General features: G+C 35.4%; 1 protein-coding gene and 1 non-coding gene across 2 annotated transcripts; both read left to right on the top strand.

Annotated features, from left to right (window-relative positions):
- Window positions 1-32,822: 32,822 nt before the first annotated feature.
- LOC149083979 (uncharacterized) lies at window positions 32,823-33,242 on the top strand. Its single transcript, XM_089235242.1, has one exon. The coding sequence runs from the start codon at window positions 32,823-32,825 to the stop codon at window positions 33,240-33,242; it is 420 nt and encodes a 139-aa protein (XP_089091368.1).
- Window positions 33,243-45,910: 12,668 nt separating this feature from the next.
- On the top strand, window positions 45,911-45,984 carry TRNAT-GGU (transfer RNA threonine (anticodon GGU)). The gene has a single exon. It is a non-coding gene; the product is annotated as a tRNA-Thr (tRNA).
- Window positions 45,985-72,089: the final 26,105 nt, after the last annotated feature.

The raw sequence follows: 72,089 nt of genomic DNA, 5'->3' as shown, positions 1-72,089 counted from the left end.
AAGTGTTGGCCAACCTCTGATCAGCTACGTTCGCGGGCCACACAAGGAACAACGCTCCTGTATATAAGTCTCACCAGTAAAATGGCCTAGAATACTCGGAGATTTGAGTCCGCCATAAGTATTAAGGTAAAAAAACGGGAAATGTTTAGTCATTAAAATTTTACCCAGGTTTCCACTTCTTCATAAACTAATACATGTCCATTGTTCTTCTGGTTCCTAGATAGTAGATGCATCAAAAATCACTATTTATTTCGCAAATTAATACATTCAGTTACATCTATGGCGTGAATTTTAGAGAGAAAACTTTTTTTTTTCATTTTTCTGCAATTTTGCATTAATTACTATTGATTTGGTGACCGACCGGTATCGCCGCACGGATGGACACTCATGAACTGATTCACGCACTGATAGAATTCAAGAGGAGTTTTATAATTGGGATGGAAAGCTTGCCAAAAGTCGTTCTACGGATTGTATTGACAATTCGGAATGGGTAAACACGTGATAGTATCAAGATAAAACGCATTAGTTTTGCATGGATGAGGAAGATTACTTGTAGAAAAATGTTGAAACTGCAAAGCTTTCGAACACTGATGTCCACTAATGGTACTGATTAAATTAAATAAGAAGTATATTTACATATTTCCATGGCAGGCTTAAGCTAAAGAGAATCATTACATCATTACCAAGAGATAAGTTATTCTCCTGATACTTCAGCGACACAATATTTTTCAATATCTCTTTTATGCCGCTGTGGTGGTCGAGTGGTTATAGTGCCGGACTCGTGATGCGAGGATCCGGGTTCGAACCCCACAGTGGTGGTCGGCTGAAGTTGGTTTTCTGTGGTTCCCAACTTCAAGGCGCAAATGCGAGCCGATCTCCCCGTTAAAAAGTCTCGCCACAGAGAGCAACAGTCCTACAACGATAAATCATTCAATCATAACACTTCACTCATAGTTAGTAAAACTGGGGGCAGATGACAGCACTACACATAACAAGCAATACACAGAAACAAACTTTACGTCAGGTTGCACTACACGTACACGCACATTCCCGCATGTACCGATTCGTTGGGGGGTTCCGCGGGGGGGGGGATGCATGTGTGGTGTAGCAGTAGTAGGTAGGGGCTAGGGGATCCATGATGTTCTTAAGGCAGCCACCTCGTTGGGCAATTTGCCTGTTGTGGCGTTGTATTTGTATTTGTATTTGTACATGATAGCCTAGAGCAACAGAAATATACATTACCTAACTTGCGGAGTAGAAAATTTGTGCTACCTCTCACATATATAACCATGTGATTAGCAAAGATCAGCAAGCTCCATTACAATTTTAAGTGTGGCCCGCAGTGTGTGGGACGTGAAGAACAATTGCTCCAAAAAAAAAAATTAAATTTTATAATCAGGTGAATAACTTTTTTCCCTCCGATAATAGATTAAATAGGTAATTTTAATATAATTGAAATATATATATTTAATATAATTTTAATATTACTGAAATAAATCTCATCGTCATGAAATCCAAAATAAGCAAAAATACCTTGAAACTGAGAATTATTTCATTTTTTTCGAAAGCCAAATCAACTTAAGACTATGATACAATCAACTAAGAATTGTAAGTACATATTTCCCTGATAGCCTCGACCTGGAGATTGATTACATCATTACCAAGAGATGGGTTATTCTCTTGATACTTCAACGACATGCCAGAGGGAAAGGCAATATTTATCTCTCTGTTCTCATCGATATAATAAAATACATTTAATTCACGTGCAGAGCAAATTATACAATCGATCGCAGATTAATTCCCAGACAAACAAATTAAACTCCCGAACCTAATTTGCACCGAATGAACGTGTGGGCTTTTCCAGGTTTTGACTCCGAGAAACCCCAGCCCCCTACATCTACTCTTTCCCGACAGTACTTTTGAGTACTTCCACCGCGGTAGTGGTAAGTCCATTAGAAACTCCTTCTCTCATTCATTTTCGCCATTAAGAAAAGGAATTCCTCGGTGAAAATTGCTACGGCATTCCCGTCTCAAATATCTCTTGATAGGGCACTGCATACTTGGAATACATTTCGTTCTGCCGGGGCGATGAGAGAAAATGAGCAAATTTCCATTGGTTGACCCGACGTCTCTCTTTCCCATTCTCCGGAGCTGTTTCTCCACCCGACATGAACCTTTTGGATTCAAGGCAACGAAGTAACCGATAACGGATGCGAATTATCTTAACAATTCAAGAGATGCTAGTAATTAATTTTTATATAAGCTAAACACTCGAGGGAAATTTTGCACTGCGTTTCGCCGTAAGTAGAAGGAGCGTCTCCACAGAGTGGAATACTGGAAGACACAGGGTGGACTTAGTTAATAGTCGACGGTGAAATAGAATAAATTCGACGATTCTTCATTGTCTCTTGTCCGGAAACATATAATCACGAACTTTCGCAAATAAAAAGTGTATGGGGAAAGGGAAGCTCATATCCTGTTTCCAAACATCCAGCTTTATGACATAAATTTTAGTGATATCTTATTAAAGAGTGTTTTAAATATTCTTTAAGTTTATAATTCGTTATTAATTTGTTTGCTGTGAAGATATTAATGTCCTATATACGAAGGAAAATAATTAATAATGGAAAAAAATTGCGAATCTGAAGTAATATCGCATTATATATTTGAGTCTTATAGAAGCATGCGATGTTTTCCGTAAATATTTTGGCCGATAGTTATGTAAGTTTTGGTGTGGTGACGTGACATCCATTGTGAAAAGAATGCCATGGAAAATGAACACTTCTATTATGTTTCAGCACGTTTATCGATGTGATAAAATCGGGTAGAAAAATTTTCTGGCACGTTCTGAATAGTTCCTTTTTTAAGCGCATGCGGACGCAACAGCATCAACAGCAGAGAATTTCCAAAACTTATTTTCCAACGGCCCCCCCCCCACTTTTTCAGGAACTGTTTCTTACGCATCGTCTCACCCTCCCCCACAAACACAATTAAGCCATGTAGGATTGCTTGTTACACTCGCAGCTCCTACCACCAACCCCCGGACCATTATTGTTCACTTTGGGAGACATTGAGTTATGCGCTTGGGGATTAGTAAAGTAGTAGTAGAGAGTAGCAGCAGTATAGTTAACATTTTATGTCAGTCTACATGGACAACGAACGATGTCTCTAAGGATAACAATACGCTATGGATATTTAAACCAATTTGAAATTTAAAGAATTACAATTTTATAGTTAATAAAAAAATTACTAACTGTTTTTTTTTTCGTTTTCTACTTCAAAAACATTATCATCTCGGCTTAAGGCTGGGGTGGGGGAGATATTATTTACGTACCCCAGTGTAAACGTATAGTAGCAAGAGCAAAAAAAAAGCTCCGGATATAAGAATCATTTTCTGAAAAACGGCGGCTGTTGTATTTCCGTGAAATTAATAACTAATGCTCTCTGAGAAATAATTCTCAAGATGCCCTAATTTTAATCAAAGAATTTAATTAATCTAGCGTAACGTGTCGGTTTTTATCAATCACTTCAGAGATTTGTCCCGATTTCTCAATTTCATGATTCACCTGCTTTTTTTTGACATTTGTTGCGAAGTATTAAACAAGCACCCTATATTTCCTTCGTCAGTGCCTCTTCTTTTAGACCGAATTTTAATTCAAAGATGACATATTCATAACTAAAACATGATCAACCTTTAATTTCTCCGATTGCATTGACAGAACTGAAAATATAATACTGCCTGTGACTGACTGAGGTAGATGAATTTTCTCAGGGCGTATCGAATCTATAGACTCTCATAATAAGTTTCCCTGTTCGATGCTGCTCCGTACGAGCTGCATAAGGATTAGAAATTATTTGTATGTGTTTATCTTGTGTGAGTGTACGTGCAAAGATTCTTTTAAACATATATATAGGCCTATATCAAAATATACAGCCCAAGCTGTGCTCAGAGTATCAATGTAAATTAAATCAACTGAAATCAATTAAGAAAATATGAATTCGATAATTTATCGCTTACTTATCATAGAAAAAATTGGAAGTTGGAGAGCTGCGCCATTTCCGAAGGATGTCAAGAAATCTCTGCTAAGTGTTATAATCTGCAGAAAAAAAAACACGATGTTATTACCCGCGTAGAAACTTGTGAACACGATGATTTTGGGTTCTTCAGGATAAAATCCCTTAGACTAGAACGGAAAATATGATATCGACCGACTGACCGAATTTAACTCTTCTCGAAACTGCTTAGCCCGAGTGGACTGCCTGGCGACTTACGGACTGTATTTGATGGCTATGAAAGGAATTATAGACAAGGTTGTGCGGGTTTGTGTAGATGTGAAGTAATTGCAGTTAGTAGAAAGAAATAAATAAATAAAAACATAAATCCGGTAAAAATGCCACCATCAGAATATCAGTTCAGATCTTTTTGTCAGAAGCTCAAATTCTCAATTAGCCAATAAGCCATGCAACTGCTCTTCTGGAGAAAAGGGGGGGGGGGAAACACCACGTAAAAAAAGAGTTAAACTTACAAATTGTGATCCAAGAAGCCGCCGGTAATGGGAAGGAATTTCAGAAAAATTTTGAGAAGGATATTCAAAAAAAATAAATGTAGGCACACGTGCAATTAAACATGACAGGGAATGAATAACTCTGCGAATCTAACTCTGTATGTTCGAATGAATAAACTGTACCATTCGAACATACAGAGTCACTGATGTTATATTCACTCGTTACTTAAAATATCAGAAGAATTAAACTGAAACTTCAAGAAAGGAATCGAGTCGATTAGAATTTATAGCTTTACATTTACTTCATGAATAGGACATGTGCGTAGTGAAAAAAAAAGGAATTACTTGACTGCTTGGTTACATAATCGCAATATATATATATATGATATAAATTACAAAAGATTACAACGATACTCATTTTTTCGGCGTGAATTTCAATACTTCATTTCAATTCACCAACACCACAAACACGGAAATCGAAGTCGTGTTCAAGTATTAATTAACTACATCTTAACACCTCGCCATACTCATCAAGAATCGCCCCGAGAGAAGCGAAACTCACAAGATAGTACTCCTGGAGCGGGACTTTGAGCCAATCAGCGTATTGGATGAGATCTACGTCACGGATAGTTTCCAGGAACCCAGACCACCCGACCCCTTCAAAGTGGAAGTGGACCTCGGCCATCTAAGGAATGTCCGAGGGGGCCATGTGGTCAAACTTCCGTTCTCACGATCCGTGAGATAATTCCCCTTCACCAGATGAGAAATAAAAGAAAAACACCTACAATTTATGTACAATATATAGCCATCTAAAACAATAATATAATTTACATAAAGTATATGTTATGACTTCGATCATAACACTGACATCGGTTACCAACTTACACGCCTCAATACCTTATGGCATGGGCAACAATTTCTGACTATATGAGAGATTAGACAAATCAGACGCTTACTGCAGTAGGAAAACGAAATATTATGCGAAAAAATGCGTGTATTAAAATGGATACATTAATGAAATCAGTTATGTACAATTCGCCAAAATGTTACAAAATGTAATAAGTAAGTAGGCCATAAATGAAGGTATAAAATATTTACTATGTATGAATTAATTAATATAAATTAATTTTCACATTCTTCAACGCTGACTTGCATTCAATATAGACTTTGTTAAATTTTAAAAAAAACAAAAAAACATGGTTTTAATGGGTTTGAAATTACATACACCATTTGAAAACTTGTTTCTTTTTTTAAGTGAAAAACCAGAGACCAATGGAAAGAGGAAAATCAACTATCCTTAGGAGAATAGATGTCGCTATGAAGAAAACAAAATTAAGGTATCTCACCAGAAAGTAATATCGCAATAGATATACAGTCGACGACCCCCGTCCCGTTCCAAGGTACTCTATTCCAAGGTACGACAATTCAAACAGTCGTTATATAGGGAGGTCCTTATATCGAACGTTTTCAAAAAAATCTTGAATTTTAGCTTCCCCGCTTATTCAGACTGTCGGAATTTCCCTTTCTGTGACCGACTATGTGAAGAACTAAACTCCAGCTCTTCTGCTTTCATAATTGAATGACAGTTTTTAATTATGATTTACAACATACCCTTTGGAATATTCAATGATTCGGATATTTTGGCTTTTTCGGCATAAATTTCTATAGTCAGCTTCTGCCAAAACTTTCAATTCGCGCGATCTACCAAATATCAGTTTCAATGCGATCTACCATTTTACCTCGCATTAGACGGCAGATCGCCTTACTCGAAGGACATCGGATTTTATAATTTTGGGGTCTCCGGTCTGTTCCCGATATGCGGGGAGAAACGAGGTTCATAATAAGTATTGAATTATTGCATTCAGTGGTTTTAATGTGTTTTTATAATAAAGATATATAAGAATTTTCCAGAATTTATAATTCCAATTTTCCGGCACGATACTTCCCGGAATGCCGGCTAATGCAGGGGAATATAGTGAAGATATAGCAGTCCGTTTATTTAAGATAGTCATATCGAATGAAAGAATACGCTTTAAATTTTTCAGAATGAATAAAGAAAGTTTGGTTACCTGCAGCGTTAGAGTTGAAAAATAAAAGTCACTGGGACCAGTGAATACAAGAACCCATTTCACAGACATCATGATTGGTACGCTGAACGAAATTTGTTCTGAATAATAATTCACTTTCTCCCATATGTATTGTTATTTAGAAGAGTGTGTGTTGCAGAAAGTCATAAAAGCAATTAGTACTGTAGTCAATCGTTCGACGTATCACTGATTCGCCCATAGGAGATTCTTCCGCGTTCGATGTGTCACTGCGGAAGTGATGGGGGGGGGCCTTGAAAGTGTTTTGCTACTGGTCCCGTGTGCCACCACAATTTTTTTCACGGTGTCCAATTGTTTAATCAGTGGTGTCGGACCAGCGGACCACCAATGATTTCAAACGGTTAGATATATATTCTTAAATTGAGAATTTAAGTAATATTGCGAAAATTCAATCACGTTTGGAGGGGAAGTAAAACCATCTAGTCGACCCACGCCTTGTTGTGACGCACCCTGTTTTTTCAGTGAGGGCACTATTTAACTACATGGTATTCTGTGGAAGTGTGACAACGCTTTATCTTGGTACACATCTCCAGCATTAAATCACCTTCTCCAAGCATCAAATGCCAAGGTCACACACATTCACCGATGGATGTCGTCTATTTTTTTGAAAAAACACAAAAACAGAAAGAAAAACCGGGAGGAGTGTTGAGATCGGTCGCTGTAATGGATTGAATGATAATTACTGGTCATTATATGGATAAAATAGTGACATGGTAGAATTAGGAATAAAATTGGGAAATAGTGGTCGTAACGACCGTTATAATTCAAGGGTCGTTATAACGGACAGCCACTATAACGAGCGTCGACTGTATTTCGAGCCTGAAAAATGACGCGCACGATATTCTCGGCAAATATTTGGAGCGATTGTTATACGCAGTTTTTCGATGTGATGATTAATTCATTGGGAAATGTATGGCGTGGAGAAGAGAAACTTGAGTTTTATCCAAACTGATGTTAATTCTATACTTTTCTTTGGCTTACCATCATCAGAAACACTTTTGTTTATTCGGATAATGTGGGGGGTTTCCCCCTTGAGAACGACCACCTCATTTTACGATTTAGTGAATTTTTTAATTTTTAAAAAAATAATTAATTTTAATCTTTTCATTCTCTTGTAATTTTATATTTTCTAGTTAGGTGTATACACCTGCCGTGGGCGCTATACTATGGCTTTTAAAATGTTTTAATTTTAAATTTTTCAACACATTTGGTTTTATATTCAGTGTTTCTTTTAGAATGTATGTTATATATATATATACATATACATACATACATGTTTCGAATATTTTACATTACTTTACTATTTCATTTTGCACTAATCTATTTGCATTCAAATTTAATCTTCGTTGTTTTTTCAACACACTATATATTCAGGCTGCCTTAGGCGCTAATATTGGTATGTTATTTGGTATTTATTGTAGGTTTTGTTTTAAAAAAAATTCTTTAATCTGATCAAATATACATACATACATATATATATATATATATACAAGGTGATCAGCGAATAAGTCCTTATTTCAAAATTAAATATCTCTACAACAAAGATCAATAGAATTATGCGGTAAACGGTACGTTTATTAGCAAAACTGTAAGAATGTTCTACAGAAATTTCGAAAATTTAGTTTTTTTTAATTTTTTCAAATTCAAAAAAAAAGAAATACTTTAGATTTTGGGGTTTTGAAAATCCTCATTTGTGTGAAGAGAAACCACTGCATTCGCCTAAAGTTACAGCACGGGCTAAGGTATGCACCAGAGGCATTATCGGCCCCTTCTTCGTGCGAGAAACGATTACTACTGAACGTTACGTTCAATTTGGAACAATTTGTCAGCACACATGTCGCATACCGCAGCCCATGCAGTAACTTTAGGCGAATGCAGTGGTTTCTCTTCACACAAATGAGGATTTTCGGAACCCCGAAATCTCGTTTTTTTTTGTTTTTTTTTAATTTTAAAAAATTTAAAAAAAACTAAATTTTCGAAATTTCTGTAGAACATTCTTACAGTTTTGCTAATAAACGTACCGTTTACCGCATAATTCTATTGATCTTTGTTGTAGAGATATTTAATTTTTAAATCAGGGCTTAGTCGCTAATCACCCTGTATATATATATATATATATACGGAATAATCTAAGACGAAAATGAAATATTATGTAAGAAAAGGGAACTGGAGGTTAACACTTTGATCTCAAAAAATGATAATTGAGATAAGTGTGCATAATTACAACTTTTATACGTCCCTAATCAATGGGGAAAAAATTCTAATTAAAAAAAGAAATTTACGCAGTGACATTTGAATCAGAAAATTCATCGAAATATGGATACTTGAAAGTTTTTATTTCTGTCACACGTACGTCGTCTTAAAATAGCTAAGTCTGCAAAAAAAAAAAATATATGTTGATTATCGCAAAATTTGGGAAGAAACAAAATTTTGATAATCACATCTCGATATCTTCTTGAATTTTTCTTCAAGGGTTAATTCGTTTGAAGAAAAGTAGCAGAATAAAATAGAACAAAGACGGTGAAGAATAGTAGAATAATAATAATATTTGGTGATTGAAAGCCGTGGCAAAGTGTAGTTTGTGCATTTTTCTTATTCTGTTTATTGTTATGATGGTAACAAAAACCTTGGGATAATAATAAATTTTCTGAGAGAGCAAAATGAAATCGATAGGAATATATATGTATGGGGGTTTTTTTGGCGAGATTAAATGATGATTAAAGTTTTTTGTATCAAAAATAAATGATAGATTTCTCGGAAATAAATGGTACTAAGTTTTTTTATTCATAAATGGAGATAGATTTTTTTTAGAAATAGATGCCATTTCGAGACAGTTTTCGTCGATCATTTTTGTCGCATCACCGTCAATTTCTGCGCAAGAGGGATAATTAGACCTATAGTTTATTGCCGATTCCGAACTGAATCCTTATCCGTTACTCACCGAGAGGATGGTGCGCTAGCATCTCGATGTGGGAATCCCTGCGGTAGCAATCTTCTTCCGCGGCCATGTCGTCGTTTCTATTGTACTCCTGTGTCAGGAAAGTTTTCCGACCAGGAGGAACCGGGCATCGAACTCGCGTGACCTCTAAACATATTTTGGTACTTCAGGCGAGTATCTTATCGACCTGGGTCACCTTGCTCAATAGCTTTTGTGGAGTTGAATGCTGTTTCAAGACATTTATGGGAGATGCTTGGTCTCATTTTCAAAAAAACCTATCTCTTCGCGTTTTCCAAAAGTCATTCTTCCGCTTTTTCGAGGCTTAGTTCGTCCTGGACTGGATTATGCTGTAAGGTTTTGGAGACAATACCTACAGAGGGACATAGACTTGGTTGAAGGGGTGCAGAGAAGAGCTATGCGTGTCCTCATTGGCACACACTTGAGTTATGAAGAAAGACTTCATTTTTTGAGTATGTTCACATTGAATGAACGCAGGTGTCGAGGAGATATGATCGAAGTGTTCAAAATTTTCAATGGGATGGATAGGATGGACCATGAACTTTTAGTACACCGCCAATCAACTGCTTTTACAAGGGGACACCAGTATCGATTGGTGAGGGACAATGCAAGGTTATGGTGTCGCAGGGAATTTTTCTCTAATAGGGTTGTTAATAAATGGAATAGCTTACCCCCGGAGGTAGTAAATTGTAACACAATTGACACGTTTAAAAAGAAATAAGATAAACATGTTGGGGTAAATCGAGAAACTATCCATTCTTAGAATCAGACAACCATTAGTATTCTTTATGTCGGCATTGTATATAATATTTATCATGTGTGTATATTGATTATAATTTTTGTTAATTTCATTTTTAATTGCTGTATTTTTGAAATATATGACATCCATATTTTTATGGGCATCTTTTTCTCAGTCACCTCGTTGGGCATTTGCCTGTTGTGGCGTTGTATTTGTATTTGTATATATAAATGCTGTTTTGAGACACTTATGGGATGGATGGATGGTTTTTTTTTAGATATAATTGCTTTTTTGATATATAAATACATTTTAGAGATAATTTTGGGAAAACACTAATTGAGACAAAAAAGTTATTTGAGATATTTTGTAGATATAAATATCGATCGATATTTTTTTGGAGAGATAAACATCAATCGATATTCTTTCTGTTATTAATAAATAAATATCGAAGTATTTTTGAGCGGAAACATTTGAAATTTTTTGTTGAGATTTAAATACGAACCAAAGTATGTTCGAGGGAGATAAAAGCTATTTTTAAATGCAAGATATAGATTTGAATGCAAATAGATTTCTTTTCTGAGATATCTCGTAACTCTTGTTCTCACACGGACATCCTAGTATCAAATCCTCCAAACAGATAATAAACTGTTACACTCTATTAGTAAGATTCCTTTTTTTCTTATTTAACCGATTCTAACTTAGCATATTTTAAAAATGCGAATTTTTAAAATAAATGTCAGACTCATATACACACGAAAATTTATTACTCTTATACTTTAAAAACATATATTTTTCGAAACGTTGTCTCGCTAGTATATAAAACAAAGTATTTTTCACGGGTTAAACACAAGAAATTCTTTTCACTCCAGAAACCAATGATGTCACTGACGTGTGTGTGGTTTTCACGGTATACCTCATTTTCTATCCTGTCAGCTTTCATAACAATTTGCGTTACGCTTTTCTTGTTTTCCAGCACATCGTATGATGTAGAAAAGTCGGAAAGTAAAAGGAATAACATGAAGAGAAAAAATAGTATTCACCAGAATATTTCAATCTTTTAATATAAAAGAACCTAATCCTCGAGCAAAGTTCCGCGAGATAAAAAGATGATATAAATTTAAAACTCGAAGAAAAGGAACAAAAAATATGGTTCGTATATGCCTTTATTCCTTAGAAGGAAACACGCACGGACCGTGAATGTAATTAATAAGCTTTGTCATGAAATCGATAATTGTATCTCGTTTTATTTTATTCCTTTTTACTTTCACGACAATAAGTTATGATCGTGGAAAATAACTTCTGAAGATTAATCCATAGGGATTCTCACAACGACAATAACTGAAACCAAAATAAATATATTAATAATGTTTGAATCGGACATTCTGAATGTCACTATGTTCATCATCGGAAGGGCACCGCCACCACCTCTCGATATCGATTGCAATAACTGTGCCATCAAGATAATGAATAATAAGATCCACGATTCTTCGTAATGATTTTCGAGTGGAATTCAATTCAAACACAAATACAAGCACGGAGGCAACAACCGGCAAATTGCCCAAGGAGGCGGATTAAAAAACATGCCATTAAAAAATCTTTGGTCAGAACATGGTATCTTCCAAAAATGGCTTTTTGATCTAATTATAACTAGTTAGAAGTGACATAAATGCACAAATACGTGCGTACGGCTATAAAACGTGCTGATGTATATTTTCATTTGTATTTGTGTGTATGTTTAATTTTGGATTTTTAAATGACAATGAGAATGCTTATATCTCTAAAATGTGATTTTGGAGTTATGTTCTAACCAAACACCACAGAGATATGGATGCCAAATATAACCAAAATACAGCAATCGAATATGAAATATATCACGGAAGAAAAAAGATTGATAATTATGGAATCGCAATTATCTCCTTCATTGTGGAATCGCCGAACTCTCGCCTCGATTATGGAATAAGGATGTTATATAATTCACTGCCCATAGAAAAGAGATTAATATTTGTCTAGTATAACTATTGATAGCTTCTCTATCCCCTTATCCCTAACTATCCCTTTCTAACGTGTAAATTGTGTTAGAATTCACGATCTCCGGAGGTGAACTATTGAAGAAAGACTTGATTTCTTGAGTATTTTGATATTGGAGGAACGAGGTGGCGGGGGATATGATCGAATTGTTTAAGATTTTCACCGTGATGGATAGAATGGACCATGAGCTATTAATGCACCGTCGACCAACTGCTTTGACGGGGGGGGGGGCACCAGTATCGGTTAATAAGAGACAATTCCGAGTTGTGGTGACGCAGAGAGTTTTGCTCTAACAGGGTTGCAAAAAAATGGAATAGCTAACCTCCGAAGGTCATGACTTCTACTGGCAACACAACTGGCACTTTTAGAAAAGAAGTACGATAAAGGGATTGGGATAAATTGAGAAGCTATCCATGATTAGATATGACCACCATAATCGTTTATTATGCATGCCGTGTCAGTCATTATAAATTATTATTATTTGATACATGCTTTTTTATGGTTATATTTGACAGCCATATTTTTAAGGGCATAATATAACCAGCCTCTTCGTTGGGCAAATTTGTCTGTTGTGGCCTTGGTGTTTCCATTGCATTTGTATTTATTAACAACCGTATTAGAGAAAAACTCCCTGCGCACACGACATCCCGGAATTGTCTCTTACTAAACGAACTGGTGTCCCCTTGCCAAAGCAGTTGATTGATGGTGCATAAATAACTCATGGTCCACCCCCTATCCATCCCGTTGAAAAATTTTAGACACTTCGACCATATCCCCCCCCCCCCCCCGGAATATGCGTTCTTCCAACTTAAACACATCCAAGAAGCCGTCACTTTTTGTAGCTCAATTCTTGCGTGTGTCAACGAGAGCACGCGTAGCTCTTCTTTGCACCCCTTCAACCAAGTCTATGTCCCTCTGTAGATGTGTGGTCTCCAAATACGTACGGCATACTCCAGTTAAGGACGAAATATGAATGACTTCGATTATTAGCAGATGAATTTTCGTTCAACTCTAGCATTAATGAATATAGATTTAATTAAATTTACAAGTTAATTAAATATCTCTCTGACTGAGAAAGTCAATCTAGGTAATTCCCGATATACTAACTGACTAGAAGTCATGGGAATAAAGTATGCACTGCTTAGTTTTAAGAATTTAATCCTTAAAACATTGCAAGAGATCAAAAGATAGTATGAAATTAAAACTGAAAGAAAAGAAACAAAAAAATATTGTCCGTATAAATCTTTATTCTCCAGAAGAAACATGCACTAACCGTGAATGTAATTAATAAGCTATGTCATAAAATCGATAATTATATTCTTTTATTTTATTCCTTTTTCTTTCCGACAGTAAGTTACTATCGTAGAAATTAACTTCTGAGGATTAATCCATACGGATTCTCTCAACGACAATAGATGAATAAAAAATAACAAGTAGAAATGTTTTTATCGGACATTCCGAATGTCATTATCTATGGGAAGGGCACCAATATGTCAATTGGCTCTCGATATCGATTGCAATAAATGTACCATCAAGAGAGTGAATAATGAGATCCACGATTCCCTTCGTAATGATTTTCGAGGGGGGATTTAACAAATGAATTTTCTTTCAACTCTTACATTAATGAATATAGACATGATTAGCCCCATTAATTAATTAAATGGCTCTCGACTGAGAAAGTCAATCAAGGTAATATCCAATACACTGACTGACTAAAATTCGTGGAAATAAAGTATGCATTATATATGAGATTGGAAAAGACATCTCTCTAAGCTGAAATACGTCATTGTGAGGTTACAATGCCAAATGGTTGGTGGCGGAGATTCAGTTTTATCAATGTTCAGACATCACACACACACACACATAGAAACAACTAAGAGTCTTTGAGAGTGTCGAATTCTAAAATGTGTGATATTTATTATACTAATAAATATCACACTAAAAATATCACAACCTATACCGTACATGCTCAACCCATGACTCGCGGGCCAAATTGTGGCCCTCGGAGTCATCTGGTGTGGCTCGCGATCACTCACCTTATTTTGTAAAAATGAGCTAAGTAGTCCATTCCCAAACGGCTTAAGCAACCCGTGGCACATTTAGAGAACATTGAAGTGACCTGGGATGCAATTCCAGATTACTCAAAGAGGGCTCATGACACATTCTCACTTCAATTAAGGGGTCAGCGGCACATTGACAGGTCACCTAAATGACCCGTGGCATATTTAAAGATCACTCAAGTGACCCGGAGATTGACCCATTCCAGATTACTTACGTAACCCCGTATGGCGAACTATATTTGCCCCCAGGCCGGGGATAAGTACCTCTTTCTTAAGCAGTCCATTCTCACTTCAATTAAATGGTCCGCGGCACATTCATACATCACTTACTATGTGCCTATGTCTCGCATGAGCAAACGGGGCAAGTGCTTTCCAGTGCCAGAAATTTTCCAAAACTGGCTGCCCTCTATCACAGGTGCAGCCCACATGCCCCTCTACCTCAACACTATATACGGTCAACAACTGCAAACATCCAATACTGCATGCCGGAAAGGCTTACCAAAGCTGAGGATACACAGACGCTGGTGCTCATTTTCAGATTTATGCCGACACTATAACGACCATGATCAGTTACTTGATCCTAAATTCCTATACCTCCATATGGAAACTCAATATAAGGACCGTAGAGAGCATTCTGAACCGCCACAAACAAAAGAAGAGCAAAAAAAAGTTAGACACTCGGAAAAGAAAATCTACTGCAACCAACACATTTGACAAAATTTATTCAAAATCTTAAATTTATGTGCAGATATATATACTTTTGTTTTTTTTTTTCTTCTGAATCCATGGCATGTGGATCCCTCTCTAAACTTGTATCATAAAAGATAATACAAAAATGGGAGAAACACCACCGTCAAAAAAAAAAAAATTAATAGTAAAAAAAAGCATAATACGATTCATAAGAAATTCAAAAGAGGTTATTCAAACCTCAGAAATAAAATAGAATTATTCAAATTAATTCTTTTAGTAGGAATTCGACTTCAATACAGAATAAAGCGTAAATGTTTCTTTCCCTTCCATGGAAATAATAAAATAAGGAAAATAAGCCCGGGATAAGAAGAAACATTCGTTCTTTCGAGCCGTAATGGTGAACAGAAAGGGGTAAAAATGGCGTACAGTGACCCTCCCCTCTCTTTCTCTCCCTTCCCATGAATTATTCATCAACGCAATTTCGTTCAGCCTGAATAAAATAAGAAAAAAAAATTTTGAATAAAATTTCCGAAATGCCAGGAAGTTCGAAAAAAAAATTTAAATGAATCGAGAAAGAGAAAGACGCTAAATATATATATTTTGAACTGTTGACATGAATCGTGTTAAGATCATTTGAACGTTTTCCTTTTATATTCAAAGGTGCCGAATATATTATAGGTTTAATGTCGGGGAATTCACAAAAGCGTATTAGAAAATAAAAGAATAAAAATTCAAAATCGGTGAAATAAATAGCAATTTTAAATATTATAAGATTAGAAAATTCATTTTTTTACTTCGTCGGAATCGAATTTTATTATTGGGAACGGTATCAAACTTGAGTTAAAGAAAATTTATAAATAATATTGAAAATTTGTATCTTTTTCTTTGCTTGTTAGTTTAAAAAATATATTTCCGACTTTAAATTAATTCGATTTTAAATGCATTGATAGAGTTATTATTCGAATATTTGAAGGGATTGTTTATCGATGTTTATTAGATTTCGCTCATTCTTCCAATTCAGTTATCGGAACGTATGAGATATTGAAATGGTGTATTTAGGAATGAAATAAGTTTTGGTTTGAGTTTAATGTTTATATGCGTATAAAGTAAGTAGCATTTTTGAAAGATAATCGACGTACAAATTGAATTAAGAATCAACGAATTATAAATTTCTGTCTAATGATCATACTGTTTGAATCTATTCAAATTATACTTGAACATTACTAACATGGATACACGTAATATTGATTTTTAACTCATTGTAAAATATCAAGGACTATTTAACTTTTGAATCTAGTTCCATCTATATATTTGATGAAATCAGATAAATAACGTTTTATGTATATCATATAAAATGCATCCAATTTCTTCATAATAATCCATATAGTTGGATGCGAAAAATATTTTTTTGCAATTATCAATTTCTTCAACTATTATTATTATTATTGTATCAATAGAAGAAAATATTTGATAAATATAGATCTATTTCGTACACAAATTTCTCTCATGCAAATAACATAACTGAAAATAGACTGTGCAATAATTCGAAGTACAGATGACTGGATATCAAGCGAAGATAATTGGGAAAAATCGCATTCCTCTGTCGGGAATTGAACCGCCAACCTCGCATTTTCCACAATCATTACCAGTAATGAGATCCATAAATATATATACTAATGCAAATCATTTACGTACAATAATTTCCAATATTTTTTTTCCACTTTACAGAAAACAAATTAGTGCAGTAATTTTCTCAAGCAAGTATTCTTGTTTTTCCTTTGCGAAGAAATTCTGAAACTCAACATAACAAATGGAATTATCGTTCCTATACTTCGAAATTAGAAGGGGGGGATGTAAACCACATATTTTAAGTCAGGAAGTTTTAACCGTAGCTTAACAAGAGTGTCAAGTAAAATTTTGCTAATTTGCATTCCAAGGTGCATCAAAAAACAAACTATACCGAACATGCTCAACCCATGACTTGCGGGCCAAATTGTGGCCCTCGGACTCATCTGGTGTGGCTATCGATCACGAACCTTATTTATAAAAATGAGCTAAGCAGCCCATTCCCAGACGGCTTAAGAGCAACCCGCGGCACATCACTGAAGTGACTTGGGATGCAGTTCCAGACTACTCAAGGCGGGCTCAAGACACATTCTCACTTCAATTAAAGGGTCAGCGGCACATTTACAGGTCTCCTAAATGACCCGTGGCATATTTAAAGATCACACAAGTGACCCGGATATTGACCCGTTCCAGATTGCTTAAGTAACCCCGTATGGCGAACTGTATTTGCCAGGCCTGGAGTAAGTACCTCTTACTTAAGTAGTCCATTCTCACTTCAATTATGTAAATGGTCTACGGCACATTCACATATCACTTACTATGTGCCTACGTCTCGTATGAGCAAACGGGGCAAGTGCTTTCCAGTGCCAAAAATTTTTCAAAATTGGCTGCCCTCTATCACAGGTGCAGCCCACATGCCCCTCAACACTATATACAAGCACCCCCAACCCCGCTAATTTCGTATTTGTCGAGGGTCCGAACTTATGAGGAACAGACCCTGCAATTACTTGTCCAGCGGCACACTTCCAGACTACTTGAATGGCCCGCGACACGTTTTTAAACCAATGAAGTTTCCCGCTTTCGCCAAAAGCTCGAACACCCTGTACTGATGCATTCATATGAAAAAAAATAACTTATTTTTATTTTTGATGGAACTATTTCTCTAAAAATGTTTGTGTGATATATTAATAGATATTTCACCATCTACTTAACATCAGAAAATTTTCAATTTCCTTCTACGAAGATAAACAGCTAAACAGCAGGGGAAAAAAATTTAATACCAATATCCTTTCTTAAAAAAAATTCCAGGTTCTTAGAAACTCCCGATGCCAGAAAATTGATCTCAGCCCAAGAGTATCGTGCTAATAATATTGATTTCTCTGGAATGAAAGATACTTTCGCGAAAGAACTTGTTCGCAATCGGAAACATAATGGGGGGTAATCTCTTCTCGTACGAGCTTGGGCTTAGATATTGGTGCTATTGAACAAAAGATAAACTATATTACGAGCGTCCAAATGGGAGAAACTTCTTGCAAGTGCCCGATGTACGCCAACCAATTAATTAATTCCCCTGGAGTCGGATTATTTGAGTTTTGAAGTTCTTATTTGTAAATGATTGAAAGGTTGTTGTTTTTTTTTTAAATATATGAACGTTTAGTTTCAAATGAGATGACTTTTGACAGTTTTTTCAAGAGAAAAATATCAAAAAATAATTATTTGCATATTATTTATACAGAAATTAATCTTTCTTTCTTCACAAAAATTGGTATTAGACACAAGGCTTATGAAGTGGCCAATGAAGAGATAGATCTCTAGGAATACTGATAATAAATGATAAAATCTGATAGTCGGAAAAAAAATGAATCTATATGATTTTGACCGTAGACTAGAACGATACGTGGCATGTCTTGTTTTTTTAAGCGGGCTGGTGCACTCAACTAAAAAAAAATAAAAATGATTTTGTTAAATTTTCAAATACAGTACCATAAAATTTCTAGCGTGTAACTGTGTTCGATTTTTTTCGTTCCACTTGCATTAGAGGTGCTTTTAACATATTCTAATATAAACTGCTGTCAGACATTCTATATGCTAATGTTTTCCATTAAACTGTTATTTCCTCAAATGTGAGTTTTTTGTCAGATACGGAGTATGTTCTCAAACACCACTTGTTCAATTAATGCCTTGAAATTGTGTGTGTTTCTCATCGCTGAGGCGTTATATACTTTGAAGAGACGATACATCATTAAAATTGAAAAAAAAAAAAATAGCGATTGAAATACTAAATGTGATATCTTTAAATTGTATTCAAATATCCATAATATTTGGGAGAGAAAAATTGAGTAGAAAATTTTTATTTGGTTCCTTAAAAGAAGGAAAATTTTCCCGTAGGAAAGCATGGGAAGCCAAGATCCTGCACCAACCTCCTTAAATGGTGATTAGTAGTGCAGTTTGAAAAACAGCTTTGTTAGACTTCGTGGAAATGTACTTTATCCGCAATGTCTCATTCGGGAAATAATATCGACTGTTATTCATTCTTACTTAATCGTTGAATGTTTAACTTTATTTTTTGTTTTTCTTTCTATATACAGCATTAGGCAAAACATTGTCGTGAAAGTCATTCCAAACTATTTGTGAGAAAGTCATTGTGTTTGAAATTATTGTTGTGTAAGGCACGTTTCAAACTGTTAATAATAAAGCCATAGTTTGAAACTGTTATTAATAAAGCCATTGTTTGAAACTATTATTAGGAAAGTGTCCTTATATGTGGATTTACTATTATATGAATATTAGGTTTGAAACTATCACTGTGCGGAAATCACACACACACACATTGTTTCAAACTATTGTTGGGAAAACTATTGTTTTTGAAACTGTTATTGTTGGGAAAACTATTGTTTTTGAAACTGTTATTGTTGTTAAAAGGGAATGTTGTAAAACATGCTGAAAAAAAATCATGGTTTGAATTTGTTATTGGAAAAATCATTGGTTGAAACAGCTATTAGGAGAATATATCATTTTTTGAAACTGTTATTGGTAAAATAACATTGTTCCAAACTATTATTTGGTAAAATCATTGTCTCAAACTAAAGTTTTATTTGGTAAAATCACTGTTTGAAACTATTACAAGGAAAATCAAGGTTGAAAATCATTATTAGAAAAGTAATTTTTCTTGTGACAGTCTTTGTTTCAAATCAGATTTTGAAAAGTTATTGTTAAACAAAAATATTGATTCAAAAGTCACGACTTTCCCCAATAATGGTTTCAAACAGTAACTTTCCCAATAACGGCTTCAAGCACTGACTTTCATAAAAATACTTTCAATTAGCGACTTTTTTCAATAACTTTAATCTATCTCGCGCAAAAACAAATTGAAAAATCAATTTAGTCAATTAGTTAAATTTATCCATTTATTGTTAAATTGCTTTAATGAGATATCCTGAAATTGTTTTATTTTTCTAACATTTTCAATTATTTCTTTCTAAAATTATTGCTGTTGTCATTGCTTTTTGCTTCGTCGTTTTTCCTCACCCTGTGGCAGAAACGGAGACGGTTTCAGAAAACTGCCCAAAAAGTAGAAAATATTGGTTCTTTGCTTATTGTTGTGCGTTATATCAATGGTAATCGATCCGCCTTTGCATAATCGGACAGCAGATACTCCGCTTTAACGGATAAAATCCCACGGTACATAAATGTCTCCCTCAGAGACAACGTTAAAGTTCCCCGCTCTTAATATATGATGATTTCAATTACTTTTTCCCACTTGATCGAATACTGTATAACGCTTGACACGTCAACTGTTAATACACATCAACCGCTATACACATAATGATTCTATTGAATGAAACATTTGGAACTAATGGGAAATGTGTCACTAAGTTGAGATTTAAGAAAAATAATTGAGAGACCTTCAAGTATTCAAGTTGTCTTCAATACGTACATTACGTTTTGTTTTCTGTTACCTTGATTTAATCATTTTATTTTTGTTCTCCGTTGAGCCAACAGAGACGCTAAATTTTCTAATGAAAAGTGAAAATCTTTGGTATTGTGGTCATTGTAATTAACTATAATTTTAATTTTTGATGTCTTATTTATTCCAGAAGCTTTATTAATTGGTCCTGGTATTGATCCTTCATCAGTTATCAATATACGAACTATATTAACGTTGTAAAATGGCAATTGAGTTGTTCACCGAATAATCGCATACCCCGCTTAATCGGATATTTTGTGGTGGCATCGTTGATATTCGATTGAGCGGGGCCGACTGTAAAATGAAGTTAATCTTTCACAATCGTCACACAAAAAGGAAACCTCTTCATTCAGTTTATTAATCTTTCGCGACTAAACCAAATGCGATATTTAAAATCAATAATTCTTCCAAAAGTAGCTTATTTTTAATTAATATTGCTATTATTTTTAATATCTCAATGTTCTTGCAATTAAGGACTGTGAACAACAATTTTGTCATTAGTCGTTCATCATTTGATAATTGTCAAAATTAGTAAAAAAATTTTCAATCATCAAATTATTTGATCCTATTTCCGAAGAAAAGTCTTGAAATAAACAACCGAAGTCGTTTCTGAAAAATGAAACAGTGGACGAGACGATGCTGGATGTTGACGAACAAAAACAAGCAATACGAACCGAATCAGTCACATTCCCCCTAATGTTCACTAATCACTGACATCATCGCTGGCATTAGCAAATGCGTTCCGGAATCCGTTTCCTACAACATTCCTAAAACTGGAATCATGCTCTCTCTCCTCTCGAGACAAATGAAGGATGCATCCGACGCTAGTCGCATATTTTAATATTTGTTTTGAGTCAGCTGTTTTCATCGTTGTTAGCTTGTCCGTGGAAGGGGACATGAAACAGTATCCGAAGTAAGATGGATAGAATGTCGTGCTTTCTATCTTTAGAAACAATGGAAGGATTAAGGCAACTTTTCTTGGAATTATATAGTGAGTTTCTGTTTCCACATCCATATGGTGGTGGAATTTTAAAGCTCTTTGTCGATGCGAGAAACCGATTGCAATCTGAATTTCATCAAATTAATATTATATGCATGCAATCAGAAGGGAGGATAGCGGACATATACAAATGAGCTAGCTGATGGCCGGAAAATTCTGCTTGACGTAACTATGTTTGTAATAATTGGAAGCTGATAGCTCTGAAGCGATTAACTTCACTTCTTAGGCGGATAGAGGTGATAAAAGACATCTAAACAACCATTTTTGGTCATACAATGTATGGTGTAATCACAATAGCAAAGGCGGTAGAAGATGGTTTTTCAATGATTGCATATAAGAGCTATCGGCTAAAAGAAAATATCACATATTTTCTGACGTATTTGCCGCGATATATGTTCCACTCAAGGATACATTTGTAATGAGGTAGCCCCGCTCCCTTCATGGTGCAACTTGGGTAAGACAAAACATGAATAATACACATTGTTGAAAATATATTGCACTGGGACTGTGGCGCCATCTATTAGATTATTTAACAAACCGATGTAATCGAAATTACAGGGAACTGTCCATTAATGAACTACCGTATATACTCGTGTATAAGCCGAGTTTTTTTGTGGAAAAATTCGTTCCTGAAGTGGGGGGGTCGGCTTATACTCGGGTCAGTTTTTGATGAGAAAATTGCGTCTGATAGATGCGTCTGATAGATGCCGACGAGCCGAGCAGCGACATGCCGGCGGATCCAGGGTACCGTGACGGCGGAGACACGGCCGTAGACGAAAATACCGGCGGTTTCATCGGTGAAGGTGTCGACCAAGGTAGCCCCGCCCAGGTGATCGAATCAGCACCAGCTGACAAATCGCGCGTGGTCAGCAAAGATCTGAACGTGCCGCCACACGAGACGAGTGAGTCCGGCAGCGAACGACCGGCTTCTTGTGGTGAACGCAACGGGAACTGCTCGATCGTGATGCGGGCAGATCGGCACTGGCGGGTAATATCCCGAAAAATACGAGAAAACTGCCGAGATAAAGTGCGGGTTAAACTATCTCACGGCGAGTACAGAATTAACTTTTGCAACGTGGATGACTACGATAGGGTCCTAACTTATCTTGGTACTTGCAACGCGGAAATCATAAAGCGATCCACACCGGATGCCCCAGCCCTCAGCGTGGTCTTACGAGGGCCCGATGCATCAACGCCCGTTGATGACATCAAAGATGAACTCTCTGACGAAGGGTTCTCACCGATCTCTGTATTGCAAATACGCTCACGCAGAAAAAAGATAAGAGGCAAACTATTACCCCTGTGGAAAATAGACTTGCCAGCCTCCGAAGAATCGAAGCGAATATTCGATCTCAAAACCCTTCTCCTGATTGATATCACAATCGAAAGATACCGGAGAAACCCTAGCCGACCGGTACTTAGCATCTGCAATCGATGCCAGACATGGGGCCACAGCGATGACTCGTGCGAGCGCCCCCTTAAATGCATGGTTTGTACAGGCCCGCACGATGTCAAGCAGTGCGGCAACGTCAGAGGAATCGACCCACCGACCTGCTGCAACTGTGGGGAGGACCACATCAGTATTTACCGCGGTTGTGAAGCGTATAAAAAAGAACTCGCCAAGCTTCGAAACCCGCGGAGTACTTTGCCCATACCTAGTGCTACTCGTGAAAATGCTCATGAAAAAATCCCTTCTGCAGAATACAGGAAATCACGTAAAAAATATCTTGACTATTCATTTATCCCAAGAACTGTGTGGAAACAGTTTTACGATCGTAGAAAGCAAATTTCCCTTGGAAACGGAAAGTTAGCCAAACCGAACGCGATTGGACGACATGATTCTACGGATCTCCCTACGGAACAAGACGTATTACCGACGGCAACCAAGTCTACGGGTCTCAAGCGCCCGTCTAACCCGAAAGAACATTCGGAGCAAAAGCGCGGGGAAGCCTGCAAGCAAGCCCGAGCGACCAAGGGCCAGCCACGGCACTCGTCGACCCCTAAGCGGACCGTAGGAGGCACCGCAGAGCCAGTAGATCGGACATCGGCAAGTACCACCAAGGTGCCTGAGTCACGACCGCGCGATCCAACGGTTGAGGACACAGAATCTGACGGAACTGTCGACTGCCCCGACGCAACATCAGAACTTTACGAAATTGCAAAGAATTACATGACCAACATTATGAAAGCCACCTCACGGAAAAACAAACGAGAACTTCTACAAGAGTTCAAAAAAGAGGCTGGACAAATTCTTGCGCACTAAAAATTCTCTGATCAACTTGCAAAGCTAGCAAGCAAAAATCAAGACTTTTGAGCAGTAGCACTCAGAAACCTAATTTCTGAAAATTTTTTCCATTTATCCTCTATCTAATTCTTCATTTCCTTTACCCATCTTTTTCGAAAATATTTTCTAAAAAATCCCATAAAAAACAAAAAATTATTTCTAGTAGAAATATTGGAAATGAAAAAATTTATTCAAAAATATCTCCTTCACCTGTCCACTACCAGCTTTTTTAATATTACTAATTCTATTCCTCTTTTTTCTTCACCTTCTAATTAATTTTGAATTAATAATTTGTATTTTGTATGTATGCTCTCTTTTCAGCCAATACCAGACTGGCAACTCATCCGGCCAATGAGGATGAGACACGGCGAATCCAAGATGGCGCCGAAAAGCAGTTTACTTTTCCTGCCGAAAATATTAATAATTAATATTACTAACATGCTCGTCCAGACATGTTCAATTTAAAACTTCCTAGTTAATTAATGAAATTCTTTAATTAACTGTGGGTCCCCCACTAGACATACTCCCAAATTCTGACCGACATACATGCACTCTACACTTACACGAACATTAGCGCCCTTGCCTTTCTCTTCATAGTGGTCCCCCGCGGGCCGGTTCTGAAGGCGGCAGATGTCTGTAAACAGATAGGCCCCGCCAGAAATCTTGTATCTTGTATCTCTTGTGAGAAAATTTCGATACATACCTCCTTGTGACGAAGTCTGGACGACTGACAATCGAAGGCATACAAGGTTGAAAAGGGGAAGCACATCGCGTTTAATTGCGTTTTATAAATTAGCTCCTAATCGTGGGCTAAATTCAACTTATAACCCTTAACTCCCATTTGTGGGACAACTCATCAACTCAATTGTGGGACGCTCAACAGATGGCGCTCCACCAGCTCAATGCCAGAGCAGCTGATGTTCTGAACTCCGAACTTTTGACTTGCCAAGCTCCCCAGAACTTGTTGTATTTAATTCTGCACATTCATATTCTGTTCTCCCACTCTTTTTAACCTTCGAGTTGTGATTTTTTTCTCCTACCTTGTACCCACCTTTTTAACGGCCCATATGTAGATCCCCCTTCTGAGCCAAGGGCCCCGGGAGACTACAACTACTTTTGTTCTAAATTCACTTCTTACCACACAAGGTTTGTATTCACCAATTTCCTTTTGTTGCATTCACATGATTTCATTGCTTTCCTTTCTCACTCCTTCTTCCCCCCCCCCCCTAACAAGTACTAACAATTTTCTTTCCCCCCCCCGTTTTTTCTTCTCTTCCCACAGGAACGGCAACCAATCAGAGAAAAGTTCTGATTCAACCAATGGCGCTCGGGAGAGGCGATCTTTTTTTGATCGCGTCTCCCGGGGGCCCCTTTTTACTTTTCCTCCTATATTTTATACTAACATTACTAAAAATGCTCGTCCGGACATGTTTGATTAAGGCAAATTTTTTGAAGCCAGACTCCCCACCGATCTCGATTTCCCATACACATACACACACTACACCAAAATACAAACAGAACTACCTTGTCTTTTTCTTCACATGGGCCCCTAAGGAGCCCGTTTTGAGGGCGGCTTATGTCTGCAAACAGATAGGCCCCGCCAAAAATTTTCTAAATAAGGAATAAGGAGAAAATTTCGACCCCACAATCAGTAGTCATTTTTGTAGTAGTGTTCGAGAAACCGGCATTATTGGTATGGGATATGTTTAAAACCCCGATAATGTCACAAACGAGGCAAAGAAATCGAAAACATCATTGGCTTTGATACCAGGTGGGCTAATGTCGATTGTAAAGCCTTATGTGAGCATCAACAAGTCTTTCAAAGACCATTTGAGGAATTTATGGATCGAATGTGGATGAGTTCCTGTAATAAAGAAAATACTAAAAAGTTGTGCCTTGACGAAACCTGACATTGTCCTAGTGTGCCAATGGGTACATGAGGAGTGGAATTCTGTTTCCACCGATCCTTCAAAAAGTGTTGCATCAGCAATGCGATGGACGGAACTGAAGATGATATCCTCTTTGAAAGTGACAATGGCGATGGCAGCCCAGATGAAGATGAAAACAAAGATGCCACACCCCCTATGATGGATTACGATGAGCTTGGAGACTCAGAAGAAACGGATTAAAAAGTTTGAATCGTTTTCTATTGTAAATTTTCGTAAACTATTAATTTTGCATGAAAATATAAGAATTTTTTTTTCCCTGAAATGCATGGATTTTTTTGGGGTCGGCTTATACACGGGTTTTCAATTTATTGCGATTTTGGTGGTCCTGAAGTGGGGGGGGGGTCGGCTTATATACGAGTCGGCTTATACACGAGTATATACGGTACATCTATCATCTCTCTGAAACAGCTTGAGCAAGACGCGAATTTTTACTTATAAAAAACCCCAAAAGAACAGAATGGATGGAGAATACAAAAAGCACCACCCCCGTCAACTTGATATGCTCGTGAATCAGGATTATACAGCAAAAAAAATTCATGATATATATCGCACAGCCCCATCGACAGTGGGACCGTGCGTAGCAACCGGACAGCGTGACTCAGTCTATAAGAATATTCGTATACTGTAGTTTGTGGTACAAAATAAATACTGCTTCACCACAAAAATGTGAGTACAAAGTGACAAAAACAAGATGCCTGTCAACAATGTAAACCGTTCATCACCTAATTTGCTACGAATTATGTCTATTGGACCCCATAACAGTTTCAAACATTGTTTTCCCCAATAATTGCTGCAAAAACGAATTTTTCGCAATAACTGCTCCAAAAAACCAGTTTTTGCGATAAATTCTTGAGAAACCAGTTTTCTGACAATGGTTTCGAACATCACTTTTATAGCAAAAATTTCATACTGTTACTTTTGCAATAAGTTTCAAGCATGACTTTCAGATAATATTTTCAAACAATGGTTTTATCATTAATTTTTTCAAACAATGGTTTTATCAATTTTCAAACAATGGTTTTATCATTAATTTTTTCAAACAATGGTTTTATCATTAATTTTTTCAAACAATGGTTTTATCAATTTTCAAACAATGGTTTTATCAATTTTCAAACAATGGTTTTATCAATTTTCAAACAATGGCTTCATCAATTTTCAAACAATGGCTTCATCAATTTTTAAACAATTTCTTTCCCAATAATAGCTAGAAACATTGACTTTTTCAGTTACTAGTGTTTCAAGCACTGTATATAGCTCCCCAAACACTTTCCCAGAAATAGCCTCAAACAGTGATTTTCATAATAGTAATAATTTCAAACCCACGCACAACAATACCTTTAAACAATAATATTCCCAATAATGCTTGCAAATATGACGTCCACGAATTAAATATTTCAAATATTATAAAATACTTTTTATTAAACTGAATTAAAGAATCAATTGATTATGTGCAAACATGACGGGAACATAAAACAACTCTCAACAAAAATTTAGAAACGTCCTCTATGGAATTGAAATAAATGAAACCCAACAGCTTCTTTGTCAGAAAATTAAGCAGAACAGACATTAATTCAATTAAAATTTATTGCAATTTGCTCACAAAGATGTCTGAAACGCTATAGGGTGCAAATGTATGAGTAATATACGAAAGAAAAACCAAAAATTTACCGAAAAGAAAATTAGTTTACGAATGTATTCAGAACTATTGGAATCAAAGGCTGATTTGAATATTGATTGAGGCAAACAAACTAATTCCTATCGGATTTCCTAATACATTTTATATATGTTTTCAGTGCTGCAGTGTTAATCCAAACAGCAGACGGATGAAAAATAAATTTCGTAATTTTAATCTAGTTTCACAGTTTATTAATTAAACTATCAGCCACCCGTAAATACACAATCTCATAGAAAATTATTCGTTACTATTCAATTTTTTCATTAGACAGGTAATTATTATTTTTTGTGTGAATTTGTTAGTGCGTTTCTCTGCTACGAAACCGTATTGATGTACAAGGTGTCCCGCAAATGTACGGGCAAAGTGAGAGGACTTGTACTAACGAGTCAAGATAAATTTCTGCAAACTAATCTCAGTCGCAAATGATGTTTTTTTTGCCAGCGCATTGCGTGAGTGCACCCATACGTGCACTGGTGTCGTGAAAATTGATGGTGTTGCAACAGCACTTCCTAGAAATAAAAGGCCTCATCACGATTTGCCATGTTAATCTGAATGTCATGAGAGTTGTCCGGTACAAACCGGTTTTCTCCTAGGAGCAGGTTTCTCTGTCCCACGTGGACGGAAGAGGACTATTTCGCGTCGGCAGGAGACGTGTAACTTTATCACGCTACGCGTTTGTTTTTTCTTAGCGTGGCGCATCATCTGTTCTGTCATCTGCAGATCCACATACCTTTGCACGATGAAAGAGGGAGACAGAAAGGAAGGGGGAGACAACTCACAAAAGTGAAGAGAAGATCCGCGAAATGCGCAGCGTATGATGCATTCGACTCCTTCGGAAGGAGGCTAATCACGCCCGGCGTAGAGCGCTGGAATAAGGAATGTTGCGTTTTGTAAAAGGAAACAGTCGCACCGCTATTGGTGAGTAGGACCGCGTGTCGCCTTGCGCGATTCACGTTGCACGAGGCATAAGAAACCTGCTCCTAGGAAAACCCAGCGTAAGACTGACTAGCAAGTTTGCCACATTTTGAACAACAACATCCTATAGAGAGAAACGAAGTCACTCTCCGCTTTTTCATACGAAGTACGAAAGCCTGGATATCCAAGCGGAGACCGAGATGTTGTTCGGAAAGAAAATTCACATTCCTCTGTGGGGAATCGAACCACCAATCTCTCACTGTCCGGGCGAGTGTTCTAACCATTGAACTACAGAGGACAGACATTTTCAATCCTTAGAGCATACGTATGAATGCTGAACGGGACTGCGCATGGACAGCCTCCAAGCTCAGCTAATAGCCCTTACGACGTTAGCCCCCAGTGCTGTCGATACCAGTATTACAGTAAACTTCAATTTGCAAATGTTATTGCAAAATAAATCGAAAAATTTGAGAATATTGTTCCAATCAATTGTCATAAATTGAATACTGAAAAATATTCTATAATTGCAAATATTAAAAGAAAAACAGTATTAAGTTAAGATCACACATGTTCAACCCATGGTGCAACGCATGCCAGATGGGACCCTCGGAGTCACCTGACGTGGCTCGTGACTCCAAGCCTAATTATGTAAATATGAAGTAAGCAGCACATTTCTAAATCACTTAAGTGACCCGCGGTGCTGTTCCGCATTTCTTCCGTGGCTCGCGGGATATTCCCAGACCACTTTAATGGTTCACATTTACAGGTCACACAAGCGGTTCGCGGCACATTCCCAGATCATTGAAGTGGCCCGCAGCATATTTACATATCATTGCGTCAAGGTTCACAGCACTTGAGCGGCCCACGGTCTTAAGCGAACCGCGCCACAGTTTCAGATCACTTGAATGGCCCGCGGTGCATTTCCAGATTCCCACGGCACTTGCGTTACGCGCGGCATATTTACAGTGACCTGTGGCACGATTCCACATCACTCGAGCGGCCGTCGGTAATATTCACAGGTAACCCACACCAAAGTTCCAGACCACTTAATTGGGATGTTGATGTTGAGAAATTAGTGCTACGATGATTAATGAGAAAATACACAGTCCAATGGATATTATGAATTCTTGTGAAGGACTTATACAAATATATATATATATACAAATATACATGTTACGCCACTGAGATTGTCCCACGGCATGTTTCCAAGTCAATGAAGTGGTCCGCGCTCTCCTAAAAATTGAACAATCTGGGTTAAAGTAATTAAAAAAATTGTGAAAAATCACCGGTAATAAAAGATCGCATAACGTAAATAAAATTGGCATTTAATTATGTGCAAAATTTGCAAGAACAATTGTTTCTGGCATTTGTAGAAAATATCGTTCCACGATAAAGATGTTTCATGCAGTTTAATAATACCCGTGAATATAACAGAAACATACACAAAAGGTTTTCCAATTCCACTAGCCTTCGATTGTTGGGATGTTGATGTTGAGAAATTAGTGCTACGATGATTAATGAGAAAATACACAGTCCAGTGGATATTATGAATTCTTGTGAAGGACTTCAACGAGGAATATATATATACACAAATACATGTTACGCCACTGGGAACGGCTTGATTAGCAAAAGCAGTGGAGGAAAGGGGGGTTGGGGCGTTATGTTATTCTAAAAGCGGAACAGTTCCGTGACCGGGCGCGCGTCCCAGCCAGCAAACATCGCTCATTTCCGCGCGTAACATTGGCTGGAAGGCTCTTCTGCTACTGCAAGCTGTTACAAGTGAGAGAGAACTTCATTGACATCCAATATTAAAGTTTGCTCCGGAACGATTCTAATAACGTCGGGGGGAGAAAACTTAACATGACTGCGCGTTTTCGGCACGAACTTCTTTAAGCACCCTCCCGACGTACTGGCGATGATTATTGGAAATGGAAACTCCTCGGCGTATGCGTTTGTGCAACGTGAAGTGGATACGGTGTCGAGCCTCCGCTGAAATACTCGGGGGGAAAAAGGTAGAAGAAAATATGGAATGAAACGCGTCCGTGTTCTCTCAGATTAATGTTGTCTTTCGCGAATGTTATTCAGAAGTAATTCGAGTTGCGATTTTAATCGTGATATTCTCTTCTGTAGATTGCCTATCCGCACACGTATGTGAGTGAGTTGTTCAAAAGTGTACCCTGTGTGTTGTGAAGCTGAAGCGGAAACACTATGTCATACTTGGCTGTCTATTTTCGGAATTTTATCATGTACTATGAGTGTTTTTCCGACTACAAGCCCCGTTCACATGTGAAATAAAACATCCCGGGAAGTTCCCGCTAACGGGGACTTCCCCTAAAAACCATTCACACATGACGTTTTTAGTTCATGTCGGTAATCCCCCCCCCACCCCTCTTCTTTCCGGAAGTCGTCACTGGTTTACTCAAGATGGCTGACGAAGGAGCTTACAGTAGTTTTCGCGGCGCAAAGGATTATGGGAGAGAAGATAATGATTTTAATGGAAAAGACTCGTTCGAAATATCATTTTCATAATTGAAAATTTTTTCATAGTCATGTTTAACACGAGCTAAAATTAACCAATTTCGGCAGTGTTGCCACCACGAGTCGCAATGACAAATTAATTTTCAACCATGAGCATTTGAATACATTTTTTTTAGTCACGGACTTTTGGTACATCCTGTACATTACGCATAACCGTTGAAATGCCATGCTTATCTTCCTATCATACGTTATTTAAACGTTTTTAAGCTACGTTTCCAACGAAGATGAAATTACAATTTCAAGCATAAGAACATGACAAGAAAATGCTGGAATGAAGAGGTTTTGCTACCTTTAAGAGACCCGGTTTTCATCTCAATGGACATCACATTATCTTCATGCAAATGCTTAAATACGAGTGCAAATGAAAAAAATCGTCTACGGTATAAGAAGTATAGGGTATAGAGACGCTGTAAAAATAGTGAAGGAAATTCCACCGTAAAATATTTTTCTGTAAAAGAAATAAAAACGAACTTTATTGCATGAGCCAAGAACGACCATTACTGACATAAATCATAGCAACGTTGCCACCGTAGTGTTGCCAACATAGAAATATAAACTAAATTCAGTGGAGGGATTGTTGTCGATACCAAAAAGTCAATAACGAACCTTATCACACGATAAACAAATTTGCTGTTGGCATTTGAAGGTTATAGAAATGAATTATACCTTTTGGGTGAGACAATACTAGGGAAAGACCAAATTGTGTAGACCCAAAATTGCAAAAAGGAACCACGTGGATAGCCGTGGTTCCTTTTTACAATTTTGGGTCTACACATGTTGGTATTTCCCTAGTTTTTGAAGGTTATGTCCATTGAGATGGACACTGGGTGTGAAAGGGTTAGTGAAATCGTTTTCATAATAGCATGTATTTTACAAACCTGTTCTCACCGATAGAACTATAGTAGATTCGCACTAATCCAGCACATACTAGAGCAGGGTATTCTGAAATCGCCGAATTACTGGAAGACAATTGAAACGCCCATTTAAGTAATATAAATTTCTGCATAAAAACATGTAGTGACATATTTTCCTCATCAACAGGGAGGGGGTGGATGAGGACTCGATGAAAACTCACCTAAAAACGCTGGATTACTGGACGGGCCAAACTAGCACATGGTTGGGTTATCGAAAATCCACACACTGTATTTCCAAAATCCATTTTCATCAAATACATATTGTTCAAACTATTTCCTTCTTATTTAACACAATTTATTCAAGGAATTTTGTGAGAAGCCATTTTTCCAGGAGTGTTGTTGGAAAAACTCTCGCTAAGAGCATTTATGGAAGAAAATTTTTCTAGGCCAGAACATTGTTTCAAAAACATTCTTTTTTATAATAGCGCAGTTAAAATACTTATCCTTAGCAAGAACACAATTCAAGTATATATTCTCATTGTTAAAACATCCATTCATTCAAAATCTTCATTCTAATTGTAAAACTTTCATTCTAATTGTAAAACTTTCATTCTAATTGTAAAACTTTCATTCCCTTTGTCAAAACCTTTATTCTGTGGCGTCGCCGCCGACGTGTGGGAAAAGAAAGCCACTTCCTCAGAGCGAGGATTGATGTACGCGCTCAAAGCGCCATCAGGTGATTATTCTAGTTATTGCGCAGTTCGTTTCTCGTCATGTATATAGGATGTTGTGTGAAATAAAGTCCGTCCCTTGTGTAAGATATGTCTCTGTAACTACACGCAACCGATGCATCTCATAATTCCCGATATTGGTGACCTTGGAAAGTCTGATCATCAGTTGAGACATTATATCTAAAAAAAGAAACAGCGGACGCATCTCAACGGAAACAACACGTGCTGTTGAACATTCTCGCCCACGCAAAAGCGAAAGCATGGCGGACGTGGCAGCGGTAAAGATACCACCGTACAATTTCGCCGATCCTACACTGTGGTTCTTGATGTGCGAATCAACTTTCGAACTGGGGATTCCGAAACCGGTAACGGACAGTCGCACAAAATTCAACTACATAGTGGCCCATCTACCACCGGAAGCAGCTTCCGTCATCCGCGATGTCATCACGAATCCAACGGCAACAGATCCCTACGGACACGTGAAATCGGAATTAATCAAGCGCAGTGGTGAATCGTCACAGCAAGAGATACGGAAACTTCTCACTGGGGAGCAACTCGGTGATCGTCGTCCAAGTGAACTTTTGCGCGTCATGCGGCGTCGCGCGGAATCACACAGCGTTCCGGACGAGCTCATGTTGGAACATCTGTGCAATCTATCCTGGCTGCAGTCACACCACTAACGTTGGACAAAGCGGCCGAAATCGCCGATCGCGTCATGGACGTAGCACCACAAGCGGTAAGTGCCTGTTCTAACTCTTCCGCGAATTCCATCGAGGAACGTTTGTTGTCGGAAATCGAAAAGCTCCATGTGCGAATCGACGAGATTTCCCGAGGGCGAAGTCGTAGCCCGTACCGAAATCGCTACCCGCGACAGCGTAGCAGATCGAAAAATCACGACGAGTGTTGGTATCATCGACGATTCGGCACCGATGCCAAGAAATGTGTCTCTCCCTGCAAATATTCGGGAAACGAACTCAGCAAAGAGTAGAGGCGACTTGCTCTTTACCATCTACGTCACGTCGCCTGTTTGTGAAAGACATGAAAACGAATCTATCTTTCCTCGTTGATACGGGCAGTGATGTTTCGATCTTGCCGGCAAGCCTTTCTCAGCGCAAACAACGGCCTGTTCAAGCGTTCGCAGCCGCGAATTCATCATCCATCGAGGTGTACGGCCAACGTATTCTTTCCGTGGATTTCGGCTTGAGACGAAATTTTTCCTGGCCATTTTACATCGCCAATGTGTCAACTCCTATACTGGGTGCGGACTTCCTTCATTATTTCGACTTAGTCCCGGACCTTCGCAACAAGTTCCTACGTGACTTGAAAACGAAATTGAAACGTCCCGGACGCGTCTCAAACGCAACGTGCATTCATTCCGTGAAAACGATTACCGGTGACTCGGCGTATCACAAGCTGATTTCTGAATTCCCGGAGATCATTAAACTTCCTAATCCAAATGCACCAGTAAAGCACAACACCATCCATCATATATCCACAAAAGGACCGCCTGTGGTGGCGAAACCTCGTAGGTTAGCTCCAGACAGATTAAAAATAGCGAAATCGGAATTTCACAACATGCTGCAACTGGGGCATTTGAGACCTTCGAGGAGTAATTACGCCTCACCACTTCATATGGTACCAAAAAAGGGTACCTTGGAATTTCGACCGGTCGGAGATTTCCGTGCTTTAAATGCACAAACGTTAAAAGACAAATATCCCATTCCTTGCATTGCTGATTTCACTGCTGAACTGCATGGTACTAAAATTTTCAGCCATGTGGATCTCATTAAAACCTATCATCAGATCCCAATAAATCCTGATGACATCCACAAAACAGCAATATGCACACCTTTCGGATTGTTTGAGAGCACCAGGATGCAATTCGGATTGTGCAACGCTTCTGCAACCTTCCAGCGATTCATCGATGAAGTGACCAGAGGACTTCCTGGAGTTTACGCATTCGTCGACGACATCCTGATTGCATCAAAAGATCCTGATGAACACATCCATCATCTCAAGACTCTCTTCAACAGACTTCAAGAATATGGACTCTGCGTCAACGTCTCCAAGTGCAACTTCGGTAAAGAAACCATCGACTTCCTTGGATTCCGGCTATCTACAAGCGGCATCGAACCTCTGACAGATCGAGTTCAGTGTATCTTGGATTATCCACAGCCAACGACCTTGACACAACTTCGAAGATTTCTCGGTATGTACAATTTTTATCGACGTTTCATTCCGAAAGCTGCCGATTTGTTACATCCGTTAATAAAATTTCTCGAAGGTCATAAAAATAAAAATTCACCTCGTTCTGCTCGTGCCAACGACCAACTCGCGTGGACCGATGAAGCAAAAAAGTCGTTCACTTTGGCCAAAGATGCCATGGCAAATGCCACACTCCTGAGACATCCACTTCCTGGAGCTAAATTAAGTGTTTGGGTAGATGCTTCAGATGTCGCAGTGGGTGGTGCTCTCATGCAATTAGCCGACAAATGGGAACCCATCGCATTCTTCTCTATGAAATTGTCCAAAAGTCAAAACAAATGGTCCGCATACGACCGAGAACTATTTGCAATTTATTCATCTATAAAAAAATTCAAGCATATGCTCGAAGGCAGGGAGTTCATTATCTACACAGATCAGAGGCCCCTAATTTATGCCTTCAAGCAAAATCCAAACAAATGTTCGCCGCGACAGCTTCGTCATTTGGACTTGATATCCCAGTATTCAACCGATATCCGTCGCGTCCAAGGCTCTCAAAATTATGTCGCAGATGCACTGTCAAGAATCGAAATCGACGCAATAACTGGTTCTAAGGACATTAATTTCAAAGAATTCGGGGAATTTCAATCAAGCGACCCGGAACTGAAAGAAATTTTGAAGGGTAACAACACATCTCTACAGCTGGAACTGAAGCCATGTCATCTAACAGATGGTGAATTATGGTGTTACATTTCAACTGGCTCACCCAGACCTTTCGTTCCAGACTCGTATCGAAAGCTGATTTTTGACCACCTTCACAATCTATCGCATCCCGGAATCGCTGTAACAAAAAACCTCATTTGCTCACGATATGTGTGGCCAAACATGAACAAAAACATCACAGCTTGGGTACGCTGCTGCCAATCATGCCAGAGATCCAAAATCCAGAGGCACACAAAAGCACCTCTGAGCACCTTCGCACTTCCCTACGCTCGTTTTTCACATGTGCACATTGACATTATAGGCCCTTATCCACCATCAAACGGGAACATCTACTGTCTTACCATGATAGACAGATTTACAAGATGGCCCGAAGTAACACCGATACCGGACATACGCGCCGAAACCATCTGCAAAGCATTCTTTGATTCATGGATCAGTCGTTTTGGGTGTCCCTCAACAGTGACCACAGATCGTGGAACTCAATTTGAATCTCATCTCTTCCAGCAGCTCGCAGCACTACTAGGAACAGATCACATACGAACCACTGCATATCATCCAATTGCCAATGGTCTGGTCGAGCGATTTCATCGCACCCTAAAAAGTGCCATCATTGCTCACGACAATACCAAATGGTCAGAATCGCTTCCGATAGTCCTCCTGGGTCTACGATCCGCTTTCAAGGAGGATCTTCAAGCTACCTGTGCCGAACTGGTGTATGGAACCACTATTAGATTGCCATCTGACCTACTTTCAGATGAGGTGTCCAAATCTACACCAGACGCTACCTATGCATCAATGCTGTCTTCGCTCATGAGGAGTTTATCACCCGTATCTCCATCTCATAAGAATACTTTCAAGATTTATGTTCATCCTTCCTTAAAATCTTGTTCTCATGTGTTCTTACGCGTAGACAAAGTTCGACCTGCATTAAGCGCACCCTACACTGGACCATATCCTGTAGTGCGAAGGACCGACAAAGTTTTTGTAATCAAAGTAAATGGTAAATCTATCTCAGTGTCTATTGACAAAGTCAAACCTGCATTCGCCATGGATGACAGAGAACCACCTGCAGTCACCGAACTACCAAATGAGATCAGTTCTAAACAGGACTCCAAAAGTCCAGTGTCAACGACAGAAAAAACAGTAACAACTCGTTATGGACGAAGAGTTCATTTTCCAGAACGATTTGTTTCGTATTTTTGATTGCATATGTTTTACACCCATTTATATTCTTGTGTTATGCCTTTACATTTTCGCATATGTGTACATATTATTTTCGCATTTCTCGCATAAGTGTTAATTTACATTATTTATTTTTTCAAATCATTGCAAACATGTTAACATCGTATATATTCGTATTTTTCATTCGTCTTAGCAAAATATTGAATTCTCAGCTGTCGCAAGTATTTATACACACATGCACATTGGTTATTATTTGTTATAATTTTGCATCATCAATATGTGAATGTCAATCTTGTATTTCCTACATTAGCGTTCGCTCGCTCACTGGGGGGATAGTCTGTGGCGTCGCCGCCGACGTGTGGGAAAAGAAAGCCACTTCCTCAGAGCGAGGATTGATGTACGCGCTCAAAGCGCCATCAGGTGATTATTCTAGTTATTGCGCAGTTCGTTTCTCGTCATGTATATAGGATGTTGTGTGAAATAAAGTCCGTCCCTTGTGTAAGATATGTCTCTGTAACTACACGCAACCGATGCATCTCATAATTCCCGATAATTCTCATTGTAAAAACATTTATTCTATTATTGTAAAAAAACTTTATTCTTATTTTCAAAACCTTCATTTTTATTGGCAAAACATTCACTGCTGTCGTCAAAATATTGTTTTTTATTTTTATTTTGTCAAAGCATTAATTTGTATTTTGCCAAGACATTAATTTGTATTAATTATACATCATCCATGTTTTGCCAAGACATACACCCTTGTCGTCAAAACATCCACCTATTCGTTTTGTCAAAACAGTCATTCTTATTGTAAAAATATTCATTCTTATTGTAAAAATATTCTAAAGTGCCGTTCTTAGTTACCAGATGATGAAACGTTAAAAAACTGTATAAATTATCATGTTTTAAACTAATACATTTTTTCTTATTTTAAAATTCAAATTAAATCACATTTACAAACAGCTAGATTATGCATGCCTACTCTGTTCACGAGTGGCATTAATATGCAAATAACACGAGTTACCATCGACCCCACCGACGCCACTGCGGGAATGAGAAACAGCGATTCTCCTTGAGGAACTTCAGACGTCCCGAGCATGATAATGTCTCCTTAGACGACTGTAAAATGTGTCCGAACGAACTATCACTCAAGAGTGATATATCAATTCATTCTCCTCCTCCTTCTCCTCCCAATCTGCTCCAGAGAGGTGGGTGTGGCTGATACAGCCCCCATCAATTACCCTTTTAATGAATGGTCTTCTCAGACCGATTTAATCGCAGCTACCCACAGTCCTACCCTGAAATGTCACTGAAACAATTGCTCATTATTAATCTCTCTCTCACTTGAAATATAAATTCAAGAATATGAGCAAAAAAATCATAGAATTAGAATTATCACAGTAGAATTATTATTCTAATTTTAAACTTATTACAGTAAAACCTCCTCTTAACGGGCACCCCTTAGATGCGTTCATCCCTTTTTTACGGATAAAAAATATTTTTTTCTTGTATAATAAAAGCATGCTTTTCTAAACCTCTGATTAACGGTCACCTTTCTCTTACGGGCGAATTTATCTGTCCCACCGGTGCCCGCAAAGGAGAGGTTTTACTGTGTATTTCAAAATACCACAATACTTTTACTATGCATTTGCTTCAAGAGCAACTCAAAACTCGCGAGTGCAGTTCATGAAATGCTCAAGTTGAATAGCACAATTTTGTGGTACATACATTATTTGCATTTGAATACATGGTAACTTATAATTAAAGTTCCCGTACTCATGCGAATACAGCGAAATTTTCAGGATATGTAAATGCAGGTATGCTTGACCGATGGGTCACGACCCAAAATTGGGTCGCAGAGGCTTCTCAGACGAATAAACATTAATTTATTGTTATTAATTATTGCTGTTTCAAAGTAAAAGAGTTAAATAATGAATTAACCCTTTTATACCCTGGGGCCACAAATGCGTGGGCTTCTTTTCCCTCGTTTCTTTCGTTTGACCTCAGGGAAGGGAGCCCTGACTCAAAAGATTGTTTAAGTTCTGAGTTAGGAACATGGTGAATATGAACATTAGATACTTTCGACAGAGGGCAGCATTTAAATTTGAACTGTCAGGTGTTTCTTAAGATGGATTCCAGAGAAAATGTCTGATTTATAAATGTCTGCATAAAAATGTAGCAATAAAATTCTGAAAAAAATACAACGCTGCATCATCTTCGCTGAAAAAAATTGAACGCGATAAGTTACTTCTTCACACAATAGTAAATAAATATTTGAAAATTTGAAGGAAAAGAAATGAATTTTTGCTGACATTTATGTTTTTAATGCATTTTTTGAGAATCTAAAATGAAAAAAAAAAAGTGAAATTAAAAAAAAAATGAATTTTCGTGTCTGAAATGGTTACGATGTAAATGTATAGAAGAAAAAAACACTCAACACACAATTTTCTCGGATTGCAGTTTTTGAGCTCATTTCGTAAGATTGAAAAAAAAAATATATATAGCTACCTCACACACACACACACACACTAAATGTTTTGAAATTTTGCAAAAATGTTTAATTAACATGTGTTAGTAAAATGAATAAGATATTTAGCAATTCACCAATGGGAAGTATATTAAAAAAAAAATGTGCCGAATGCACAGAATTTTTGAAATTTTTATTTTTTTTTTCAAACTGTAAAAATTTATAAAATTCTAATAAATAGTCAGATATCAATGTTGGAGTTTCGTCATTTTAGTGATATGTGTTGAGTGTGAATTTCTGCAAAATTTCGGAATTATCGGAGGAGTAGTTTTTTTTTAATCGTACCGATGAGCTCCAAAACTGCAATCTGAGAAAATCGCGTTTAAAAAGTGTTTTTTCTTGTATACATTGTACACTGAAGTGCCAAAAGTCATGGGACACCTCTTAATTTCCGCCGGGTAAAAGGAGATCCCACACGACATTAAAACGCATCCCATGACTTTTGGCACTCCACTGAAGTGCGTTTTAATATCGTGTGGTACCTCCTTTTACCCGGCGAAGAGCAGCGATATTAAAGGGGTATCCCATGACTTTTGCCACATCAATGTAATTCATTACTTTCTTGAATTTATTTTGAAACAACGAATTAACGAATTCACACGAATTTTGGTAATTTGATTTGCAATTGGATGGTATAATTTCGTATAGTCAATTTTCGCATCATCGATTTCAGGGGTCAGGACATCTCTTTAGAGGTACTTGATCATATGGATGGTACAAAATTTGCAGAAGTCCCACATGCCCGGTCATATCCCAATGCACGTTGCGAAAGAAGATTTAGATTGGTGGAATTTCTGGAAAATAACCTGGAGAAAGCAAAAATGATAGTACCGGGTCTAGACAAGGTGAGGCATAGATCCATTCCAATAGAGGTTAGACTGAGGAAAACTACTCCTTGCTCAGGACTTCGATTCTGACTAGCACAAGTTCTGCGGAATCGCACATTGATTACTGTTGCAAGGTCCCTTAAGAGTACCCCTCAGCCCTCCCCGAGAAATATTTTCTACAATATCTTATCTTTCCCATTGGTCGGCTCCTCTGCCCATATAACAATGATTAATATAATTTTACAAAGTTTTTGGTTTTATGTACCTTATCTGGTTGTATTTATGCTATTTGTAATTTTAGAGAATGAATAGAATTTTTCCAACACGGTCATGCCCTCAGTGGCAATGTGTTGCCGCTGTGGTGGTCGAGTGGTTATAGTGACGGACTCACGATGCGAGGATCCGGGTTCGAACCCCCACAGTGGTGGTCGGCTGAAGTTGGTTTTCTGTGGTTCCCAACTTCAAGGCGCGAATGCGAGCCGGTCTCGCCGCCGAGAGCAACAGGCCTACAACGTTACAAATATTCAATCATTACACGTCACTCACAATTTGAAGTATGGATGGCAGCACTGAAATATCATACACAACACTAGCTACACACTCAGACTGTTAGGTGCACTCACTTTGTTACAGATTCTGCCACGAAGCCTGGCTGGAAGAGATCTCGGCAACGGGATAAGTCCGGTGGCAGAGACTCTGGCGTTCATTCATTCAGTGGCAATGTGTTTAAATTGTGCAAGCGACAGAGCCGGGCAGTGTTCGGCAAGTAAGTACATGTGACGTTATGTGCGTGTAATGTAGTAATGTATAGATATGTGGTCCAGTATATATATATATATACCAAATATCACTTTTTCCCCATAGGATTCAAAAAAATGAGCATGTAATTTTTTCATTTGCTGAATTGTCCTATTTTTCTACCCGTAATGTTAAAATTAAAATAGGTTTATTATAGGTTACCATCAATATATGCTGAAGAACCTTTCTTTCTTTCAACAGACGTGTTTAAAACGGGAATTTTTTTTCCAGTTTACCCAAGATCCGTTTTCGACACACACTTCAAGAAACGCAAACTTCAACATGATTTTTTTTTTTTTAAGATTTGTAACGACATCTTAATCGTAAGCATCCTATTTGTTGTTCTCAATGGAACAATATCACGTCTTGTGTCGTACTGGTCTCAAAATATCCCAGCGACTTCCTGTTTTTGCGAGTATGTGTGCATGTTATACATATATTTTATATCCGGGAACCGAATCCCTTTCACCTTTTTTTTTTCTTCTTATTCTGTGGTCAAAAAAATTCATTTTCCCGACAAAATTCCTCGAAAAAGAAAAAAAACATACACGGGGGGGGGGGGGGGAACATACCAAATCGAAATATGCATGCAAAACAGAGTTCTTCCGCAAAATTCTAACGTGTAGGAGATTTGCGGTTGGAAAAATGCAAATAATACCAGGATCCCTGTCACATACACGTGTGAATTGTCCGTCGTAGATCGCTGAAAAAAGGATTTACTGAGATAATCGAATGTACATTTATATATTTTGCTTATTTTGTTGTTCTTATATTTTGAATGCATTACATACTGTATATATATCACCATTTTAAAATTGTCAACTGGAATGAAAAATTCCAAAAAACTGAGTATTTGCTGTTGAATTGTGAGCTGAACAATATAATTTACTGTCGTTTGTTATGCAGATGTATATAGCATCAGTATTCTCAAGTCTATCAAAAGAAATAAATAAAAAATGTATATGAAGTCAAATATCTCCGTGTTTCCAAATTTTCAAACAAATATGCATTTTTCAATGTCAGAATTCAATTGTCTGAACTGGAATTTCTATTTACCACCATGTCATTTCTTTTTAAATGTATTACCATTTTAATAATAGGAAGCATTTACTATATCCATGTAGTTTTTAAGCTCATTCAATTGATTTATAAATATAAAAACCCCTTCGTTTTACATGAAAAAATATATGGAAGCCTGAAATGAAAATTTTTCGGCCTCCCGTCACCATCGATAATCAGATAATTTAATAAATCCTATATACAGTAAAATAATATAATAAATGATGAATTATCATGATATTTTTTGGTTGTCACTCTGGATTTTCAAATATAAATCTGCAAAACATTCGAATAAGCATACCTAGTTTAAAAATACCGTAATTGAGAATACAATAGCAGTAGTTTGTAGAATATACTACTTTTGGATATTATCAAAGATTATTTTTACAAATTAAATAAATTTTTTAGGAAAACAAATGATTACTGCATCGCGAATACGTAGCTAACGTGGACATAATTATCACGACAAAAAAATACGCCAACTTGGCGATAATCCCGAATACTGTCATTTGATATTGGACTTCGGCCGGGGATCTCCGGCCACTTCGTGAACTGGCTGGTCAAAGCCTGGAATTCGGACATTGACCGGGTCAATTTACAAAGAAATTTGTCATTTCGGGCATCAAAATACTGAATCAATCCAATATAAGTGACGGTAATATTACCATGTTAAGTTTTCTAGATTTTTGCTGAGGTCTGTATTACACAAATTCTAAAAAACCAGATAATGTTGCAAAATAAGACAAAATTTGACACGTCGTTAAATGATGAAAATAATGATTCACGGTATATTTCAACGTCAAATATGAAGAAAAAATAGGTTTTTTCATAAAGCCTACCTCTTGACCATATTCTCAACAGGTGAACGTAATATCGCCATCCAAGTTATGAACGTACATATCTGTACTAAGAAACAAGCATTTTCACGAGAGCTTGTTTATTTAAAAAAAAATTTAAAAATAAACTTAATCAATAAGCAAACTTCCATGTCCAAAATTGACGGAAACTATAATAAGTTTCAGATCACTTTCGTCATTTTCTATGAAAAAACCATTTTTATGGTTTTAAAAAAACCAAATTTTAAACACGATTGCAAAACACTCTACTAGTGGGATGCTCTGTTGTTTCTACAGTGCATGTAGCTAGTAATGGTGCAGGTTGTGAACCAAAATTTAGAGGATTGTATGGTATGCACATTAGGGTGGGTACAAAAAAAATGAACTTTTTATTTTGAAATCGCTATAGTGCGGAAAATTTCCTTCCGTTAATAAGAAAAACAACGCACAAAATTTTAAAATCGGTTGATATCTTTCGGTCGGGCATCGTACTTGAAGTTTATGGATTAACGATGCTGAACATTTTTCTTCAAGTTTCTAATATTACTTAAATTTCTACGATCGACACGCTATAATTTTTTATGCTTCTTTTATGGTTCAATAAATTAAAATATAATGAATATTTTAATGTTTATTGGTTGCCTGTAAGTTTATCAACGTGTTCGAAAAACCGGAATTAACCGTATTTTTGCAAGTTTCATTGTGCAGCTTCTCGTATAGGAGACAACTTTTTCACACTCTATAGCGATTCAAAATAAAAAAATAGTAATTTTTTTCGATCCACCCTAATGCTCATATGTTAAGCTCAAATCTGTTAATTTACGCTTGAAATTTTTTGCAAATTTCATTCTAAATATCGTCTTTAAAAACGCTGTAATTAGACAAATATTTAAGACAGACCTTAGATTTCAGTTCATATCTTTAACAATACATAACACGATATTATATTAAAATTGCGTAATGATACAATGAATAGATTTTATAGAAATCATGTTTCAAATGCAAGTGGATTGTCAAATATAGCAATCTTTGTGAAACGCATTTAAAGTTTTTATTCGTGTTTATTATACTTGTATACAGAAACGCCACACTAAAGTGCACATAACTTCGGTTCTAAATGTGATATAAACAACACAAGGCTTGTTTTGGAATCACAATGAACAGGGCTTTCATAACAATTATAAGATTATTTTTTTTTAAATCGATATTTACTTCTAAAATGAGTTTTTCAATGTAGTCGGATACCTTTAGAGATATGTCGAGCAGATTAGCCCCTTTTCCTCCTTATTAGTGAATAGAAATCGGTTAAGGGAGCTCCCCCAGACATTGTCACATGAAATTTTTTGCAAATCGATTTTGATACTTGTGTATGAGCAGTGTATCTTGATAATCAATAAAATCAGTGTATCTTGGCGATAAAACCAACCTGCCAAATATGCTAAAGAAACCTACATGACAGACACAATTTTATACAGTTTGCAATTAAAATGAATGCAATTGAAAAATCATTTAAAACAGCACACACTGTGGTTAACTTACTATTGTGAAATAATTGAACCCGAGAAGAAACACAACTGTATGGTAATAAAATAACAACGTGAATTTCCAAATGATACTTTCGGCATGATATGGTCATCTAAGCCTCGTCCTGGCCCATTGGGCTATACGACAAGATCCGTTAATCGGATGCTGAGTGAGCAATCCCTCTCAAGACGTTTTTTAATAAAAAATTAAATGTCCCTATATGATATAGCGAAATGGTGCGAAACTATGTATCACACAACCAAAAAAAAAACAAAGATGTGTCGAAACAAATGACTACACAGCATGGGAACATCGAATTTTGAATAACGTTGGAAATGAAAAAAAAAAAAAAAATAATAATAAAATACTGAAAGTTCGCGTTATTACCTTGAGACAGACTACTCCAATGACAGAGGTTGCGGTGTAAGATATCTGCACAATTCCGATCTAATTAAAAGTTTTGTTTCGTTTATTCCTTCTGGAATTCTTTTCTGTTTCGCAGTGCGAACATAGATCTACTATGTATATGATATATTATACATTGTAATTCATACATGTATGACATCAGGGTACGATATATATATAACATAACATTCTACATTATAAATAAATACTGAATTAAAAACCAAATGTGTTGAAAATTTTCAAATTAAAACATTTCAAAAGCCAGAGTATAACGCCCAAGGCAGCTGTAGCCTATACACATAACTAGAAACTAGAAATTACAAGAAAATGAAAAAAAAGGGAAAACAATTCAAAAATAAATGGAACAATCAGGAGGATGGGTTCTCGGGGGGGGGGGGCGGTAACCCCCCCACATTGTGCCAAGAAGCAAAAAATGTTTCTAATGATGGTAAGCCAAAGAAAGGCATAGAATTACGATCAGTTCCCCGACATTTTTGCGAAAACAAGCTTTGGAAGTCGCAAAAGGTGAATATGAAAAAATACAAAAATTTTCAAAAAAACCTAGAAAGACACGAACAATACATCAGTAGCACAATATTAAATGTACACTTCCACACAAATGTGTTCAAAAAGTTTTTAATAACAGTTTAATTTCACAGAGGTAGGTTTTTTACATTTTTACTTCCTATTATTAACAACTTTTTGAATATACTTTTGTGGAGATGTCCATTTAATGTTGTGCTACTGATGTATTTCTCGTGTGTCTGTAGTTTTTTTCTATTTTTGTAGCTTATCGTATATGCTTTTTTCGACTACCAAAGCTCGTTTCCGCAAAAATTTCGGGAGAACTGATGGTAATTGTATGCCTTCCTTTGGCTTACCATCATCAGAAAAATTTTTGCTTCTTCGGACAATGTGGAGTTTCCCCTTGAGAACGACATCCTCATTGTTCCATTTATATATTGTTATTGTTCCATTATATATTGTTATTGTTCCATTATATATTGTTATTGTTCCATTATATATATATCCATCCCACATTTAGACTATATTTATGAATTTATTTTTCTATTCATCTAATTCACCAATTACGCTTGGGTATTATGCATAATCTCCAGTAAAAGTAATAATTTTCTTAGTATTAATCTCAAACTTACCAACGACGCTTGGTTATGCATGCCAGTTCCTGAAGTTAAGAGAGGCTACTACTGCCTCTACTTCAGCGCCTCACGACACAGTGCGTGAAATTAGGAAGGCAGATTCATGTCTCCAGTGGTGTAGATGGTAGCATGCTTGCCCGGTATGCAAGAGGGCCTGGGTTCGAGTCCCGGTGGAGACGTGATGACTTTTCTTTCCGAGCTCACCTCAGCATAATATCCGGAAAATAACTGTTTCCTTGAAAAGCTCTAAGGTTAACAAAATTTACCAAGACGATTGGCGAGTCTGCATGCCAACTGGTTATTATGTATAATAACAGATTTATATATCAAATTTAACGTGATCTGATCGACGGTAAGGACCATAATTGTAATAGAAAAATGATGTTTCTAAATACAAAATAAAATTTAATCATGATGAACTATAATTTTTGTCATTTATATATCTTATTTATTACAAGTATAAATGTTTATTAAGAACTATTTCTCTACTTTATCTTTCATTTCCATTTTGCATTGTTTCCGTATTATTGCCATACTATTATGTACCCTGATTTTAATTCATACGCATTAATAAACACTCAAAATAAAATATTTAATGATACGTGAGTGTTTCCTCAAGTGAATTCCAGCTTATATTTTACGCATTTGCCGTTCCTCGCTTATTGCAAATTATGCATTACATATCCATAAGAAATTGAAAATGACATTTTACTTTGTTTTCCCCCGAGCCTAATAATCTCTAACTGGAATACGTTGATGAAAACCTATTTTTTGTTCAATGATCCGTATATGAAACGTATCTTTCTTTCTTCAAAAAAAGTATTTCATTAATTGAAGCAACACTATTTATGCAATATGATATCTTCCAAAAAATAGCAATCAATCCACTAAATCTCCAATGACTTACATTACTAATGAACGAATCTTTTTGTCATAGTTTTATGGCTATCAAGGAGTAAAAATTGTCTTTATTTATATTTACATTTATTCCCATATGTAACTTCATTTCAAATCCTCTTCATTTTTTTGTATTTTTTTGCATATTTATCAGTAAAAATTCCTTCTTGCTAATGTAAATACTCATTTCATAAAGCAAATAACCGCAGAGGAAATCTGAAAAATGTCACAACAGTCATAGGAATTATCATTTCGATCATTTATTCTTCGTTTTTGACTCATAAGAACGATAAGCGCTTCAGAATTGATAACAATTATTTGATAAAACCCTTCAAAGAGATATTTTTGAAATTTGAAATCTAAATATTCGTAAAAAAGGGATTGCAAATCGCAATGAATTCAAAGAGATATTTTTGAAATCTAAATATTCGTAAAAAAGGGATTGCAAATCGCAATGAATTACCATATTTTAGATTTTTTTTTGCAAAAAAAATAACCATCCTAATTTCAATATTTTTAATCCACAAAGAAACATATTTATCGTTGGATTTATTTGCACTACAGCAAACAAAAATTATAGATAAAATTACATTTCTACTCCTCCACGTACAACTTGGAGCTTAAAATTAAAGTTCATGAATAGTTATCGCTATTTTGTATTTACTCTTGTACATGTACATCGGCACATGGGGAATGTACTGAAATTCCAGAGTAAATATTTGCTTCAATTTCGGTGCCACGACAGTCTTTTGTATGACTGAAACAAGAAGTCATATTTGAATTATTATGTAAATAAACCGACGATATAAAAGGTGAGAAAACATTCTCGGTATCAACGAGTTGTGAAATTCAAAGAACCGGAGCAAAGGAGCGTGATTTACAAATTTATCAAAAGAAAAAAAAAAAATAGAAGATAAATTTTTGCAATTGAAAGGAATGAATGTATTCTAATTTTCCAAAAAATAAAACTGCTTTTGATACTTCCATTCATTTTGTGGATTGCATCGTTATATCTTGAAGCAGACTATAAAACAGAGTGTTTGAAAATACAATAAACTCTAAGGACTGGCATTTGAAAGCCCCGGCTTACTGACGAAGTTTGCAGAGTTAAAGCAACAAAAGATAAATGGGATTCATCAAGGGCCCTAAACGAAATGAGTCAATTGCTCCCATAGCTGTTCCTCAGTCTAGAGCAGTGTTGCAACCCACCCCCTTGCGTGAGGGCCACGAAAAAACAGTTTCATTTGTATTAATTTTACTGACGAATAAATTCCAAGTACACGGTACCAAATTCACAGATATTTAGGGGGCTCAAAATTGGATTCATGTCGGGCTTCTGCTGTTGAAAATCTTACAATGTTACGCAACAAACAACAATGAGAGTCATCCAGGGCTTCCCCCGAATGAAGCCTGTCAACTTCCCCATGGGGGGGGGGGTGGCCTGGAGCCCTGTCAGACTTCTTTTCTGTGAGGACCGCGAAAAACTTTCGTTGTTATTCATTTATAGCTGCGAATTTTCCGGCGGTTAATTTTCCTAGCGATGAATTTACCTAGCGGTGAATTGCATGGCGGTGAATTGTTGGTCGATGAATTGCATGGCGGTGAATTTTCCGTAAACCATCAAGAGGGCCTCTCTAAATGAAACCTCTCTCGGTACTCGGACCCAGTGTTGTGAGCGCTGTTAATATACTGTGCACATTCACATATAGGCCTACACAGCTCTCGTCCCAGCCCATACACATAACTTGGTCCCGATGAGTCAAACGGTTGCCGATATATTCAGGAGTTAAATAAAAACTTGACTCAAAATCGTAACAAATTTCCGTTACATAAAAATGGGCATAAAAAGTTGCATGCTTACATTTTCTGATTTATATTATGGAATAGATAGTTCAGACTTAAACTCGGTTATAAAAACATCGATGATTCTCTGAATTTTCGTCGGTATAACCGAAGTTGCCATTTCCGAGAGATTTTCTGACGAAAATGTATTCAGATGAAAGCAGTACAAGAAGCTGTTATTTTTCATTATGATTAGGTTTTCTATATTTGATCGAGAGAAAAAATATCACCAACTATATCAGAGAAATCGCCAAATATATCTTACGTATAAACCTTGGCGAGAAATGCAGTGCTAGATGTAATGATTTAGAAAGCATTTCAATTTTTTTTCCCAAAAATACCGGGAAGAAAACGAGACATTTGCGTTAATGGTAAAGGGCGAAAAGGTGAAAAGTCGTAAAGGGCGAAATTGAGGAAAAATATAGAAATGGGCCGTATACGGGTCATGTTAATTAGGAGCACTTTGGACGTTGGAGCACGATCCAAAATTTTTAAAATCCCCTTTTTTTGAATCGTTAAGTATCAAAAACACCATAAACGACAAAAAACTGTGTCGTTATATCCGAGTTTGTGGAATTTTAATCGACGTTATAAGCAAGGTTAATGTTTTTTGGTAGCCTTACACAATGATTAAATAATAACAAAAGATTCACAAAATATCATTTTCACTGTATTTAAATTAAAATCGTGGAACTGGAGTGCGCTTTGGAATTATTTTTCTCACAGCGCATTTCTAGATTAAACATTAATGGAAAACAGATGATGTATTTCAATTTTATTACGTATGTGAAATTAATATTTAAATTGCATAAAAACGTTATAATTTTCTAAAAGAAACAGCGAACGGAGCCTAACGGGGTTAAGCATGTTAAGAGCTCGGATCAATAACTTTGAATGATATGAGAAATGAAGGAAAAACTACGTAGAGCGGATATTGCCGTCAGAAATAAATTTATTAATATTTGCTCGAATTTTTGTTTTTAGTTTTCTTGATTTTTGTGCGCTCTCTTCACTGTCTTCAGTTAATTTTTTTTTTTTCACACGCAATAAACGTTTTACGAGAAATAACAGCACTTGTCTATATTACAAGATCAATATTAACTATTCTTCTTGATCTACATCTCCTTCATCTCTTAGAATGGATCACTAATGGCTTGATCACCATTACAACAGACCGATAATATTGCGGATTGAAATATGAAATTTTAAGAAAACTTAGTACACTTAAAACTGAATCCTAGTGAGTCCTAAAAATTCGTGAACAATTTAAAAACTCAAAAAAATTGAAAGAATTAGTATGTCTGAATGCGTTTGAGTGAAGTTTTCAAGAAACGGGAATTATTCTTTGAGACAAATAAAATATTTCAAATTTCTGGAGATAGAGGACGCTACACAGAATCAAATCATTAGAAATATTCGATTAAGAGTCGAATATTTCTAATGAGGTCTACATACAAGGTCTACAATTAATAGCTCATTGCCGTTAATCGTAACATCATTTGCCTGTTATGGGCGCTTACATAAAGGATTTCATTGTGGAAAACATTTCTGGTGGCGTCATCTAGCGGCAGCAATGGGCACCGTCACTTCCGGCGGTCAAGTGATCTCCAACACTACTGATGCTGGATGAAGCACTTATTGGTGGAGTTGTATTACCACGAATCATCGGCTGACATTTTACGACGGCTTTGACCATAGAAGAGATTGAAGAAAGGTCCAGTCATTCTTGCCGGAATAATTTACAGCGCCCTTCCTTCATCAACAAAAATCCGAACTATTTTTTTTTTCTGTACCCCAGAAAAATCCCCATATTCGGAAGCATAATTTTTTTGCAAACCGGATTCAAATACAACAATTTTTTAAATTAAACAAATTAAACTATTTAAGAATTATTAGGATACCCTGTGTATGTATATATTTTAGATTACATAATTCTGAATCGATGGTGAAAAACACATACTTATAATCAAGGAAAGTAAATATATCGTTGTAGAGGGATCTATCGTTATATCTAGCATCGTTCTAGCGGGGGTGTTGTTGAGCCCTGTTTTTCATGCCTATTCGCGTGTTGGTAATCCCAAAAATTTGTACATCTATACATCAGATGGAAAAACAAAAATATTGTAATATTTAATGAATGAATGAACGCCAGGGTCTCTGCCACCGGACTTATCCCGTTGCCGAGATCTATCCCAGCCCAGCTTCGTGGCAGAGTCTGGAACAAAGTGAGTGCATCTAACAGTCTGAGTGTGTAGCTAGTGTCGTGTATGATATTTCAGTGCTGCCATCTATACTTCAAATTGTGAGTGAAGTGTAATAAATGAATATTTGTAACGTTTTAGGCCTGTTACTCTCTGTGGCGAGACATTTTAACGGGGAGATCGGCTCGCATTCGCACCTTGAATTTGGGAACCACAGAAAATGTGTATCCACAAGCGATTGCCTGAAGTTTGTAATTCAAATATTTAAAAATAAAAGTAATTTTCTCTTACTCGATTCAGAATTTCTCTTGATTAAGAAATAATTATTAAGTTATACATGTATAATTTTTTTACGGGGCAAGCAACGTCGCCGGGTATCAGCTAGTGCATTATAATGATAATACAGTGTAATTCTTTTGCGTTTTTTCATGACGTAAACTTTTCTCTAAATCAGAATTTTTCAAAAATTGTTACTATTTGCATCCTAAATATAATCAGCACTTACAACTCTTTGCTCTTATACTTAGAGTCATCATCGTTTGAAGTAAAAAAAAAACATCTATAATTTTCATTCAACGCGTTGAAAATAATATCAGTCCGTAAACCAAATATGAAAAAAAAAATATGTATGCATAAAAAATAACATAATATATTCAATATTCAACAATAAACTCAACTTTTGCTGTTCTAAATTGATAAATGCCCTCTGAATATTTCTTTTCGATCTCGAAATAGATGAGATAATCAGTTGGATAAAAACAAATATTTAATACCACATCGATTATTAAATACTTGAAGTTCGTGAACATTCTATTTATGCATATTAGTAGAAAAGTTCAATTAAATTCTCCTTGATTAAACTACTAAATGAACTTCAAATAGTAAATATTTGAAATTAATAGTTTAATTACTTACCAACTATTTTAATTATAAGTATTATAATACTTACAAACAGTATAAACATATATTATGTTATTACAATCATAAGTGTTTAACTGAAATATTTTTCTATTTTTAACAGGTACAATCCTCTTGCTAATTTCGTTAATTAAGTACTTAGCTGAACTTAAAATAAACTTAGAGAAAATTTTAGAATAAAATTTTGTTTTTTCTGATTTTTTGATTCCAGTTTTATTTCCTATCCCCGGATAACTTTTAACTTTAGTTATATGTTATTGAATGAATAACAAATATAATGTATTATAAATATCACTCAGCCCTCGGTATTTGCGGATTTCGCATTTGCGGTTTTCGTATTTGCGGTCTCTTTCCAGTTTTTGTTTTGGAAACACTGTTGAGGTAATAATTTTCGTATGGTATACGTCGTATTAAATAGACATTTAAAAAATTCTTCTTAAAGGTTTTTCTGGTCCTTCTGAAAGTATTTATACAAGACTGTTGTTTAAATGCTTCTAAAAATGAAGAAAATTCGAAATATTGACAAACGTTAGCTTCATTGATACGGTTTCTCGTTATTACTACACCAATGAGTCTACAGTCAAATGTATCAAGCAACAAGAATGTAAAACGTGATAAGCCGTTACTGTAGCTACACTTGTTATTCATATAGTCCTGGATCCGCATGTCTCTAATGTAGAAAGTGATGTTCTTCATTGGATACCATAGAAAAGGTATGAAAGTTATGTATTGCGTAACTCGTACACTATAGTTGGCATTATTTAACACTAGAAGGGCCGGTGATAGTCATTTTGACTGTTTTCCCTTTTAGTGCAATATATTTAATCTCACCAGTTTTTTATATAGATAAAAAAAAACAAGTATTATTTCTCCATGGTTAATTTGTTAATTTTGAAGAAATTCACTTTTTCAAAGCATACATACTTTTTTTAAGCATACAGGGTGTCCATAAAATGGTTTTCCAACTATAAGTATGAAAATTTAGAGAATAAGATTAAATAATAAAGAGAAAAGAATAAACACAGTATTTACATCACATCGTACATTGCTCCATTTTGATGATGTGTACACAATTTTATATGTATATCATGGCCCTTTTTGATTCGCTTTACTTGGTTGTTCGCGCAGGTTAAGGATAACATAAAATCATGTCACTGTAAATTTGCACTATCGTGGAAAATTCGGGTAGCAAAAAATCATGATTTTCGTTGTCAGAGTTTGCATCGTGAGTCTCCTCAGCCTAAAATTTATTGCCCGAAATACCATTCGGCTCTGATAAAATTAGACTATTTTGTTCTGATACGTCCTTTTTCTAAGAGCTATTTCTACACATTATGAATGAATTTCTGTTTCCTAGGAGTCATGGAATGCCAAACTAAAACAAAAACTGAGCTTGCCAGATGAACGATCAGAAAAAAAAAAGTTTCCTCAACTTTGATACTATAGCTAAATAATATAGATACATTCTGTCCCTGCCAATAGACATTTTAGATTGCCCACTAACGCCATGCCAAACAAATATCAATATTTTATTTATTTTTCCTACTGATATGTTACTCCTGAATACATGTTGTGGTATGTGTATGCCATAAGGGAATGGTAGGGAATAAACCTAGAAGCAAAAGTTTATGTCGACTCCCACCACAAGGAGAAAACATAATTTACATATAGCAATCAAAACGATTGTTCTTGACCTTGCTAGATATAAGCGCCGCTATCTCCCGAACAAAACCTTTAATGTTTTCAAATTTTTGTACACAGAGACAGGTACAGAAATAATGAAAAGTCACCAAAAATGCGTGTGTGCATTAAATACTGTCGATAATAAAGTGTTTTTAAAACCAAAAACCGTCAAAATGACTGCTCCTGACGTTCTAGTTATCTGCAAATTCGTGAGGTATTATTAGTCACATTTCCCAGTATTTTGTATGAACAACTGAAAAGCATGGACACCGGAAACACTTTTTTCTGGATAGTTAATTGAGAATGGTTCACTGATGTAGAGATAAAATTAGATAAATTAGATAGATTAGAGATAAATTAGACAATTAATTGATATAGCAATTCAGAATTCGACAGAAGAGGGATCAATCGTGCTCACTGTTTCTGAAACCGAAGCGATTCCTTATGAAGATGGCCAAGATTGAAAATTAGAAAAATTCATTATGGGCAAGATATTAAAAGGTTTAGTAAGGCTATCTCGGCAATGAATTGCCTAAATGAGGGGTGGCCAACATCTGTCCCACGAGGTGATTATGTGCGGCCCGTGACAAGATCAAAAACTATTATATTATTTACATTAGTTTAGAATGACGAAACTGATTAATGCAGAAAAAAAAATTGCTGATTTAAAAAAAACAAAAACAATTTGTATATTCAAAATCACACAAACACAAAACCTCTTTAAATAACGCATGTTACATGATTGACTTCAGAAACCTACTGTGAGAGTTATGGAAGTATCAGTAGCAGATTTTCTTGGCCAATCATCGGAGATCAGTGATGACCTCGATGTGATGTCTCGAAGAGCAAAATATCCCTTAGAAACTTTTTTTTTACCACGTTTTTCCATAAAAATGCAAAACTAATGTGCTGTTGCCTATAAGGGTAAAAATATTCGGTCTAATATTTCGATGGAAAAAGAGCAAACTGGAAAAGCATTGCATGGAATTCAAAAAAAACAAATTTCACTATATATATTTTTCATTTGATAAGCTTTAAACTCTTTATGAGGTAACAACATTCTCTTCTGTAGTTAGAACATTAAAATTCATAATTTGCTGAAAAAAATAAAGATTATTAAGCTTTTTTGATAATTAAGAAAAATAGAAAACAAAAATGCGCGGGGCACATAAAAAAGATTTGGTCGAGCTGCGAGCAACTGACATCGGCTCGAGGATTAAAAAACCGCAATCAGATTAAGAAAAAAGATCAGGAAAAGATTAAGTCTACACAGTTCGAAAAATCGGGAAAAAGATCACCAACATTCTATCGCGAAATGCTTGGAAAAAGTTTCGCAAGAATGAAGAAAGCAAAGCCCGAAATTCAGCCAACACAGAAAATTTTTCCAAGACAGCGTACAGCGGATCTACTGACTTCGCTGAATTTGATATGTGGAAAAAAATCACGTGTCAACCCCCAATTTTTTCAATTTTATGGACTTACTGAGTGTATTTCCCGACTTTGCAAAACACTCTGGAAAAATTTCTAGCCAGTGAGGACTTAGCTAGAAATAGCCCGGTCCTCAACAAGTAGACCAGGTTCACCACGGAAGTACCAACTAATACAGGGGCAGTGATGATGACTGGTGCACGTCCTTTTTCTCGGAGCCAGATGATGATTCCGATTCAAGGTCCAACTCAACATATCACATATTCGAGTTTGAATAGTCCTAACTGAAGGATATTATGAAGTGTTATTTACTGAAGTGTTACCTCCTTGTTACTCAAGGAGGATAAAAAAACAGTCCTGGACACACATATTTTTTATTTAATATTATTGTCAAGTACTATGACTTTGAGCACTGAGTTTCCTTTGAACTCTAAAAACTTTGTTTAACCCAGAATTGTTTCGTCTCTGTATTTTTTGGAAATCTACATTGTACACAGGTGTAAGAAATTAAGAGAATTAGCAGACTTGGTCGATTATCTCTAGATCTACTGTACCGATTTGAATGAAATTTGATATGTACATACATTGATACAATACAAATAACCATTCAATAATTGTAATACACACGCATGATCGTGCGTAACACTCGTTGGATTCGCAAGGTATGAAACAGCGGTTGCAGAATAAACAAAAAAATGAGTTAATAGATGGGTTAATAGGGGGTATGGTCCCCTCTTACAGATATACAGGTCTCGCAGCGTGATTTCATACTTGAAATAAGGCAGTTTATCATTTCCTGTGGCAATTGGTCCCACTCGTTCAGCAACGCTGTTTTCATTCCGTGGATGGTTCCCGGACCGGGGTTGCGAGTTGCAATTGCCCTCCCCAGAGCGTCCCAGACATGCTCTATAGGGTTAAGGTCTGGAGATCTGGCTGGCCATCCGGCGAATATCCTCACTCTCTAGAAAACCGTCGAGCAGAATAGCTCTATGTGGCCTCGCGTTATCGTCCATTAAAATGAACTCGGGGCCAACTGCACCCCTGAAAATTGGAACATAGGGCTCCAAGACCTCATCCCTATACCTCACACCAGTCACAGTGCCTCTTTCAAAGACATGGAGAGGTGTGGGGCCATCCAACATGATGCCTGCCCAGACCATTAAACCTCCTCCGCCATAATGGCCGATTTCGTGGACATTGGAGGGTAAGTAGTGGGCCCCTGGCTCTCTCCATATGAACGTACGGCGAGAATCGGCGCTTAGGCTGAACCGGGACTCATCAATGAAGAGAACGGTCGCTCATTGATCCATACTCCAATCTCTATGCTCTCTGCACCATTATAAACGGATTCTCCTGTCCGTAGAAGTGAGCGGGGAGCAAACAGCAGGTCTTCTTGCAAACAACCCTCTCTCACGAAGTCTTTTGGAAACAGTCACCCTTGATGTACGGGTTCCTGTGGCTGCATACAAGTCACGAGAGAGGTGAGAAGCTGTAGCACTCCTGTTACGCCTCGCTATAATCGACAAATGACGAACTTCTCTGGCCGTCGTGGCTCTTGGACGACCTTGCCCAGGCTTTCTCTCAATGGATCCAGTATCCTGGAACTGTTTCCGTAAGTTACACACGACAGTAGTCTTGGCGGCGCTTGACCGCGATAATGCCATTTTCCGCCGCTAGATGGCGCCACCGGAAATGTTTTCGCGCGTTTTTGACCGACTTCCTTTTTTAGCCGAATTTATAGCACCAGATCACCTGTCGGATATATTTCGAACCAGGATACCTGTCGACCGTATTTATTTTCAAAATGGCGGTTGGTCTTATTTATTTGGAAAAAAAACTTTTTCAATGCCCTATCGGGATTCGAACCCATGACAACCGATAAACTATTTCGTTCTCCAGGATAGTGTGCTAACCACTGAACCAAATAGACTTGCTAGACAAAAGCCTTATGAAATAATTATATAAAAATAATAAAACGTAGAACATTTAATGAAGTGTATTAAAGAACGTCGCTCCTAATTTTGATGTGCCTATGATCGACGATCGTCCACGGAGTTATTGGTGAAAAGGGCGAATATTGTGAACCGTATCTACTGTTTTTCAATTATTTTCCACGAACCATTTTTATTTAAATAAATTTTTAAAAATTTTCTCAAGATGGTCGATCACGTGACCCACGTTGATGACGATACTAGATGGCAGCACTACCGATATTTAACTTCCGTGAAAATTATTCACTATGTCGTTATATAAAAAAATTTATGAAATGTCGTCCCGATTTTCTCTTTGGACATGAAGCTGTATTAGAAATGAATTTAAAAGAGAAAAAATTAAGTCGCCAAATTACGGCGAAAATGTCAATTTTGGCACCAAACTAACCAAGATTTTTCTCTAGCTGTTTTCAAATCTCAAGTTTGAAAAGATATAGTTCGTTTGTGGTTGATGATGATGCTAATTAACCTCTAGTGTTCAAATTATGCTGCTTCGAGAAGAGCCTTTTTATTAAAAATTTTTCAATTATTTTCCACGAACCATTTTTATTTAAATAAATTTTTAAAAATTTTCTCAAGATGGTCGATCACGTGACCCACGTTGATGACGATACTAGATGGCAGCACTACCGATATTTAACTTCCGTGAAAATTATTCACTATGTCGTTATATAAAAAAATTTATGAAATGTCGTCCCGATTTTCTCTTTGGACATGAAGCTGCATTAGAAATGAATTTAAAAGAGAAAAAAATTAAGTCGCCAAATTACGGCGAAAATGTCAATTTTGGCACCAAACTCTCTAGCTGTTTTCAAATCTCAAGTTTGAAAAGATATAGTTCGTTTGCGGTTGATGATGATGCTAATTAACCACTAGTGTTCAAATTATGCTGCTTCGAGAAGAGCCTTTTTATTAAAAAAGTATCCAAGTTAATCAAACATGATCCAAAAAAAACGCTCACTTTCCAAGCGTTATTATTTTTACCCATCGTCTTTGGATCTTTAAGAGATTAGATACCAAAAATATGCACAAAAAAAAAAAAAAACCACACACAAGTTTTCATTGTCAACATTTCTATATTTCCTTCCATAACGAAACGAGATTTGTAACTACACCCTTAAAAAGCTTATTCTTTAGACATCACTTCTTATACCACATAAATAAGAAAGATATTGTGTCTTCCCACACTTTATTATTTTATTTCTATTTTAGTTTTTCATTATGTCACTTTATTCATGGCTTTTATTTTATTCACTTCAAACACTTAAAAATTTATTTATTTCACTTTATCCAACTTATTCTATATTTAATTATTCAAACTTTTATTCAAAAATGTTTAATATTTTCTTTATTTTATTATCTTTTTCATTTCGTTTATTTTTAATCATTCAAAATTTTATTTTTTAATGTTTCATCGTTTATCTATTTGATTTTATTATCTTTGTGTGAACATTTTATTTTCATTGATATTATTTTTTAAATTTAAACCTACTTTTAGTTTTTCATTATGTCACTTTATTCATGTCTTTTATTTTATTCACTTCAAACACTTAAAAATTTATTTATTTCACTTTATCCAATTATTCTCTATTTAATTATACAAACTTATATTAGAAAATTTAATTTTTTTCTTTATTTTATCTATTTGATTTTATTATCTTAGTGTCATAATTTTATTTTCAGTGTTAGCTTATTTTTTCATTTTTAGTTTATTTTTATATTACATTCACAACCACTTAAAAATTATTTATTTCACTTGTTTTAGTTCACTTTATTTCCATTGATATATATATATTTTTTTAATTCAAGCCTTTCCAACTTATTCTATATTTAATTATTCAAACTTTTATTCAAAAATTTTAATTTTTATTTATTTTATCTATTTGATTTTTATTATCTTAGTGTCATCATATTATTTTCATTTCGTTTATTTTTCAATCATTCAAAATTTTATTTTTTAATGTTTCATCGTTTATCTATTTGATTTTTATTATCTTTGTGTCAACATTTTATTTTCTTTATGTTTTTATCGTTACTATTCATCTATATATCGTTTTTTCATTATCTTTGTTATTTTATTTTTATTTACTTAAAATTGTTTATTTTGTCGTTTGAAGATTTTACATTTCTTAAATAATATATTTTTAAATTAAAATGTCATGTGAATAAATTTCACGCGTAGTTCAAAAAATGAGACAGACTACAAGTTTATACAGTTCAAATATTTATTCATATCAAGATATCGATAGCATGCTCGATAAGTTTATACATTTGTCTGGAATTTAAATTAATTCCTTTTATCGTCGGTGTGTTATTGACAAAAACACGAATGTCATAAATTGTATTACATTTCGTGAAAAAAACACCATCACCAAGAGGTTGGGAACGAGAACAGTTTCCTCTAAATTTGAAGCTGGGGTCGTCGTACACATTCAATGCAAGGCTAGATAACGTGATAATCACGGACACAACGATGATCCCGATCAAGGCTTTCCCGGTCTCTTCACGGCTAAAAAATTTTCTCTGGGCCGTCACAGCGCTATCCTTTGATACGTCTTGCATAACTCTGTACTTATCACGATCTCCACTGGAAATGACAAATGCTAGCGGGATTTCAGCAATTAATATGCTTCATTATGAAAAATCGACGTGGTCTTTCTAGTGTTAAACTGTATTTACGTTGAATTGGGTATGAAAACCGTGTCTCTGACATGTCTCAATGAATAAAATTTTCATAACTTAAGAAAATATTCATTTCCTGGCGTTTTATGAAATATGAATGTTTCTTACATTTCTGCTGAAAAGATTTCTAATGTTTATCAATCTGGGAAGTTACTCCGGCTTACGTACTATAAAATATTATATCTGTATGTTTATTCGAGTTTTTTTTTTTCATGAATTTTACGTTCCTTAGCAGACATTGTTATAACGAGAGGCATGTTTTTTCGAATAGTGATGAGAATAACAAAAGGCTAAAAATAAACTACTGAATCCGATATGACTGGTGTCAACTAAAGAGTGGACATGACATTTTAACTTTTATTCTTTCTCTCACCAATTTTCTCAGAAGCATGTGTGCATTAAATAAAATAATAATACTTTTATAAAAAAAGGGATAAATAACATGAAAAAATGTTAAAACTCATAAAAATGATAAAAATAATCCACTAGGAATTTTTAGCCAGCAAGACTTCAAAATGAAAGTCCTTTTTTTACTGTTTCTAAATCGCATGTTATATCGTGACTTAGAACGTGACCTACGTGAGTGGCACTTATTACTTCCAAAGGTCACGCTTAGAATGACCAACTGAACACATTATTCCGCCCTAACTATTCAGTGTGAATCCATTGTTTCTTTCATAAAAGTTCTCACAGTGAATGCTTTCCAAAATCAGTTTTTGGTTTCCAATCTTTAATTCCGACATATTCAATTTCTCGAGATGGACGAATTCTCAGCTGTTTTCTCTCATTCAATTTACTATATTTTACTAATTTTAACATATTCTATTTCGAATGAAATTAAATTTATTATTTTTATATATACAGAAAAAAAAAATTGAATTATGGGAAACATCTATACCATCTAGAGAAAAATGCCTGTACCGACGATTAAAAAAATTACATTGTTATTAAGGGATAAATAGAATATTTATAAAATTAACAAAAAAATATAAAAAAACACAAGACAAAATTACTGATGATAAAAAATAAACACAGAAAAAACACATACAAACACAATATATAAGGGAAAATTCTTAATTTATGATGAAAAATGCAAGAGAAACAAGACAATTTTACGTTCACATAAAATTCCAAGATTTAACGAAATGAAATGATTTTTTCAGCTGTTGTCGTAAAGTACTCCGGATATAACACTATAAAACGAAATGAGTTTTTATATATGTAAGTTATTCTTCTTAGATTATTTTCACAAATTCAACAAAATGGGATGCATGTCGTTCTTTTAGTTTTTCTTAGATTTCCACAGTGGTTTCAAAGGATTCAACCTAAACTTTGCGCTAGTCAACTAGTTGATTTGTTCTCCCACCCCCCAAACAAGAGCGACAATAGAGAAGGTAGTATGGATGCAGATGATTGCAATATCAAAGATGGATAGACGAAACAAATACAGAGATGTTTGGTTTATGGTGTATGGATGAGATGAATAATGGTTTTTCAAAACTGAATTGTTCAAATGGATAAAGTATTCACGTAATTTTCGAATGATGTTCAATATGATGAGACTTAACAAACCTCTTTTATTATTTCAATGCATTAATTCCTTTTGACATATTTTCTTTGATTTCGTGATTTTTCCCCTTTTCAAATTACCGATTTTTGATTTAAAAAAAAAAGACACAGTTGTATCATTTTCATCAACTTTTTTAACAGAAAATACTTTAACTACCGTGAGCTAATAAAATATGAATTCGATTATTTTACTCTTCGTATGCTCATTCAAACTTTTCCTTGGACTCATCATTCGCGACGTTTCAAAGAATTATTTTCCGATAAAACTTGCATTTTCGATGAAAAGATTTTTCGTCGAGGTTTCTTCCCGCTATCTTTCTATTGTTTATTAACCTATTGCCGCGAAGATACTTCAGCTTTAATGTTATAAAATATTATCTCTGTATATTTCTTCGTGTTTTTTCATGAATTTTACGAGTCTCAGCAAAATTACATCGGTACTTGATAACTCTCATATCGAATTGTTGAACATCAACGAGGTCACGAAACCCCCATACCACATTAAATACTCAATATTTCTCACCCATATGAGCGTTAATGCTGAGAGTAATACTTTGATTTAGACAAAATTTATCACTTTAAATTCACTTTGAACGTATACGCCTGATAAAAAAATTTATTACCCATACCAGACCGTTGAAAAAGACGATTAGGTCAACAAAATTTGGGCGTTCACTCTTAACTTCGAGAACTTTGATGTCCTATATTACGACACAATCTTGACCAATCGATGGGTTTGTAATCCACGAATGTCGTTCAGAACGGGTACAAATTTAGGTGAAAAGACGGCATATATCATCAATATAGTGGAAGAGAAATTACATCAAGCACAAATATTATAGAAAGGTGTTTATTCAGTAAAATAATTATACTTTAAAATAAAAGAGGTCATTGAAAATGATAAAAATGATTTAAAAAAACATTGAAAATGGTAATAAAGGAAAAATGGTAGAAAAAAAAATATTACAAATTTTAAAGAGGATGAATTTGAACAAAAAGTGTGTGGGAGACTGCCATGTGTCTGCCTTATCCACAGAGTAATAATACTTTATATCTTAAGTCTATGGCCTTATCCTTGCAAAGGACTATCAACAAAGATGGATGCCCAGAGAATGGAAGAAGGGGGGGTCATCGGTTGCTACAAGATCTGAGTACTATTGTGAATGACAATAGCTACCGATATATATATATATATATATATATATATCATTTAAGAAATGTAAAATCTTCAAACGACAAAATAAACAATTTTATTTTTTTTATTCACTTCAAACACTTAAAAATTTATTTTTTCTTTATCCAGCTTATTCTCTATTTAATTATTCAAACTTATATTCGAAAATTTAATTTTTTTACAGATCTGCATATCCTATGGCAGTCCTTGCATGTTTTGCAAGGCATAAAAGCCTCGGGGGAAAAAACAGCACATACGGCCAGCAGTTCTTTTAAGTGGTTGTGAATGGAATATAAAAATAGCTTTTTTTTTTCATTTTTAGTTTAACACTGAAAATAAAATTATGACACCTATCTTAGTGTCATAATTTTATTTTCAGTGTTAAACTAAAAATGAAAAAAAAAGCTATTTTTATATTCCATTCACAACCACTTAAAAGAACTGCTGGCCGTATGTGCTGTTTTTTCCCCCGAGGCTTTTATGCCTTGCAAAACATGCAAGGACTGCCATAGGATATGCAGATCTGTAAAAAAATTAAATTTTCGAATATAAGTTTGAATAATTAAATAGAGAATAAGCTGGATAAAGAAAAAATAAATTTTTAAGTGTTTGAAGTGAATAAAAAAAATAAAATTGTTTATTTTGTCGTTTGAAGATTTTACATTTCTTAAATGATATATATATATATATATATATATATATCGGTAGCTATTGTCATTCACAATAGTACTCAGATCTTGTAGCAACCGATGACCCCCCCTTCTTCCATTCTCTGGGCATCCATCTTTGTTGATAGTCCTTTGCAAGGATAAGGCCATAGACTTAAGATATAAAGTATTATTACTCTGTGGATAAGGCAGACACATGGCAGTCTCCCACACACTTTTTGTTCAAATTCATCCTCTTTAAAATTTGTAATATTTTTTTTTCTACCATTTTTCCTTTATTACCATTTTCAATGTTTTTTTAAATCATTTTTATCATTTTCAATGACCTCTTTTATTTTAAAGTATAATTATTTTACTGAATAAACACCTTTCTATAATATTTGTGCTTGATGTAATTTCTCTTCCACTATATTGATGATATATGCCGTCTTTTCACCTAAATTTGTACCCGTTCTGAACGACATTCTTGGATTACAAACCCATCGATTGGTCAAGATTGTGTCGTAATATAGGACATCAAAGTTCTCGAAGTTAAGAGTGAACGCCCAAATTTTGTTGACCTAATCGTCTTTTTCAACGGTCTGGTATGGGTAATAAATTTTTTTATCAGGCGTATACGTTCAAAGTGAATTTAAAGTGATAAATTTTGTCTAAATCAAAGTATTACTCTCAGCATTAACGCTCATATGGGTGAGAAATATTGAGTATTTAATGTGGTATGGGGGTTTCGTGACCTCGTTGATGTTCAACAATTCGATATGAGAGTTATCAAGTACCGATGTAATTTTGCTGAGACTCGTAAAATTCATGAAAAAACACGAAGAAATATACAGAGATAATATTTTATAACATTAAAGCTGAAGTATCTTCGCGGCAATAGGTTAATAAACAATAGAAAGATAGCGGGAAGAAACCTCGACGAAAAATCTTTTCATCGAAAATGCAAGTTTTATCGGAAAATAATTCTTTGAAACGTCGCGAATGATGAGTCCAAGGAAAAGTTTGAATGAGCATACGAAGAGTAAAATAATCGAATTCATATTTTATTAGCTCACGGTAGTTAAAGTATTTTCTGTTAAAAAAGTTGATGAAAATGATACAACTGTGTCTTTTTTTTTTAAATCAAAAATCGGTAATTTGAAAAGGGGAAAAATCACGAAATCAAAGAAAATATGTCAAAAGGAATTAATGCATTGAAATAATAAAAGAGGTTTGTTAAGTCTCATCATATTGAACATCATTCGAAAATTACGTGAATACTTTATCCATTTGAACAATTCAGTTTTGAAAAACCATTATTCATCTCATCCATACACCATAAACCAAACATCTCTGTATTTGTTTCGTCTATCCATCTTTGATATTGCAATCATCTGCATCCATACTACCTTCTCTATTGTCGCTCTTGTTTGGGGGGTGGGAGAACAAATCAACTAGTTGACTAGCGCAAAGTTTAGGTTGAATCCTTTGAAACCACTGTGGAAATCTAAGAAAAACTAAAAGAACGACATGCATCCCATTTTGTTGAATTTGTGAAAATAATCTAAGAAGAATAACTTACATATATAAAAACTCATTTCGTTTTATAGTGTTATATCCGGAGTACTTTACGACAACAGCTGAAAAAATCATTTCATTTCGTTAAATCTTGGAATTTTATGTGAACGTAAAATTGTCTTGTTTCTCTTGCATTTTTCATCATAAATTAAGAATTTTCCCTTATATATTGTGTTTGTATGTGTTTTTTCTGTGTTTATTTTTTATCATCAGTAATTTTGTCTTGTGTTTTTTTATATTTTTTTGTTAATTTTATAAATATTCTATTTATCCCTTAATAACAATGTAATTTTTTTAATCGTCGGTACAGGCATTTTTCTCTAGATGGTATAGATGTTTCCCATAATTCAATTTTTTTTTTCTGTATATATAAAAATAATAAATTTAATTTCATTCGAAATAGAATATGTTAAAATTAGTAAAATATAGTAAATTGAATGAGAGAAAACAGCTGAGAATTCGTCCATCTCGAGAAATTGAATATGTCGGAATTAAAGATTGGAAACCAAAAACTGATTTTGGAAAGCATTCACTGTGAGAACTTTTATGAAAGAAACAATGGATTCACACTGAATAGTTAGGGCGGAATAATGTGTTCAGTTGGTCATTCTAAGCGTGACCTTTGGAAGTAATAAGTGCCACTCACGTAGGTCACGTTCTAAGTCACGATATAACATGCGATTTAGAAACAGTAAAAAAAGGACTTTCATTTTGAAGTCTTGCTGGCTAAAAATTCCTAGTGGATTATTTTTATCATTTTTATGAGTTTTAACATTTTTTCATGTTATTTATCCCTTTTTTTATAAAAGTATTATTATTTTATTTAATGCACACATGCTTCTGAGAAAATTGGTGAGAGAAAGAATAAAAGTTAAAATGTCATGTCCACTCTTTAGTTGACACCAGTCATATCGGATTCAGTAGTTTATTTTTAGCCTTTTGTTATTCTCATCACTATTCGAAAAAACATGCCTCTCGTTATAACAATGTCTGCTAAGGAACGTAAAATTCATGAAAAAAAAAAACTCGAATAAACATACAGATATAATATTTTATAGTACGTAAGCCGGAGTAACTTCCCAGATTGATAAACATTAGAAATCTTTTCAGCAGAAATGTAAGAAACATTCATATTTCATAAAACGCCAGGAAATGAATATTTTCTTAAGTTATGAAAATTTTATTCATTGAGACATGTCAGAGACACGGTTTTCATACCCAATTCAACGTAAATACAGTTTAACACTAGAAAGACCACGTCGATTTTTCATAATGAAGCATATTAATTGCTGAAATCCCGCTAGCATTTGTCATTTCCAGTGGAGATCGTGATAAGTACAGAGTTATGCAAGACGTATCAAAGGATAGCGCTGTGACGGCCCAGAGAAAATTTTTTAGCCGTGAAGAGACCGGGAAAGCCTTGATCGGGATCATCGTTGTGTCCGTGATTATCACGTTATCTAGCCTTGCATTGAATGTGTACGACGACCCCAGCTTCAAATTTAGAGGAAACTGTTCTCGTTCCCAACCTCTTGGTGATGGTGTTTTTTTCACGAAATGTAATACAATTTATGACATTCGTGTTTTTGTCAATAACACACCGACGATAAAAGGAATTAATTTAAATTCCAGACAAATGTATAAACTTATCGAGCATGCTATCGATATCTTGATATGAATAAATATTTGAACTGTATAAACTTGTAGTCTGTCTCATTTTTTGAACTACGCGTGAAATTTATTCACATGACATTTTAATTTAAAAATATATTATTTAAGAAATGTAAAATCTTCAAACGACAAAATAAACAATTTTAAGTAAATAAAAATAAAATAACAAAGATAATGAAAAAACGATATATAGATGAATAGTAACGATAAAAACATAAAGAAAATAAAATGTTGACACAAAGATAATAAAAATCAAATAGATAAACGATGAAACATTAAAAAATAAAATTTTGAATGATTGAAAAATAAACGAAATGAAAATAATATGATGACACTAAGATAATAAAAATCAAATAGATAAAATAAATAAAAATTAAAATTTTTGAATAAAAGTTTGAATAATTAAATATAGAATAAGTTGGAAAGGCTTGAATTAAAAAAATATATATATATCAATGGAAATAAAGTGAACTAAAACAAGTGAAATAAATAATTTTTAAGTGGTTGTGAATGTAATATAAAAATAAACTAAAAATGAAAAAATAAGCTAACACTGAAAATAAAATTATGACACTAAGATAATAAAATCAAATAGATAAAATAAAGAAAAAAATTAAATTTTCTAATATAAGTTTGTATAATTAAATAGAGAATAATTGGATAAAGTGAAATAAATAAATTTTTAAGTGTTTGAAGTGAATAAAATAAAAGACATGAATAAAGTGACATAATGAAAAACTAAAAGTAGGTTTAAATTTAAAAAATAATATCAATGAAAATAAAATGTTCACACAAAGATAATAAAATCAAATAGATAAACGATGAAACATTAAAAAATAAAATTTTGAATGATTAAAAATAAACGAAATGAAAAAGATAATAAAATAAAGAAAATATTAAACATTTTTGAATAAAAGTTTGAATAATTAAATATAGAATAAGTTGGATAAAGTGAAATAAATAAATTTTTAAGTGTTTGAAGTGAATAAAATAAAAGCCATGAATAAAGTGACATAATGAAAAACTAAAATAGAAATAAAATAATAAAGTGTGGGAAGACACAATATCTTTCTTATTTATGTGGTATAAGAAGTGATGTCTAAAGAATAAGCTTTTTAAGGGTGTAGTTACAAATCTCGTTTCGTTATGGAAGGAAATATAGAAATGTTGACAATGAAAACTTGTGTGTGGTTTTTTTTTTTTTTTTGTGCATATTTTTGGTATCTAATCTCTTAAAGATCCAAAGACGATGGGTAAAAATAATAACGCTTGGAAAGTGAGCGTTTTTTTTGGATCATGTTTGATTAACTTGGATACTTTTTTAATAAAAAGGCTCTTCTCGAAGCAGCATAATTTGAACACTAGTGGTTAATTAGCATCATCATCAACCGCAAACGAACTATATCTTTTCAAACTTGAGATTTGAAAACAGCTAGAGAGTTTGGTGCCAAAATTGACATTTTCGCCGTAATTTGGCGACTTAATTTTTTTCTCTTTTAAATTCATTTCTAATGCAGCTTCATGTCCAAAGAGAAAATCGGGACGACATTTCATAAATTTTTTTATATAACGACATAGTGAATAATTTTCACGGAAGTTAAATATCGGTAGTGCTGCCATCTAGTATCGTCATCAACGTGGGTCACGTGATCGACCATCTTGAGAAAATTTTTAAAAATTTATTTAAATAAAAATGGTTCGTGGAAAATAATTGAAAAATTTTTAATAAAAAGGCTCTTCTCGAAGCAGCATAATTTGAACACTAGAGGTTAATTAGCATCATCATCAACCACAAACGAACTATATCTTTTCAAACTTGAGATTTGAAAACAGCTAGAGAAAAATCTTGGTTAGTTTGGTGCCAAAATTGACATTTTCGCCGTAATTTGGCGACTTAATTTTTTCTCTTTTAAATTCATTTCTAATACAGCTTCATGTCCAAAGAGAAAATCGGGACGACATTTCATAAATTTTTTTATATAACGACATAGTGAATAATTTTCACGGAAGTTAAATATCGGTAGTGCTGCCATCTAGTATCGTCATCAACGTGGGTCACGTGATCGACCATCTTGAGAAAATTTTTAAAAATTTATTTAAATAAAAATGGTTCGTGGAAAATAATTGAAAAACAGTAGATACGGTTCACAATATTCGCCCTTTTCACCAATAACTCCGTGGACGATCGTCGATCATAGGCACATCAAAATTAGGAGCGACGTTCTTTAATACACTTCATTAAATGTTCTACGTTTTATTATTTTTATATAATTATTTCATAAGGCTTTTGTCTAGCAAGTCTATTTGGTTCAGTGGTTAGCACACTATCCTGGAGAACGAAATAGTTTATCGGTTGTCATGGGTTCGAATCCCGATAGGGCATTGAAAAAGTTTTTTTCCAAATAAATAAGACCAACCGCCATTTTGAAAATAAATACGGTCGACAGGTATCCTGGTTCGAAATATATCCGACAGGTGATCTGGTGCTATAAATTCGGCTAAAAAAGGAAGTCGGTCAAAAACGCGCGAAAACATTTCCGGTGGCGCCATCTAGCGGCGGAAAATGGCATTATCGCGGTCAAGCGCCGCCAAGACTACTCACGACGCTGGGCGTTAAATTGAACTCTCTACAAATCTGGACTTGAGATTGGCCTGCTTCTAGCCTCCCCACAATTCGCCACCTCATTCCATCATCTAAACGTTGGTGGTTACTCGTTTTTACTGTTACAATTTGAAATTAACCGATTGCTGCAAAATAACCCCAAGAAACCCGCCGAGGTGTGCTGGCGAACGAAATGCGTCTTAACTTACGCGCTCTTATAAAGCCTGTTTCTCTACTGGTGGCGCCGCCTACACACACGTGTACGCTTACGTATTTGACGTACAAGATTTGCATTTTTGTGGTTGCAGAAGCAGTGTTTTACATTCAGTTCAGTTCTTTTCATGAAATTCGATAAAATATGCAAATTATCTAATTATCTATCTATATTATTATCTAATTATCTATCTATATTATTATCTAATTATCTATCTATATTATTATCTAATTATCTATCTATATTATTATCTAATTATCTATCTATATTATTATCTAATTATCTATCTATATTATTATCTAATTATCTATCTGCAAATTACTGGCGGACATTCAATATACATTCCTAGGTTATTAACCAGTCGGTCTGTAATCCCACCATCAGCCAAATGTTCACAAAGTCTCTCCATCACTCTTTTGGTCGCTGGCTGACTTGGTACCTCTCTCTCTAGGTTACTGCAATGCTTATACGCTCTCCGGTCATCCCCATGCTCAAACACTCCCTAGGTCACTCTTTAGGTTGTTCAATGACTTGATCTCAACTCTCTAGGTCACTCTTTTGGTCACTCACACGATTGCACCTATTGTAGGGCACACTTTCGGCCAGTTACTGATCCAGTCCCTCTCCTTGCGTTTGCAAAAAACCAATTTATATTTTATACTACCTACGAATATATTTTTTTTTTGCCTCACTGTTCCTATTCTACTATTTCTTCTCACCAATCATTTGCAAATTTTCCGCCGCTGCGAACTTGCTGCTGTAGGCTATAGCCCCTCTAAGCCCTCCGCCCCCCACCGTAAATACGTCTCTGACTATCACAGAAATACAACTTCCGTATTAAAGTTTCTTCAGTTCATTGAAAAAAATCAATAATCAAAAGAGAAAATCCACAAACTTTCAAACCTTAAAATTATGTATACAAAGTATTCTGCAAGTGCCAATGCGGCCTTTATGTCATAAACCGGTCATCGGTACGGTTTCAGATTAAAAAATGCTCAAAATTCGAAAATTACCCTGTAACAGTTTTGAGAGTGAAAATTCAGTGTGTATATAGACAGAAAATGTTTAAACGGTCCGTTTGACCTCTAACTTGAAATTAGAAAGTCGTTGTCCTGTCTTTTCTGAGTCCAACAGTTTTACGTACATTATTCACCGAGAGATATTCGAATTCAAAAATCGGAGAAAGTTGGAAAAGGACAGCATAAATGAAAGAAAGGAGCGTTGTGTACGTTATAGATTTTGCCACTTTTTGAATTCAAATATCTTAGCGAATATTGCACTTAGATACACGGAATTTTTTCTGTCTAACCTCAGGATAGACAGGGCAGCCACTTTCTAATTGGAAGTTAATTTACACGGGGAACGTATAAAAATTTAGATTTTTTTTTATTTTGTTACATACCATATTTTCACTCACAAAACGGGTATATTTTGATCCTTTTTTGTACACTTTTAAATTGTAACTATACCTTTACGATGTTGGTGAAATAAAAACCGCATTGGCACGTAAAGGACCCTGTATGATGAATTTTTTAACATTTTTAACACTATTTAAAGATCTAAAAAATCGATTTTTATAAATAGAAGCACCCTAATAGTGATAAAACATTATAAAAAAAAAACTAACTTTTCTTCAAGATTTTCATTCCACTTTTATTTTCCATCCGAATAACTTTTAATAAAATATATATTAAAAATTAATTTTTTTTTCTCCCGTTCTCCTGAAAAAATCTGTTTTCTTATAACGCGAAGAAAATGGATTTTTCCTTCTCAACCCTCCCCCGTGAAAAGAACATACACAAAGCACACAACTAAGTTATCCACAGTTTGAAAAATTGAAGACCGAGTTCTTTGTCTAGTGGTCGGAGATGGCTGATTGCCAAATACAATGATTCGATCTACGGAGGATAAAAATAAAAATGTTAAAATCCCAACGATCTCTTTGAAAGCTTTTAGATTTTCACAAAACAAAATAAAGGTTTTTTCCCGTTTGGAAAAATAAATGAATTGTTACGAGAACATTATCTTGTTGAAGTCAGCTGTTTACCCAAGTGAGGCAATAAAACCTCGCAAAGTGTTGCTTCAGAGTTTTAAACGTTTAGACTTTTATGCATAAAAACCGGATTTATTTCTTGATGTCCGTCTCTCGGTGCAGTTTCGCTGCACATTAGACGTGGTCTAATGGAAACGGTTTCCTCGTCGAGACAAAAGTTCCAAGGCGCCATCCGCATTGCTGTCCTCTACCAAAAGTAATTCTTCTGTAGGAAATGTCTAATGCAAATTTTTGTCTTCAACGCCTTTCGGTGTCTCCAAGTCGTGAATTTTTTTGGTTTTTTCTCTTACTCCTTTTTCTTTCCCTCGACAATCGTCGCAATAATCATAAGAATATTGCATCTCTCTTCTAGAAAACAGGAGAATATTCTATTTTCGTATGCCGGACAGAGAGATCTTGCAAATCTCTGAATGGAGTTGAAATTTTACACTTAACTTCAAATGCCGAAATATCAACACATTATGGCTTGTATGATTGTTAAGAATGGAAACGCTAAGAAAACATTCCTTTGGACATGTTAGATGATTTTTCTTTCTAGCTGTGAAGTTCTTTTATGCTGTTGTTGAAAAATATGGACCAGTTTATTCTTATGAGATGTGTAAAGAGGATTTTTTTGGATCAAAGTTCTGATTTTTTGCCAGCGATTACATTCTCGAACTCAGAAAACATTTGTCACTTTATTGAAGAAGAATGCAGGAAAGAAGAATTATTGCAAGAAATTTTTTTTTCCCGTAATTCGAAATATTAGAAATGAAATGATATTAATGAAATATACAGTCGTAAAGAAATTCTTCTTTGCAATATCACCAAATTATGTTACAGTAACTATAACAGAAAATATTCATAGCAGTTTGGTGAAATTCATCGCACTGTGACAGGAAATATTTTGGTGAATCCATCGCGATTTCACAGGAAATATTCATCGGAATTTTGTGAAATACATCGCCTGTCCCAGGGAATATCATGGCGATCATTGAAAATTCCACACAATTATAAAATATGCATCGAAGCATTGCACAAAATAATAATTTTTAGTATTACAGAATAGTACAGGGATGTCCTAAATTAACTTTGTCGATATACGAGCTCTTAGCAGCCGCAAAAATTTAACTAATGCTAATGAAATTCGAGATA

This window comes from Pholcus phalangioides, unplaced genomic scaffold (assembly GCF_987345545.1).
Source record: "Pholcus phalangioides strain wild (caught in Gottingen) unplaced genomic scaffold, Ppha-v1.0 ptg000008l_1, whole genome shotgun sequence".
NCBI lineage: Eukaryota > Metazoa > Arthropoda > Arachnida > Araneae > Pholcidae > Pholcus > Pholcus phalangioides.
Note: the sequence above shows the minus strand (reverse complement) of the source record. Positions and strands in the feature narration are given on the sequence as shown.

Excerpts from the sequence above, each read along its gene's own strand:
- LOC149083979 (XM_089235242.1), top strand. The coding sequence starts at position 32,823 with ATGGCGGACGTGGCAGCGGTAAAGATACCACCGTACAATTTCGCCGAT.